Source organism: Meriones unguiculatus, chromosome 12 (genome assembly GCF_030254825.1).
Source record: "Meriones unguiculatus strain TT.TT164.6M chromosome 12, Bangor_MerUng_6.1, whole genome shotgun sequence".
Lineage (NCBI taxonomy): Eukaryota > Metazoa > Chordata > Mammalia > Rodentia > Muridae > Meriones > Meriones unguiculatus.
In genome coordinates this window covers 9,033,280-9,105,368 of record NC_083360.1, presented here as the reverse complement: position 1 = coordinate 9,105,368, position 72,089 = coordinate 9,033,280, and the positions used below count along the sequence as shown (strand labels likewise).

General features: G+C 38.1%; 1 pseudogene; it reads left to right on the top strand.

The window, feature by feature from the left end:
* Window positions 1-37,548: 37,548 nt before the first annotated feature.
* Window positions 37,549-39,690, top strand: LOC110563725 (RNA-binding protein 14-like; annotated as a pseudogene).
* The last annotated feature ends 32,399 nt before the right edge of the window (window positions 39,691-72,089 follow it).

Genomic DNA, 72,089 nt, shown 5'->3' with positions numbered 1-72,089 from the left:
GAAGTGGGGTTATTTATTTCCTGTGTTTTCTTGAATGTAGCTAGCTTTCTTGGGTTGTATTTTCCCTTCCAGTGTCTTCTGTAATGCTGGATTTGTTTGTAGGTATTGTTGAAATTTGTTTTTGTCATTGAATATCTTGTTTTCTCCATCTATGAGGACTGAGAGTTTTGCGGGGTATAGTAGCCTTGGCTGACATCTGTGTTCTCTTAGGGTCTGCATGATATCCGTCCAGGCCCTTCTGGCTTTCATAGTCTCTGTTGAAAAGTCAGGTGTGATTCTAATGGGTTTGCCATTATATGTTACTTGGCCTTTTTCCCTTTCAGCTTTTAGTATTTTTTCTTTGTTCTGTATACTTACTGTTTTGATCATTATGTGGCGGGAGGATTTTCTTTTCTGGTCAAATTTGTTGGGTGTTCTGTAGGCCTCATGTATTCTAATCGACCTCTCCTTTAGCTTGGGGAAATTTTCTTCAATGATTTTGTTGAAAATATTTTCTGGGCCTTGGAGAAGGGAGTCTTCTTTTTCCTCTATACCTATTATTCTTAGGTTTTGTCTTTTCATATTGTCTTGCATTTCTTGGACGGTCTGTGTCAGGACTTTTTCGGATTTAACATTTTCTTTGACAGATACATCGATTTCTTCCATTGTATCTTCTACACCTGAGATTCTTTCTTCCATCTCTTGTAGTCTGTTGGTTATGCTTATCTCTGTAGTTCCTGTTTTCTTCCCTAGATTCTTCCTTTCCATTATTTCTTCCATTTGTGTTTTCTTTAATTTTTCCAATTCTATCTTCAGGTTTTGAGTTGTTTTGTTTACTTCCTTCACCTGTCTGATTGTACTTTCCTGTTTTTCTTTTAGTTCCTTCAACTCTGTTTCTATCATTTCATTCAGTGTTTTAAGCATTTCTTTTCTAAAGGCCATAAACTGTTTGGCTGCAGCTTCCTCTATTTCTTTACGGATGGCAATATTCTGTTTGAGTTTATCTTCCTCTATGTCTTTATGAATCTTATTTGTTTCCTCTGTTATCATCTTCATGAGCATACTCGTTAGGTCATCTTCTTGGATTTCAGTTATGGTGGGGTATCCAGGGCTACTTGCCCCTGGTAACTGGGTTCTGGAGATGCCATATTGCTCTGTCTTTTGTTGCTTGAGCTTTTACACTGGCCTCTACCCATTGTGTTATCTTAGGTGTTTGGGGTTATTTTCTGGTGGTTCCTGGGGATCCTGTGGTGGAGAGAATCCCCTTTGCAGAAAGCTGGATTTTCCTGAAGGATGTCTTCTCAGTTTTTTGGGTATAGTCCCTGGATGGCTGGTGTTTTTTCAGGAGTTGCTCACCTAAGGGATATAGACCTGAGTGGTAACTGTGGTCTTCGTTAGTCGAGAGGGTTCTCCTCTCACCCAGGGAAGTCCTGAGGGCAGCTGCCCTGTTTCTGGGTTTCTTGTTGTAAATTTAATGATCAGCTGCTGTGACCCATTGGACATCAGGCGCTCCTCAACTGTTTGTGCCTGTGTCTGGAACACAGCTGAGTGCTGGCGCCTCGGCCCCACTAGACTGCTAGACTTTTTCTAGGGAAGGATTGGGTGATTTAGGTCAGTAGTTTCCTTCCTTCCCCGTGGATTCTCTGGAGACAAGGACTCCCAGTGTCTTTTTTTGCCCTGGTGCACACTGCTCAGTGTCCGCCAGCTGGCTGGCCGCAGAAACTGCCTGTGCCTGGAGCACAGCTGTGTGATGGCAGCTCTGTCTCTGCCAGCTGTCTGGTGTGCAGAAACTGCCTGTGTCTGCCTTTGCGGCTTTTGGGAGCCTGAGTGCCTCCCTGAGCTGGGTAATTTTCCGGGGACCTTTTCAGGTTGGGGGTGAGCTGAGTGCTCTGAGATCAGACCCGCCGTTTCTATCTCTGGCGGCGAATCAGGCGCGCAGGCAGGTAGGGCTCTGTGCCGGAACCTGGGTCCCCGGCTCTGGCTCCGGGCTGGCTCCTGGGGTGCCCATGGAACCCGCCCGAGTCTTTTCCAAGGGATGTCTGGGTGTCCTAAGGCCGGTCCCAATCATTTCCTGTACCCTGGGGTTATCTCTCGACTGAAAATTCCAGTCTCTGATAGTGTGGTGCCCACACGGTTCAGTCTGGGACCATGACCAGAGACACTGGCTTGTGGCTCTGGGCTGAGGCTGGGGCTGGTGGCCGGCAGCCAAGGGTCTGGAGGAACCGGGATCTCTTCTGTGGTTTAGCCGGGTGAGTTAAAAGCTGATTGAATCCCCCACCGTGGGGTATCCTCTCACCTGGGAAACACAATGACTGTGTTTTATGGCTGAGATTTCTGATTGCTGGTCACTGTGCTGATCCTGCTGTGCTGCTGCTCAGAATGAGAGTCCTCCCGGCGCTGCCATCTTGCCCCTCTCCTATTTTATTATTCTGAACAGTATTAGTCAACATATAGATATCTGATAGCAGTTTTCTAAGGACTTTCTATGCAAATTTTATGAGACAAGAATAATTAAAATTGTTATCAATGTTTAAAATCAGGGATTTTCTGGATGATTTGAGTAACTTAACCAAGTTCACATGTCTAAAAACTTCTGGTAAAGGTAGGGTAGTTTCTTTACAATGTGGGCTGGATAACGACAGCTGTGCTACTTACAAAAGGTAGACAATGAAAGCTACATTTCCTTCTGCATTGTAATTTTAGATATACACATAAGCAAGCTTGATTTCACTAGCAGATTTTAAACATGAATAAGTCAGCTGACTTTATAAGTTGCATTCATTTATTAAAGCAAATTATTTTCTTCTGTGATCCATCAACTTCTTCTAGTCCTTCTTCAGTGGGCTGCCTGTACTCTGAATAGTACTTAGGTGGCTTGCAAGAGAAAGATTTATTTTGTGCAAGTGACACCTTCTAAGTTAATTTTCCACTATTGTCTGAATAACTTTCTTCGTTTGTGAAATTATATTTTAAAATTGTCGAGGGTATCTAACATTTGTATTCTCCCTAGAACTTTCTTTCCACCCATTATAATAGCGTTTCTTTCAAGTAAAGCCTGATAGATTAAAGTTAAATGTCTTTAAAGACAATTTCACTCACCATCTGTATGTCATCGGAGAACATGCAGCCACAAAGGGGAAAGAGAACATGATCAGATTCATTGGTCTACCACAGAAATGCAGTGAAGTTTTACTTTAACTGTTACTAAACTTTTATTTAAGGGGAAAAAAAGAATTATGTAACAACAGGAGTCCTTTTCATCTCCAGATCCTTCTCATGAGAAATCTCATGAGGGCTTTCAGAACTGCTGCTCCTGCATTCATCTGAAGGGGAGGAAGAGGACAAACAATTGAAGGTGATTTCAGCAAGATTCAGGCAGCAACGCTGGAATTTAATGCTGAAAGCAGAAGGGCTATAATGTCAGAGAACTCCCAAAGAAATATGAGTTTAACTATGTCTTCATTAAACTTTCAGCTTTAAGCTTTTTAAAGGTTGAATAAAATATTTCACTGTTGTGTCTATCAGAAATCATACATTAAACTGCTGGAAATTTTGACTGTATTCTATTTTTAAAAACTTTTTTTTCAGTAAGTCTACTCATTATATACATTGTTAAATGACAAGGGTAAATCATGTGAGTCATGCCAAGAATAATAAAAATTGCCCATTAAATACATATGTTTTGACATTAGTTACTAAACATTGAAAGTAGGAAATCAAAGGGAAGCCATGCCAGAATGGAGTATGCAGAAGGCCTATGAATGACAAGCCCTTTAGAGAGGCCTTATCTTTTTCTAATAAACATGTTGGAAAGTTGTGTCTTCATTCATATTCTCACTCACGACAGAACTCAAAACAAGTTAGTGATTTACTCAAAGATTTATTGAGTTATAATCAACACACCTTTTATTTCATTTATATAATATATGCCACAGTGTATTTTACCAAATTGAGTATGTATTCCACAATCCATTTTGGATCATTACATTGTATTATATTACTCTCTAAAAAGTTCTACAACTTTTAGGAATCAATTCCTTCTCTTCTAACTCGAGCCCTTAGCAATTAATAAACTATGTTCTGTCCCTCTAGTTTTGCCCCTTTGGGAGAAAATAATCATAAAAATATGTAAGATTCTGTGACTGGCTTCTTTTTTTTGATTTTTAATTTTTTTATTAATTACACTTTATTTACTTTGCATCCCCCTTGTACTTCCCTCCCTCCTCCCCTTCCAATCCCTCCCTTCCTCCCCCTTCTCCACATATGCCCCTCCCCAAGTCCACTGGTAGGGGAGGGCATCTTTTCCTTCCTTCTGATTCTAGTCTGTTAGGTCACATCAGGAGTGGCTGCATTATCTTCCTCTGTAGCCTGGTAAGGCTGCTCCCCCCTCAGGGGGAGGTGATCAAAGAGCAGGCCAATCAGTTCATGTCAGAGACAGTCCCTGTTCCCATTACTATGGAACCCACTTGGAGACTGAACTGTCATGGGCTACATCTGTGCAGGGGTCCTAGGTTATCTCCAAGCATGCTACCTGGTTGGAGTATCAGTTTCGGGGAAGACCCCTATGCTCAGAATTTTTGGTTCTGTTGCTCTCCTTATGGGGCTTCTGTCCTCTCCAGATCTTACTATTGCCCCCTTCTTTCATAAGATTCCCTGCATTCTGCCCAAAGTTTGGCCATAAGTGTCAGCATCTGCTTTGATAGTCTATAGGGCAGAGCCTTTCAGAAGCCCTCTGTGGCAGGCTCCTAACTTGTTCCCTGTTTTCTCTTTCTTCTGATGTCCGTCATCTTTGCCTTTCCGGACAGGGACTGAGCATTTTAACCAGAGTCGTCCCTCTTGATTAGTTTCTTTCTTTTTTTTAATTTTTTATTTAACTTTTATTAATTACACTTTATTCATTTTGTATCCCCCCATAAGCCCCTCCCGCTCCTACTCCCCTCCCCTTTCTGCATGCATGCCCTTCCCCAAGTCCACTGACAGGGGAGGTCCTCCTCTCCTTTTTTCTGATCTTAGTCTATCAGTTCTCATCAGAAGTGGCTGCATTGTCATCTTCTGTGGCCTGGTAAGGCTGCTCCCCCCTCAGGGGGAGGTGGTCAAAGAGCAGGCCAATCAGATTATGTCAGAGGCAGTCCCTCTTCCCATTATTATGTAATCCACTTGGACACTGAACTGCCATGGGCTACATCTGTGCAGGGGTTCTAGGTTATATCCATGAATAGTCCTTGGTTGGAGTATGAGTCTCTGGGAAGTTCCCCGTGTTCAAATTTTCTTGTTCTGTAGCTCTCCTTGTGAATTTCCTGTCCTCTCCAGCTCTTACTATTTCCCACTTCTTACATAAGATTCCATTCCATTCTGCCCAACAGTTGGCCATAAGTCTCAGCATCTGCTTTGATAGTCTGCAGGGTAGAGGCTTTCAGAGGACCTCTGTGGCAGGTTCCTAGGTTGTTTCCTGTTTTCTTCTTCTGGATTTCAGAGGCCCTCTGTAGCAGGTTCCTAGGTTGTTTCCTGTTTTCTTCTTCTTCTGATGTCCATCCTCTTTGCCTTTCAGGATGGGGACTGAGCATTTTAGTTAGGGTCCTCTCTTTTGCTTAGTTTGTTTCTTTAGGTGTACAGATTTTCGCAGGTTTATCCTATATTATATGTCTGTATGAGTGAGGATATGCCCTGTGTGTCTTTCTGCTTCTGGGATACCTCACTCAGGATCATCTTTTACAATTCCCAACGTTTGCCTGCAAATTTCATGATTACTTTTTTTTTTTTTTTATTGCAGAGTGGTATTCCATTGTGTAAATGTACCATACTTTCTGTATCCATTCCTCAGTTGAGGAGCATCTTCATTGTTTCCACATCTTCTGGCTATTACAAATAAAGCTCCTATAAACATGGTTGAACAAATATCCTTATTGTGTACTTGAGCATCTTTTGGATATATGCCTAGGAGTGGTATGGCTGGATCTTGAAGAAGCGCTATTCCTAGTTGTCTGAGAAAGCACCAGATTGATTCCCGAGTAGTTGTACAAGTTTACATTCCCAGCAGCAGTGGAGAAGGGTTTCCCTTTTTCCACAACCTCTCCAGAATGTGTTGTCACTTGAGGTTTTGATCTTAGACATTCTGATAGGTGTAAGGTGAAATCTCAGATTCATTTTGATTTGCATTTCCCTGATCACTAATGGTGTTAGTGTTTCTTAAGTGTTTCTCTGCCATTTCATATTCCTCTATCAAGAATTCTCTGAAGCACACGGCTTCAGAGTTCCTGACTTCTCGTTCTACCGGGTACTTCCCCGTGTTCCTTCTCAAGTAAATTACCTCAGAATAAATCACGTGGTGTGTTCTTCCAGAAAGTATGAGAATGTATTTTGGCATTTGTAATTATCACATTTTTAACCAGGAACTTCAAAATTGGAAGAAAACTGTTTAAAATAATTCCCACTTGGTTCTGGACAAATATTTGTATTGTTTGAACCATGATAGGCTAAAGCTAGGGAATGTCCACTCATTGTGTCTCTTAACTGAGCTCTAAATGTCTGTTGTTGCCTTGAGGACAAGAAACCCTTAAAAAAAAACTTTTAAAATGCTCACTTTAGTCTCTGGAAGATAGATGTTTTTCATAAGTTACTCCACCAAAGCAGCAATGTGGACTCTCAAAAGAACTTGAAACATGGTTGTGTAGAAATATTCCTCATTTCAATAGTAGGATAGCAATTTCTCTGAGAGAGAGGGATGGTTGGGAGAGATATAGGGAAATGTAGTCTGATTTCCTCAGCCTATGGAATCTGGCTGCTTAGACTAAGCAACATCTAAAAGAGGCAGGCCTGTATGCTAAAAGCCAACAACAGCAAATACAATGCAACCTTACGATAGCTATATATCGAAGGTTATATTATCCAAACCCTCAGTCACATTTTTCTCCTGTATCATTGGGATATGGGATGGTAAGGGGGGGATTCTTCTCTGGAACCTGCAACTGTAATATAGCAACATAGTAGCTATTAAATGGGTGTTTCTTTCAAGGATCATATAAATATCGCTCAGTCTTTGCCTACAATCTTTTTGTTTGTCACTTTTGAATTTTTTGAAACACAGTCTCATTATATAACCATGGTTGGCCTGTAGCTCCCCAGGTAGACTAGAGTGGTCTTAAAATGACAGGTATCTTCTTACTTCTGCCTTCCAAGTGTTGTGATTAAAAATGCATGCCAGCATACCCAGACTTTGTCTACAATTTTTGTTTTATCTTTCTATTTCTATGATTCTAAACACATGGAATACCTGATTCTTATTTTCATGATTTCTCATGATTGGATCTATATGTCATTGATTCTTAAATAATTTGAATGTATGTATTAGATTAAAAAAAAAGAATTCTCTGTTTAGTTCTGTTTCCTGTTTTTTAATTGGATCACTTAATTTGTTGCTTTTTAACTTCCTTAGATTTTTATATATACTGGATATTAGCCCTCTGTCAGATATAGGGTTGGTGAAGATCCTTTCCCAATCTGTTGGTAGTCATTTTGTTCTGACGACAGTGTCCTTTGGTTTACAGAAACTTTTCAGTTTCATAAGGTCCCATTTATTAATTGTTGCTCTTAGAGCCTGTGCTGTTGGTGTTCTGCTGTTCAGAAAGTTGTCTTCTGTGCCAATGAGTTCAAGGCTCTTCCTCACTTTTTCTTCTAACTGATTTAATGTGTCTGGTTTTATATTGAGGTCTTTGATCCACTTGGACTTTAGTTTTGTGCAGGGTGATGAGTATGAATCTATTTGCATTTTTCTACATTTAGCCATTCAGTTAGATCAGCACCATTTGTTAAAGATGCTATCTTTTTTTCCATTGTATGGTTTTGGCACCTTTGTCAAAATTCAGGTGTCCATAAGTGAGTGGGTTTATTTTTGGGTCTTCTATTCAGTTCCATTGATCTACCATTCTGTTTCTATGCCAATACCATGAAGTTTTTACTACTATTGCTCTAAAGTAAAGCTTGAGATCAGAGATGGAGCTACCTTCAGAAGATCTTTTATTGTAGAGGATTCTTTTAGCAATTCTGGGTTTAAAGTGTTGGAGAAATCAGGGAAACAAGGCACATACCTAAACATAGTATAGGCAATATACAGCAAGCCTATAGCTGACATCAAACTAAATGGAGAGAAACTTAAATCAATCCTGCTTAAATCATGGACAAGGCAAGGATGCCCACTCTCTCCATATCTCTTCAACATAGTTTTGGAAGTCCTTGCTAGAGCAAAAAGACAATTGAAGGAAATCAAGAAAATACAAATCGGAAAGGAAGAAGTCAAAGCATCATTATTTGCAGAGGATATGATAGTATACTTAAGTGACCCCAAAAATTCTACCAGGGAACTCCTACAGCTGATAAAAACCTTCAGCAAAGTGGCTAGATACAAAATTATCTAAAAAAAAAAATCAATATCCCTCTTGGGCTGAGTAAGAAATTAGGGAAACAACACCCTTCACAATAGCCACAAAAGACATCAAATACTTTGGTGTGACACTAACCAAGCAAATCAAAGACTTGTATGAAAAAAATGTCCAGTCTCTGAAGAAAGAATTAGAAGAAGATATGAGAAGATGGAAAGATCTCCCATGCTCATGGCTTGGCAGGAATAACATAGTAAAAATGGCCATCTTACCAAAAGCAATGTATAGATTCAATGCAATTCCCATCAAATTACCAACACAATTCTTTACATACCTTGAAAGAAAAGTTCTCAACTTCATGTGACTGGCTTCTTTCATTCAGAATAATCCCAGGCTCAAGAACACATCAATGCCATTTGATATTCCTCTGTTGAGTTTTCTCTGTTGAGTTCTGTACCCCATTTTTAATTGGATTTCTTAGTTTGTTGGTGTTCAGCCTCTTGATTCTTTATATATTCTTGACATTAGCCCCCTGTCAGATAGAGGATTGGTGAAGATTCTTTCCCAGTCTGTAGCCTGTCATTTTATACTGTTGACAGTGACCATTGCTTTACAGTTTTTCAGTTTCATGAGGTCCCATTTATTGATTGTTGATCTTAGAGCCTTTGCTGTTGGTGTTCTGTTCAGGAAGTTGTTTCCTGTGCCAATGAGTTCAAGGCTCTTTCCAACGTTTTCTTATACGTTTTCTAAGATTAAGTGTGTCTGTTAAAGTTGCTGTCTTTTTTTTTTCAATTGAATGGTTTTAGCATCTTTGTTAAAAATCAAGTATCCATATGTGTGTGGATATAGTTCTGGGTCGTTGATTCAATTCCATTGATCCACCATTCTGTTTTTATGCCAGTACAAGAGAAACACCTAAAGAAATGCTCAATGTCCTTCATCATCAAGGAAATGAAAATCAAAAGGACCCTGAGATTCCACCTTACATCCATTAGAATGGCCAAGAGAAAAACTCAAGGTACGACACATGCTGGAATGGTTTTGGAGACAGGGAAAACGTCTCCATTTTGTTAGGAATGTAAATTTGTACAACTCTCAAAATCAATATGAAAATTCCTAATTTCTCAGAAAATTAGGAATAGTGCTACCTCTAGATCCAGCTATACCACTCCTAGGCATACACCTGAAAGATGCTAAACCATACAACAAGGACAATTGCTCAGCTATGTTCATAACACCTATTTTTCATAATAGCCAGAATTTGCAACAAACTAGATGCCCTTCAACTGAAGAATGGAAACAGAAATTGTGGTACATTTACACAGTGAAAGACTGTTCAGCTATTAAAAACAAGAAAATTATGAAATTTGCAAGCAAATGGATGGAACTGGAAATGACATATAATTATTCTTAAAAATGTTTTTGAGTTCTTCCCATTACATTAGAAACTAAGGTGCCAGGAGATTTTCCCAATTGCTAGTATGTGTGAAAAGGACTAGCTTGCCTACTGAAAAGAACTCAGCTTTTATAAAATAGCAGTTATATGGAGCATGTCTCATTTTCATGACTTTTCTGATTAATTATGAGAAGAAAAGCCTTGAAAATGTCTGGTCCACCATATTAAGAAAGGACAAAAGAATCATCTTATTTCCATGAAGAAGATACTTACAGGTATTCATATAAATTTCTATAAAATCAAGAACTCAAAAACCCACTGGGCTACCATACCTTTCTCTAGTGAGCCCATGTCAATTTCTCAAGTTGATTTGCTTTGCTAAATACTTTTTTTCATTAAACTTTCTTTGTCTCTATCTCATAGATTAAATATTTCCTTTGAAAAAGCAAGGACCAAATATATCTGGGCACAGGGTCTTTTCTGAGACTGACATTCAACCAAGGACCATGTATGGATATAACCTAGAACCTCCATTCAGATGTAGCCTATGGTAGCTCAGTAACCAATTGGTTTCCCAAAGTGAGGGGAACAAGGACTATTTCTAACAGGAACTCAATGACTGGCTCTTTGGTCTCCCCACCCCCGAAGGGAGGAGCAGTCCTGTTAGGCCACAGAGGAGGGCTTTGCAGCCAGTCCTGAAGATACCTGATAAAACAGGATCAGATGAATGGGGAGGAGGTCCCCCCTATCAGTGGACTTGGAAAGGGGCACGGTGGAGATGAGGGAGGGAGGGACAGGGAGGGAATGAGGGATCGGGACACGGCTGGGATACAGAGTTAATAAAATGTAACTGATAAAAAAATAAATAAATAAAAAATAAAAAAAAAGAAAAAGTAAGAACCAGCTTCTGCCTATTACAAATATGGCTGCTATAAACATGGTTGAGAAAATGTCCTTATTGTGTATTTGAGTATCTTTTGGATATATGCCTAGGAGTGGTATGGCTGCATCTTGAGGAAGGACTATTCCTAGTTGTCTGAGATAGCACCAGATTGATTTCCAGAGTGGTTGTACAAATTTACATTCCCACCAACAGTGGAGGAGTGTTCCCCTTTCTCCACAACCTCTCCAGCATGTGTTGTCACTTGGGTTTTTCATCTTGGCCATTCTGATGGGTGTAAGGTGATATCTCAGGGTCGTTTTGATTTCTCTGATGGCTAATGAGGATGAGCATTTCTTTAAGTGTTTCTCTGCCATTCGATATTTGTAATAGCCAGAAGCTGGAAACAGCCCAGATGCCCCTCAACTGAAGAATGGATGCAGAAATTGTGGTACATCTATACAATGGAGTATTATTCTGCAATGAAAAATAAGGAAATCATGAAATTTTCAGGTAAATGGTGGGACCTGGAAAGGATCATCCTGAGTGAGCTGTCCCAGAAGCAGAAGGACACACAAGGTATATACTTACTCATATAGACATATAATATAGGATAAACCTACTAAAATCTGTACATATAGAGGAACTGATCTAGAGGGAGGCTAGAATGCTCAGTCCGCATCCCGAAGGGCAAAGAGGATGGAGATCAGAAGAAGAAGTAGAAGAAGGAAGGAAACAGCCTAGGGGCCTGCCGGGGAAGGCCTCTGGGGGGCTCTGCCCTGCGGAATGTCGGGGCAGACGCTGAGACTTAGGGCCGATGGGCGGGCGGAGTGCATAGAATCTTATTTAAGAAGTGAGAAATAGTAGGATGTGGTGAGGACAGGAACCCCACAAGGAGAGCAACAGAACCAGAAAACTGGAACACAGGGTTCTTCCCAGAGACTCATACTGCAACGGAGTACCAGGCATGGAGATAACCTAGAACCCGTGCACAGATGTAGCCCATGGCAGTTTAGTGTCTAAATGGGTTACATAGTGATGGGAGGAGGGACTGCTTCTGGCACAGTCTGGTTTGCCTGCTCTTTGATCACATCCCCCTTAGGGGGGAGCAGCCTTAACCTGGCCATGGAGGATGACAATGCAGCCACTCCTGATGTGATCTGGTGGACTGCGATTGGAGGAAAGGGGAGGAGGGCCTTCCTTATTGGTGGACTTGGGGAGGGGCATGCGTGAAGGGGAGAGGATGGGTGGGACTGGAAGGGGAGGAGGGAGGAGCTTAGGGGGAATGCAGGGTGGATAAAGTGTAAAAAAAATTAATAAAAATTAAAAAAATGAAAAAAAAGAAAAAGTAAGAACCACTCACTGATATAGACATATAACATAGGATAAACCTACTAAAAACTGTACATCTAAAGAAACTAAGTAAGAGAGAGGACCCTGACTAAAACGCTCAATCCCCATCCTGAAAGGCAAAGAGGTTGGACATCAGAAGAAGAAGAAAACAGGAAACAACCTAGGATCCTGCCACAGAGGACTTCCTAATGCCTCTGCCCTGCAGACTACCAAAGCAGACACTGAGACTTATGGCCAACTGTTCAGCAGAGTGCATGGAATCTTATGTAAAAAGTGGAAAATAGTAAGAGCTGGAGAGGACTGGAACTACACAAGGAGAGCAACAGAACCAGAAAATTTGAACACAGGGAACTTCCCAGAGACCTATACTCCAACCAAGTACCATGTATGGCTGTAGCCCATGGCAGTTCAGTGTCCAAGTGGGTTACATAGTAATAGGAAGAGGGACTGACTCTGACATAATCTGATTGGCCTGTTCTTTGATCACCTCCCCTGAGGGGAGAGCAGCCTTACCAGGCCACAGAAGATGACAATGCAGCCATTCCTGATGTGATCTTATATACTAAGATCAGAAGGACGGAGAAGAGGACCTCCACTATCAGTGGACTTGGGGAGGAACATGCATGAAGAGGGAGGGAAGGGTGGGGTCAGGAGGGGAGGAGGGAGGGGCTTCTGTGGGGATACAAAGTGAATAAAGTATAATTAATAATAAAAAAAGATTAAAAAAAAGAAGTGGGAAACAGTGATATCTGGAGAGGACAGGAACTCCACAAGGAGAGCAACAGAACCAAAAAATCTGATCACAGAGGTCTTTCCTGAGACTGATACTCCAACTAAGGACTATGCATGGAGATAACCTAAGACCCCTGCACAGATGTAGCCCATGGCAGTTCAGTATCCAAGTGGGTTCCACTGTAATAGGAACAGGGACTGTCTCTGACATGAACTGATTGGCCTGCTCTTTAATTACCTCCCCCTGAGGGGGAAGCAGCCTTACCAGGCCACAGAAGAAGACAATGCAGCCACTCCTGATGAGACCTAATTGACTAAGATCAGAAGGAAGGAAAAGAAGACCTCCCCTATCAGTGGTCCCGGGGAGGAACGTACATGCAGAGGGTGGAGGAAGGGAGGGATTGGGAAGGGAGGTGGGAGGGAACCAAGGGGGGATACAAAGTGAATAAAAGAAAAAGAAAAAGTAAGAACCAAGGAGAATCCTTACTTGGTAAATATTTATGACGATTCTGCTTATAATCCTTATAGGTTACTAACAGTGTTCTTTTGTCTTTCACATTTTTCATTTTTTGAGAATTTCATATGTGTATACAATATATTTGGAGTCAATCTACCTACAGTCAGTGCCCTATAAATCGCCTCTCCCACCCCACCACTTATCTATCCCAATTTCATGTACTCTGCTTTTTAATATGCTAAGTCCAGTTAAGACTACCAGGGAATGCATGGATATAGGGCCATCATTGGAGCTATTAAAACAGAAATGAGCAACTAGTCAGAGTAGAGAATAAGAGGCAGTGTAGTTCTCAGTTCTTCCTTCCCCAGGGTCAATATTCTTTGCTGAAGACTGGAGTGGAAACATTGTAGGAACCAGAGATCCAAGATAGCTCTGGCCATGTTTTTAATTTTAATAATATTTTTTAGTTGTAGTGGAATAAATTATCATTTAAAGCTACCATTTAATAATGTGTAGGTATAAAGATTTTATAAACCCCAGATTTAATACTTTCTCTGCGCAAATATTACTATCATCCTCATAGCTAGAACTGGCATAGTTATAATTATAAATAAGAAAATGTAATGATTGGGCTTCTTGTGGCTATGCACAGATCTTCATCAGCCTCTTTGTACATTTCTCTTGCCCTAAATTTGAACTCTGTCATTCATGGAAAGACCCAAATAAAAGTGATATTAATGTTACCTTGGATAAGAAGTGTCAAGTTCTGTAATGGCTCACATGACATAATGGATGTGAAGATTGTGATTTCATTCAGAAGTAATCATTAAAGAATACTAATGAAGCCACAGTTCATGGTTTGTTATATGATTAGCACACAAACAAATAAATATGGGGAGTTCAAGCATTTGAAGTTCATGACAAACTTAATTGTCTATGTTCCAATCATGACCTCATTTCCTGACAGCAAGTTGGAAGAGCAGTTCAGCTTCCTCTACAATATAACAATAAGTCAATACATTTTTACCACAAAGCGGTATGCAGCAAAATTATTTTTGGAAGAAAACTTATATATTCTATTGCTCTACTCACACACTTTAAAATAACCATTGAAACACATGTATTAGCCAGTTGTATGTATAGTAAAAGGCCATCATGTATAATGATAGTTCCAATATTTATTTATTTTTATGTTATTAATTAATATTATATATTAGTTGACTTTAAATTACATAAAGAGGTAATTGGGTTTCATCACTGATGTTTTCTTACTCCATCAGCTACAAAAGTCTGCTCACATAAATGAGATAAAAAAATGTGGATTCTTATGAAAGAAGGGAGAGAGGAAAGACCTGGAGGGGGCAGGAGCTCCACAAGGAGAGCAACAGAACCAAAAAAAAAAAATCTGGGCACAGGGGTCTTTTCTGAGACTGATGCTACAACCAAGGACCATGCATTGAGATAAGCTAGGACCTCTGCACAGATGTGTCCCATGGTCTCTGGTAGGAGGGACAAATGGCCCTCCAGTGACATGGCCCTGTGGCTGCATATCAAAGCCTATACTTTCATCCAGTTCCTCTTCGTCCCTTCTCCTAACTTGTTATACCTCTCGAACTCTTTATACCTCTACAGCAAACTCCAGGGCCTGCTCCTGTTCCTGGGCTTTCCTTCTACTAGCTATTCAACTTCCTGATAACCCCCTATTCCCTTGGTCTTTTGTTATTCTCACTATTACCTACCTTTCTATTCCATATTTCTTGCTATCTCCAGTATTATAGTCTAGCTTCCTAGCCTTGGCAATGGCCAGTGTGCCTGCCTCTCAATCTCTCTCTCTCTCTCTCTCTCTCTCTCTCTCTCTCTCTGCCTTGGACTCTTTTAGATGCCTCTGGATATTTCTTCTACTCCTATCCATTATTAAAACCTTCTTTTATTGAAGTGACAATTTCATTTTGGCAGTTTCCTCATCACGCTCTTCAGCAAACACTTGGTGCCAGGATACACGGAAGGAAACAATGTTGTCCCTTCACAAGGGACCCAGCCTCTTGTAAATGAATCAAGCTACAGATTGGACCCTCCTAAGATATGGATCATTTCCATATCTTCTGCCAGTCACCACCTTCGACTCCACATGCTGGAGATTTCTTTTCTGCTACTCCTCCTCCACCTGTTCTAGCAATTTGCCTCTCCTTGGCTATGCTGGTAAGTATCATTCTTACACTCCCAAATAATTGTAGCTACTATACTTCATGAAAGCATCTCTTTACAACAAAGGAATGTACCCCAGAAAAACACAGCTGGACACAATGTAGTGACCAATAATCACAAGTAAATCAGCCCTTGGGACATGAAGGTCTTGAATTGTCAAAGGAAGTGTGATTAGACAAATATAACATGTAACATACATTTTCATGTATGATATGTATTCATACATATTTGCATATAAAACAATTAATGAAAATATAGGCTCTGAATTAGACAGAGAACAAGGATGGTTTTTTTGGGAGTGTTCGGGGGGAGGAAATGGAATGGAGAAATATCATAATATTAGAATCCCAAAAAGTAAATCAAAAGCCCTCAATCACAAAATAATCTCTGCTTCCCAAGAGTACTGAATCTAGGGCACAGATCACATTCATTACACCTCCCCTAAAATCACCAAATATAATGAAATGCAATAATGCCTTTGAACATCCTCTCAATATGTTCAACACTTTCTAATGCTGTAAATATTTATTTCTTTTAGAGCAACAAGTTGAAGTTTCAAATTTTGAGTCATATCTGCATTTCTACTGAGTGACATTAACAGTTTATCTACAGCAATGAACTGCAACATTTCCAAAGTTCCATGTACGCACAAGAGAAGCATAGGAATGTTCTCTGCCGCTGCTCTTCCTTGGTGTTTCTTTTGTTACTTCATCTCTCTCACTTACATTTGAGTATAAAGAAATCGGAGATTATTTCCATCCCGAGAGGTCATTTTGTCATATCGTATTAATTTCATTAACAGTTTAACCCAATGCAGTCAGGTAATATTATTATAAAAGGACAAACCAATCTTTATGTGATATAAATGAAATTTTAAAAATCTACATGTACTGCAATGCTGTTGAGGAAAATTGCACATAATTTTTCTCAAGAGTAAGTTATATTTCCAAGTACCCTATTTTAAGGTATAATTACCAATTAGCCTACAAAAACATAATAATAGTATAGCATATGGAAATTATTTCAAAATTATAGGGAATTGAAAGTTGATGCTTATTATATAGGGTGCTTGGTAAAATTTATTCATGCCAAAATTACTTGAATTAGTGTTTTCAAAGTGAAAAATAGTAGACACATATCGACTCATTAAAAAAAGAAAGAGAATATTCAGAGATTGAACACATGAAATAATAGATTTAACTTCCATGGCTGATAACCTCACTTTGAAGTAGATTGGATTAAGAAGTTGCTAATGCATTACTAAGGCATGTTTATCACTGTTTCTTTGAGATGGTTTCAGAGAGCATTCATGCCATGCGGTAAAAAGATATACTCACAATTAAGTATAGCTACCACACCTCATGAAAGAGTCTCTTTACAGCAAAGGAAGTATCAAAGAAAAACACAACTGGACACAGTATAGAGATCAGTGATCACGCTGAGACGATCTCTAGGGACAAAGAAGTCCTGACTGCTCAGAGAAAGCAGGCTGATTAAACCACAAAACAACCTAGGAATTAGAGTTCCTCAGTGGCGTCCAGAGCAGACCATGCCTCCATGCTCCAACGTGACTTCCTGTCCTGACTTCTCTGGATGATAGATTATAAGTTACAATTAGCCTTCCTGATAAAGTTGTTTGGGTCCTGTTCTAATTATCATTATATTTTTGACCACAGCAATGGAAACCCTTCCTCAGATACCATATGTTCTCAGAGTGGCATTGTTAACCATATGAGGTAATTCCATTTGAATTCTTGCCTTTTAAATTGTAATATTAGTTTACTAAGTAGTAGCTATTAATAAGATATTTTTATAGATTTTTATTTTCATTAATGAGCTCTGTATCTCCTTTTCTCCATAAGTAAAATTCTTTAGTGGATGTCAAGCATCCAACTTTGGTAGATTCTTTTTATTTGTAAATTTCTATAAATGAACGTGGAATATATTGATCATGAAAACAATCTACTTTAACTAATGTAAACATAACCAATATTGTTATGCCCTAGATTGGGTTAAGGTTTCCTAGAGCTGCATGTATGACTTAATAACTTTTAGATTGCAATTTGGAGTTTCATAAAATTTTGTATTATTTACTTCTCATTTTCTTTTCAGTATAAAAATTGCCCCGAATCACTTTCTATCTTACCAAATGGCAATAAATATTTATGTGTCATTTTAAGTAGTTAGCATAATGCTCTCTAATATTGGATAATTTTTAGTTTCATTTTTATTTTCAATAAGCTTATTTACTTATTCACATTACATTTTGAACGTATCCCCTTCCCTCGTCTCCTCCCTGTCTCATCCTCCTACGCTCTACCCTCTTTGCCCCTACCTTTCTCTTAGAAAAGGAAAGCCCCAACATCAAGCTACCCCAGCACATCAAGAGACATCCGGACTAAGTGTATCCTCTTACAGCGAGGCCAGGCAGACAGCCCTGCTAGGGCTAAGTGATCCAAAAGCAGGCAACAGGGTCCTTGTCAGAGACAGCCCCGCCCCACTTGCTAGGGAAACCCCTCCTGAAGATCAAGCTGCCCCATGGTTACCTATATGTAGGGGCCTAGGTCCAGATCATGGATGCCCCTTGGTTGCCACCCCCTGACACTATTAATGATACTCTGCTATGCTTTCAGACAGGAGCCCAGTGTAACTGCTCTGAGAGGCTCTCTCTACTCAGCAGTGGATGGAAACAGATGCTGAGACCCATAGCCAAACATTAGGCAGAGCTGGGAGAGTCTTGTGGAAGGTGAGGGAGAGGAAAGAAGGTTCTGGAGGGGGCGAGAAGTCCACAAGAAGACCAGCAGAGTCAACTAAGCTAGACCTATGGGGGCTTACAGAAGCCAAATAATTCTTTTTACTGTGATTTCTTATACATTGGCATCTGAGAAAGATTACCATTCCTAATGTCTTACTTTAACTCTGTACTGATAAAGTTCAGTAGAACTATTCTGTGCTGACAGAAGAAATTATGTCCCCATTTATCCTCTTTAAAATGAAAGGCTTTTTTGTACTACAGAGTATGACCCCAAAACACAAGCAATGACTTTGGACATGGAGCATAGGACAAGTTTACAAAATATGTAATCTACTATTGAATACAAGTGAAATTACCTACTTTGAAAAATGTGGATCCAAAAGCCACTAACTCAATTTTAGAAAAAAAAAATCAAAAGGACATGAAATAAACTCCACTATGGAATGCTTCATAGTGTTATTAAAACAATAATTATATTAAACACAATAGTTTACTAAAACAATCAAATAAAATTATATATGGAATAGCAAAGAAGGTTGAGTATTGAGTACTCTCAGAACATAAAATTCAGAATCTAGAAAGAGAAACATTTGTATAGAATTTATCAAAGAATATTTTCAGAGTGTGTGGCCTGATTCAATAAATAATCCTTGAATTAAATACTTGATAATTAAGTCAAAATGTAAGTTAGCACAAGCAATATTATTTAGCAGTAATGCTGAAAGCAGTCACCAATAGGTGGTGCTGCTGTGATGAAATTTGATTAAGCTTCATGCAAATCTGATCCTGGATTCTACTGCTTTTAATTTCCAATAAAGCTTCATCTCACATTCTACTTAGCAACCGTTCAATAGTGAACTGGTTATGAAATGTCACCAGGGATAAAATGTTTTAAGTATTTGAGAAGCATTTTCCATCACCATCATTTAAATATATGAGAAATAGGTCAGAGAGAATCACCATAAAAAACAGCCTGTTCAAGGTGGTACTTATCTGATAAATGACTATACAAGTGCTTGATGCAAATGGAAGTTATGAATTTTGCATCAAGCCCTTCATCAAGGTTGAATTACATAATGTCTCAGTTAATGGCATATTTGTGTGACATTTCTTGTCAAGAATTATTTCTATTTGTCAGGCTAAATATTTGATTTGTGAAAAACAAAATGAGTTTCAGTGGCAGCATAAAAAGAATGTTTACAATAACAATTAAACGTAAGTGATAAGACTAGCAAGTGTATAATTTGCAGATACAAAACCTGTGATTTCGGACAACTGGTATTTATAGCCAGATGCCAAAACCCTTACAACTACTTTGGTTTTTATCTTGAAATATTTAATTATAAATATAAAAAACCCTAATTCCATTAATGGCGGATATTTTGTGATAAAGTTTGATAAATGCATTTTTTTGGAAAAGGAATCACTTCTTACAAGTAAAAGTCAATAACAACCTTTAATTTGACATTTTTATGACAGACTGAATATATTTTTCATTAAAAATTGTACCAGACATTTGAAAAGTAACTACCAAACAAATGTGAATATCACCAAACTGGAATTTTTTTTCCTTTTCCACAAATTTATGTTCAGAGTGATATTTTAACTATTTAAAGTATGATTAAAATAAAACCCACAAGTTTACTCAGAAATGTTAGCACCCCCCATTTTCAGCTTCATTTTTTGTAGCTGCTTCTTTTGCTCTTTTCTTTCTTTCTTTCTTTCTTTCTTTCTTTCTTTCTTTCTTTCTTTCTTTCTTTCTCTTCTCTTTCTGTGTTGCTCTCTGTGTCTTTCTCTCTGTCTCTGTATTTCTGTACCTCTGTCTGTCATTCATTCTTTCTCTTTTTCCAAGGTACACACTTAGTAACCCTGACATAAGACATCATAGATTACTGTATGTTTATGATTCTAATAAAAGGTGTCTTTACAAGAAAGCATTAATCAAAAAGCCATTTTATTAATTACATTAACTACTAAACACTATGAATTTGTGTCCCACCAAAGTCATGGTGAAAAGTGCTGACATTTAGAGACAAAGCTTTACAAAAGTAATCTAGTTAAAATGCGTTCAATAGTTTGAGCCTCAATCAAATGTCATTTGTAAGTGGAAAGAGGAAAATCTAAGTCAAACATCAGACAGCAGAGTTTCTTCAATGGGACAGATAAAAACTAGAAGCCAAGTAGAAATGAAAACAAAACAAAACAAAAACAAACAAACAAAAACTATAATCCAGACACTAAGGACAAGGCATGAACAGATGGTTCTAACAGTCTTCAGCAGACAGAAATCCCAGTACTATTGTGCTCTTTGACTTAGAATATGCAAACTATATAAAAAATAATATTTTTATTTTCTAAATTGCTGTTTTGGGTGCTCTGGTTTGTCTCAGCCATGTAAAATGCTAACCATTTTTATCATCTGTTCATTCTGTTAAAATATAGAAATAATATTTCACAATTCCAGGAAGCCTTACTGCTAGGGAAAAAATTATGACTCAAAAGCAACTTGTATTCCATTTATTTATAACAGAAAATGTTTCTTCTCGTGAATTTTTTCTAGTGTCAGTCTGCAAAAGCACAAGGATGCAGCCTCTGAAGCATTATTTATATACTGACTATGTGTAAGTGTCTGTCTTTATTTAGATAAATATCACTTCAAGAGATGTAAAGACAATTATCAAAAGAGAATTTTGCATGTTTTTTTGGAGACCACTTCTAATACAATGTAACTCCCTACTAACACAATTCCTTAATAATCAATGAATAGTTTTGTTGAAAAGAAAACTAAGGAAACAGTGATCAAAGTATGTAGATTATGACTGTAATTCTGCCCAACCCATAGGACCCTACATCTTTCTTTTCCCTACATTCTTTCCAAGAGAGTATTCTAGTTTAAAGAAAAGCCACCAGTTTCTCCACATATCTGCAGGACATACATTTATTTAAAGGTCATGAACACACTGTCAGGACAAACCATGAGACAAAAAAAAAAGTTCATTTCATTAAGATGGTAAAAAATTATTAAATTTATGGGGACAAGGAGAACAAATGGTAGCAGCATAAGCCGGATTACCCATTTCTATTAGGTGTTCTACCAAGTTTTGCAGTTATTTTTTGCCCACAATTTTCTCATAGTTTTCTATAATGAACATGGTTTATTATTATATAAACATATTTTTGTTTATTTTTAAGACTTTAGTTTTGCATCAGCCCATACCTAGTTATTTCTCACTAGGTTGCCATCTGAACAATAATAAAACTGGCTATAATTAGAATGTCACATTGACATTCAACATGCACTCCTCTTTACAGGTTTTTTCATTTACTATGTGTATGCTATGGAGAGGGTTTGTGAACGTGAGTGCAGGTGATGGGAGCCTGCAGGCATTGAACTCCGTCTCCCTCTGTGAAGCTGCAGTTATAGGCACTTGATGCAACACAACATGGGTGCTGAGATCTGAACTTGGGTCCTCTGAAGGATGGCTGGCTTTGGTTTTGTTTGTTTGTTGAGCTTATTTTTGTTGTCTTTTGTTTTCATTTTCTTATTGAAAATAGTCTTCGGTCATACATTAGATTCAAGCCACAGTTTCCTCATCTTCCACTCCTCCTAGCTCTCCCCCAGCTTCCCCTTCTCACAGATCCACTCCTCTATCTCTTCTTCAGAAAAGAGCAGGCCTCCAAGAGATGACAGCCAGGCAAGACAAACAAGATACAATTTAGACAAGACAAAAGCCCTCATATCAAGGCTGGGCAACAGGAGGAAAGGAGTGCTAAGAGCAGGCAAGAGTATCAGACAAACGCCTGCTCCCACTGGTAAGAATCTCAGAAGAGAGAATCTTCAGAAGGACACAAGATGGCAGCCCTGATAACACACTGTGATCAGCAGAGCAGTAGTGACTGCACAGCAACTAACAGACAGAACTGTGGAGCCCAAAACTTCAGCGACTATGTTCCCCAGGAGAGAGAAAAATCCCACATGAAGGAAATAATTAGGTCAACCTCAGGTTACCCAACTAACCCCCAACCCTGACCCTGGGAAAAATTTTCTGGGTTCCTGCAGGTACTAGGTCTCAAGCGTATAGCCACATGCGTGCACGCTGTGCTCATCTTCCCAGCCTGAACTGTGAGCTCCAAAACACCTGTGCTGTGCTCACCAGCCACTGAATACCCTCTGTATACTGGGGCATAGAGCTCCAACCTCAGACCTACAAACACCAGAGCCACAGAATCAGCCCTAGATGCTGCTCCAAAAGCTCAACATGTTTCCCTCGTGAGACATACCAAACCTCTGAGCTTGCTGACTCTTCAAGAGGGCCGCACCCAGCAAACACAGTGTATGAGTGGCGGCAGCTCACTAAACTCAGAGCAAGAAAGCCAGTGGTACAGCACCTGTCCCCAGACTGCCCATGGGGCTTCCATGTATCCCAGCTAGGCCACAGGACCATACACCTGTAAGCTACAGCCATTCCCTGAGAACCACCAGTCATTTGGAAGCTCTACCCAACAGTCTGAGGAGGGCTCCTACAACAACAACTGGCTTCTTACCCAGAGGGTTTCCAGAACTACCACTGCCCACCAGGATTCCGGCAGGCACCAGAAACTACTAACCAGTACCTGAGACAGCCAGAAGGGGTAAAGGCCAGTGTAAAGACACAATCAACAAAAGTCAAAGCAATACGGCATCTCCAGAACTCAGTTACACAAGAGCAAACAGCCCTGATAAAACTAACACAAGTGAAACTCAAGAAAATGACCTTAAATCTATGCTTATGAAGATGATAATGGAGGAAATGAATAAAATCCTTAAGAAATACAGGAAGATACAGTCAAACATTGTGACCATCTATAAAAGAAATGTGGGAAGACACAGTCAAACAGATTGTGTCCTTTAGAGAGGAAATAATTAAATCACTGAAAGAAATGAAAGACACAGATAAAAATTAAAAAAAAAAACAGGTGAAGGAATTGAATGAAAGGTAGGAAAATACAAATAAATAGGTGAAGGAAATTAACAAAGTGATTAAAGAACTGAAGATGGAAATAGAAACAATAAAGAAAACACAAACTGAAGAAATCCTGGAGAGGGAGAACTTAGGGAAGAAAACAGGAACTTTATAAACTGACAGGAAAGTTATAAACTGACTCAGGAATAGAAAACAAACAGAGAACCATGAGTCAATGCCTTGCATTAACAACCAGCCACAGTTTATTTTCTTTATTTGTTGTTGTTGTTTGAGGGTATATGAAAGATATTCCAGAATCATGTCAACATGAATTTCATCATAAATTTCAAAACCAAGTATTTTTATATAACAATGACCCCATTTTCTCATTCATCAAAATTACAAAAAATAAAAAATAAAAAATCATTGACATTAGATACCTTTTCTTAATTATCTGGTATCAGAACAAATCAGGATCCATCCAGTCCATTCACATTGTTTGGCTGTTAACTCTCTTACAATGTCTCTAAATCTCTTCTAACCTGGAGCTGTCCTCTCCACGTTTTTCTCTTCCACGCTGAGTTGGGGTAATCTCTGAGGTACCCACATCTCAGTTTTGACTGGCTCCTTTCCTGTGAAACCATCAGATTTTTACCTCCCCTTTCCTCATCTTCACTCTAGATTAGAAATTACCCTTATGTTTGGATGTGATTCAGACTCAGCTTTTTCCAGCACTTGTCACGAATGGCACTGTTTTCTTGTGTGTTTCTAGTCATTTCTGTGGATATAGGCCATTCAGGTATACTGTTTTTTTATATATAATTTATTTAATTTTATTTTATATGCATTGGTGTGAGGTTGTCAGACCACCTGGAACTGGAGTTATAGAGAGTTGTGTGCTGCCATATGGATGTTGAGAGTTGAACTCAAGTCTGCTGGAAGAGAAGATAATAATGCTCTTAATCACTGAGCAGTCTCTTCAACCCCAACAAAAGTTTCTTTTTCTTTTTTTGTATTTTTTTTAATTTTCATTAATTAGAGTTTATTCACTTTGTATCCTCCCTGTAGCTCTCTCCCTTCTCCCCTCTCAATCACTCCCTTCCTCCCCTTTCTTCATTCATGCTCCTCCCTATACTGGAAACAACCCAGATTCCCCTCAGTTGAGGAATGGATACAGAAATTGGGGTGCATCTACACAATGTAATATTACTCAGAAATTAAAAAAAAGAAAATAAAAATCATGAAATCTCCAGGCAAATGGTGGGAACTGGAAAACATCATCCTGAGTTAGGTATCCCAGAGGCAGAAAGACATGCACTGTATATACTCACTGATAAGTGGATATTAGATATACAATATAAGATAAACATACTAAAATCTGTACAACTAAAGAAACTAATCAAAAAGGAAGACTCTGGCTAAGATGCTCAATCCCCATTCAGAAAGGCAAAGAGGAAGGACATCAGAAGAGGGAGAAAACAGGGAACAGGCAGGGGCCTACCACAGAGGCCCTCTGAAAGGCTTTACCCTGCAGGGTATCAAAGCGGATACTGAGACTTATAGCCAAAGTTTGGGGAGAGTGCAGGGAATCTTATGAAAGAAGAGGGAGATAATAAGACATGGAGAAGACAGGAGCTCTACAAGGAGAGCAACAGAACCAAAAATCTGGATAAAAGGGTCTTTTCTGAGACTGATACTCCAATCAAGGACCATTCATGGAGATAACCTAGAACTCCTGCACAGATGTAGCCCATGGCAGTTCAGTCTCCAAGTGGGTTCCTACTGTGGAACCCATTACTATATGAGAACAGGGACTGTCTCTGACATGAACTGATTGGCCCGATCTTTGATCACCTCCCCCTGAGAGGGGGGCAGCCTTACCAGGCCACAGAGGAAGACAATGCAACCACTCCTGATGAGACCTGATAGACTAGGATCAGAAGGAAGGAGAGGAAGACCTCCCCTATCAAGATTCCCATTTCTAAGGCTCAGAAAATATTTTCAAGAAAATCATAAAAAAAAATTTTCCAATTAAAAAAAGTGATGCATATAAGCATACAAGAGGCCTACACAATACCTAATAGATTAGACCAGAAAAGAAAATCCTCCCACCACATAATAATCAAAATGCTAAATATGCAGAACAAAGACAAAATCCTAAAAGATGTAAGGGAAAAGTGCAAACCCATCAGAATCACACATGACATCTCAGCAGAGACTGTGAAAGCCAGAAAGACCTGGACAGATATCATGCAGACCCTAAGAGAACACATATGTCAGCCTAGACAACTATATCCAGCAAAGTTATCATTCATTGTATATGGAGAATACAAGATATTTAACAACAAGAACAAACTTACCTACCACAAACAAACAGAACCTACCCACAAAATCATCCCTACAGAAGATACAACAAAAGAAAAAGAAAAACAACCTGCAAATGCTAACTCCACACTGAAAAACACAGGAAATAAATAACTTCACTATAGAAAAATTAAAAGTAGACAAATACACAAAAACACTACTACAACCAACATCAACATAAAAGGGACTAACAGTCAGTTGTCATTAATATCTCTTAACATCATGGACTCAACTTTCCAATAAAAAGACAGAGACTAACAGAATGGATATGTAAAGAGGACACAACATTCTGCTAAATCCAGAAGCACACCTTAGCCACTGGAAGACTTAGGGGAGTCATATGTTACCAGGGAAGGCACCCGAGTGAGGCACAGAGGTTAGTGTTGATGCAAACAGCAAGATGTTTATTGAGACCAACAAGCTGGGGTCTCCTGCACCGTAAGGAGAGGTGACCCCAAGGAACAAAAGCTTAGGGTTATTATAGTCAACTTTGGAAATAACAACAGGGCAATTTTTCATTGGTGGATATTCTGGGTCGAGCTATGTGCTTGGGCCATTATACTCGGGGTTAAGCTGCCCGCTTTGCAGTTTCCCCAAGGATTGCCTGCCCCATCTGTGTCCTTGGGGGCTTTTCCAGCAGTGGTCTGTGTGCATGTGCCAAGGACTGTCTGCATCTATGTCCTTGAGGTTTTTCCAGCAACTGTCTGACTGTCTGTGAGGTTTGAGTCCCAGGGCAGGGGGATAGAGGGAAGAGGGTATACTCTGCACTTAGCAATTAGTGGAAAGTTCCCAGTTTTCCCAGTTTTCTTGGTTATTCTCAAGCTAGATCTCATCACCACAAAGATAGATATTACCTCACAGTAAAGGGCCTGAAGATGGTTTTTTAAAGCAAACAGACCCAGGAAGCAAGCAGGAATAGCCATCCTAATATGTAATAAAATAGATTTTCAACCAAAATTAACCAAAAGAGATGAGAAAGGTCACTTCATACTCATCAGAGAAAAATTCTACCAAGAAGACATTTCAATTCTGGATATCTATACAACAAATGCAAGGGCACCTACATGTGTAAAAGAAACATTAATAAAGCTTAAACCACACATAGATCTTCACATGCTAATAGTGGGAGACTTCAACACCTCACTCTCAACAAAGGACAGGACAACAAAACAGAAACTAAACAAAGAAACAATGACACTAATAGATGTCATGAAACAAATGGACCCAACAGACAACTACAGAACTTTTCAAACAAACACAAAAGAATATACCTTCTTCTCAGCACCTCATGGAAATTTCCCCAAAATAAACTATATAGTCGGCACGAAGAAACCCTCAACAAATACAAAAAGATTGAAATAATCCCTTGTATCATATCAGACCACCATGGACTAAATCTGCATTGCAATAACAGAAATAGAAAAAGGCTACACACACATATGTAAACTGAACAACCCTTTTCTCAATCTGAGTCAGGGAAGACATAAGGAAAGAAAATGAAGACTTCCTAGAATCCAAAGAAAATGAAGGAACAACATACCCAAACTTATGGGACACAATGAAAGCAGTGCTAAGAAAAAAGTTCATAGAGCTAAGTGCCTTCACAAAGAAATTAATAACATCTCATACAAGCAACTTAACAGCTCACCTGAAAGCTCTAGCAGGGTGGAAAAAGAAGCAGACCCATCCAAGAAAAGTAGACAGCTAGAAATAATCAAACACAGGGCTGATATCAATAGACTAGAAACAAACAAACAAACAAAAAGCAATTCAAAGAATCAAACAAACCAAAATATATTCCTTTCAGAAAAGCAACACATAGACAAACCCTTAGCCAAATTAACTAAAAGGCAGAGAGGCTCTATTCAAATCAGTAAAATCAGAAATAAAAAGTGGAACAGACACTGAGGAAATCCAAAGAATCATTAGTTAGGTGTTACTACAAAAGCCTATAGGCCACAAAAGATTCTACTCACCAAGTTGAGTAAAGATCAGGTAAATCAATTATATAATCCTATGTCCTCCAAGGAAATAGAAAGTCATCAAAAGTCTCATAGCCAAGAAAAAAAGAAAAGAAAAGAAAAAATAGCCAAGTGCCAGGTGGATTCAGTTCAGTATTCTACTAGACTTTCAAAGAAAAGACAATATCAATACTCTTCAAACTATTACACATGGAGGAGCCTAGGGAAGAGGCTGAAACCTCATTCAGAAGGGCAAACAGGGTAGACATAGGAGGTAGGAGAAGACAAGGAAGAGGACAGTAGCCTTCCACAGAGGACCTCTGAAAGACTCTACCCACCAAGGTATCGAAGGAGATACTGAGTACATAGCCAAACTTTGGACAGAGTGTAGGAAGTCATATGGAAGAAGAGGCAGATAAAAAGACCTGGAGGGGACAGGAGCTCCACAAGGAGACCAACAGAACCAAAAAACCTGTGCCTAGGGGGTCTGCAGAGAATGATACTCCAACCAAAGGTCATGTATGGAAAGGATCTAGAACCCTGCTCAGAAGAAGCCCATGGCTGCTCAGGTTCCAAGTGGGTTTCCTAGTAATGAGAACAGGGGCTGTCTCTGACATGAACTCAGTGGCTTGCTGTTTGATCACTCACCCTGGAGGGGTGTTCTTACCAGGTCATAAAGAAAGAAGTCCTGATAGGCTAGTGTCAGATAGTAGGCAGGGAGGACCTCCTCTGTCAGTGGACTAAGGGAGGGACAGAGAGGGCGAACAGTGAGGGAGAGTGGGGCTAGAAGGAGATGAGGGAAGGAACTACATTCGGGATACATAGTGAAAAATGTAAAAAAGTAACAAAATAAACATTTCTTAAAAGTTTTCATTTTTGGCAACAAAATAATTTATAAGGCTCTATTCAAAGTATTCTGCTTTTATATTGCTTGCTTTTATATTTTTAATATTTGAGATATGTTTAGAAGGATATATTTAATTATTGTAATTATTAATATTTAATAAATACATGCAAACATTTTCTTCCTCCACTTCTCTCACATTCCATTGATCCTTTTCAAGTTTTTGGTCTCTCAATACATATAGTTAATATATATATACATATATATATAATATTAGAAATATTAAATATATAAAGAGAGTCTATCTAGTATTGCTTCTATAAACGTATTTCTAAAGATGACCATTTAGGATTGGATAACCAAGTAGGGGGCTCTGTCTTTTTAAAACTAATTCTTTATTTGTCAGCAGTTAATTGTCTTTAGTTCTTAATGTAGGATTTGGGGATTTGGGACCAGTTGGGTTTCCATTATCAAAGCTGCCATTCTAATTGGCACTGTAAGTTTTACTTCATGTTTTGGCACCCAGATTGTTAAGGTTTCAGAGGTGTGGCTTTCTGTCACATGTAGAAAACACGGAATTGCAGGAGACTTCTGGTCCTCTGGTTCTTAAAATTCTTTTATTTCCTTTTTCCAGATGATCCCTGAGTCTGAGGTTTAGGGTTTGTGTTATAGAATGTGCCCCAGGGGTTGAACATCACCCTCTCAGGACTATAACATCAACACAGTCAAAACAAAGTTTCACAAAAATTATAAAGATGTGCTGAGAGTTCATTAAGTAGAGAACAAAATCATGTCTCTTTCACTTGTATAAAGAACACTGCCGGCTTTTTGGGGAAGGAGGCATTGTATGAAGATATAGCAGGAGAAAGTTAATGGGAATAATTAACTAGTTAAAGGAAGGTAGTATTGAGAAAACGAGCAGATATAACTGAGATGGATTTCTGTGGCTGTGAGAAAAGAAGCAATGTAATGGGAAATATGAGAGATGGGTCATGGAAAACGAAAGATGGTGTAAGTTAATGAATTCTTTTTCAGGCTATTAGAATATAATCTCATGTTACTATAAAGAGTCAAAGCCATCTTTCTTATTGAGGATTATTAAGTTATTTTTAAATTTAGGGACTCTCCACAGAGAAACTATGTATAAAATATACTCGTATTTCATTCTTTCTATGTGTCTTTAACTTCAAATATTTTTAATATTACTGCTCCAGATTCCCTGCCAATAACACAGAAGGCACATACAAGAAATGTTTTATATGCATTACATGTAGACGTTAAGATAATGCATGCACACAAACAAATATATGTATATGGAGGGAGAGAGAGAGAGAGAGAGAGAGAGAGAGAGAGAGAGAACTGGATGTCTCAATGTTTTCACTTTTCCTTTGAAACTTCAGCTTATTACTGCATTTTCATGAAACTCTTCACAATCTAGTAATGCCTTTATGTGGATGTTTCTATGATTATTCTCCATTCAAATTATGGCATCTGCTTTCATTTATTTATTTCCCATGCACAATTTTTCTTCAAGGTCAAAAGCAGTATATCCGACTATAAAATAAATGAATGTGAATCTTCCAGAACAGAATTATACATGACAAGAAAATAAATACAATGCCTTAAAACACCCCAAAACAGGATTTGTACAGATATATAATTTTTACAAGTTAGATCAATAACTTAGGTAATTTTATTAACTTACTAAATTGATAGAAATTAAAAATGTGATTGTTCATTGTTGTAAAGCTGGTAAAAAAGATGATGTAATGCTACAACTAAATGTGTACACTGGTCCAAAAATTCCATATGGGAAATTTTCATTATATGTTAAAGCTTCTCTGTTCAAAATGTGATCCAGGATATGCATACTATGTCCATTTTGTGTATAATAAGCAATCCACTCTCAAAAGTCAAATACACTAGTTCAATATATGATATGTATATAATGTATATTGAATATTTATATATATATAAATAAGGCCATACTAATTTCATATCAGTCTCGATTGATCTCTAATGTATTTTGACAGGGAAAATTCTGTACATAGCACATAATTTCTGGGACAATTGTTATTAGATTATGAACAACTGAACAACTGTTACACATTCCTTCCTGCGAGAGCTGTGGTCTCCCTAATGCTTAACAACAGATAAAAGACTGTGATTTTTCTAACTTTAGTCATTTTTGATAATAAGTAGTTTAACACGTGGAAAAGAGCTTCATATTCAATAATGCAATGTGACAAAATCTGATGATGTCTGTAAAAACATCTCTTCTTTGTTCAGGGGAAATGTAAATGAAGATATGTATTTTAAGTTTCATCTTGGATTCATATTTTAAGTGACAGACAGAGAAAGAACAGAGATTTTATAAGAGCACTTGGGAAGTGTGGAGTCATGACATGCAAGAGTTGTCCAGTTTGCCAACTTTTCATGAAAGTCTAGACTCCTTTAGTGTGGGTTAACATAGCCCTTTCTTTTTCATATCTTTTCTGTTTTAGTTATTGATGTTCTCACACTATGTACCCCAGATTTTCTCCACATTACTCCTACCTTATCTTCCCAAGTGCTGGCATCACAAGTTTGCACCCCCATCTCTGGATTTTTTTTTTTTAACTTTTGAAGCATTTTAGTGAACACGCAATACTTGTACACACATATGGTATGTAATGAGATTCCCTTTTATTTTTAAATATCCTTAGAGTTTTGTATCCTGTTCTTGTTCCATATGTTTCCACTAAACATGAACTGATGCCAAACAAGCACAGTGTGCATAATGGTTCCTAGAAGCCTGGAACAGTAGAGGGCTTGGAGGAAGTGGCGAGGTTAGTTATTTTAAACAATGTTACAGTTAAGTAGGAGCAGTAACTTATTCTATTGAATAGTAGGATGGCTATTGATAATAATAATCCAAAATTGGAAAGAGGATTTTGAAGGAACATGAACAAACATTCATATCATGAGGAAATTAACATGTTTGCTAAATAAACGGATTTCATTATAATATGAGGTATGTATCTTAGTTAGGGTTCCTATTGCTGTGATGGAATACCACAGCGAAAGGAACGTGGTAAGGAAAGGGGTTATTTGGCTTACCTATCCGCAGCACTCTTCTTCATTGAAGGTAGTCAGGGTAGGAACTCAAACAGGGCAGGAACATGGAGGCAGAAGCTGATGCAGACTCCACTGAGCTGGTGCTGCTTACTAGGTTGCTCACCTTGCTTTCATATAGGATGGAAGATTACCAGCCCAGGGTCACTCCACTCACAGTGGACCATGTCCTTCTCCATCAATAACTCACTTACCAAATGCTCTAGAGGCTTGCATATAGCCCAGTCTTACGGAAGCCCTTTCCCAGTTGATGAATCCTCCTCTCCAAGTACTCTAGCTTGTGTCAAGTTGTAAAGCTAGCAATCACACTAGGCACATATTAAACTTTACGTTTTATCTCATACATTTTTGTACTGCATATGCCAATTAAAATAAGAAAAGCTGTAGTTATGGTTAACTTTAATACACACAATAATTATTATTATCAAAAGTAAAGGAGATTATATATCTAGGAGTAAATGAATATCATTATCTAAAAGTCAAATATATGGTATTATGAATTGCATTGTGTTATATGTTTAAGCATTCTCTAAATTGCAAATTATTTGTTTTACAATTGATCTTTACAGTGACCACTAAATTTCAAAAACATAACTGTGTATACTTTGCAGGAAAAGCAGAAAAACATTCTGGAAAAAAGTCATAATATCTAAAATGTATTCAATTTTACAGGAGAAATGATCCAATTTTGTTAAACATGCAACTTGAAAGGAAAAATAAAACTGATTATAGTTTTAAAAGATTTTATAGAGCTACAAAACAAAATATACATTATAAAATTATATACCATGGGTTTATATTGACTATAAATGTTACCGTTGAAGACTATGTATCAAACAAGTAAGGAAATTAAATATGGAGTGCCAATAAAATTATCTCAAATATTATGTGATATAAAAAATTTAATAATGATAATATGTTTTTGAGTCTTGTGATCTATATTATCTCCCTTAATATTTAAAATAAAAAATAATAAGAATATCTGAGACTTTCTTTAAGCTAATGTTTGGGGAACCATGGTAGAAATTTGTGGCTTTCAGACATTGATTAATTAATAATATATATTTTTATGATATTCTACTTCTCTAAGCTTTATTTTAAAAGATGAATTTCCTTAAGACATATGTAAATAGTAAATTGAAAAATGGGATAAGACAAAATATTAATGAGAAAGCACTTAATAACCAAGGAGAAAAGCAAAGGATTTTTTTTTCATTTAAGTAAATTAACTTTTAGTATTAACAATTGAAAATAAATAAAGTGTTTCTGCTGATTCATTTGTAATTTAAGTAGTAATGATCAATGACATTTAATTCTTTAATAACAGATAAACAAATACTGCATTAAAAGAAAAACATTGCCAGCCTATTCTTATGGGTCTAACTTCAGTATTCTATTCATGTATCCTGGCTTCACTGTCAATTAAAAGCATTGTATATGAAGGACGTGATATCCTACCATTCTTACTCAGGACTCCTACAAATAAACAGAGTTCATGCATTGCTGCTCTACAAAGAGTTTGAGTTCATGAAGAAGCATCTCATTGTAGAGTTTTGCCTATCATGATCAAAGTCCTCAGCTTCCTTGCTATCACCGGGAATGCCCACCTCCTCTTCCACGAAAGGAATACAGAATAATTTTCAAGAAGGACTTGAAGTCAACAGTGAAGCACTACTAAATAGGACAGTAGTAGATGACCCACACAAAACAAACTCAAAGGCATCTTTGCAAGTTCTTTGTCTCGTAATGCTCTCTGAGTTCTTTTTTCTCCTAGAAAGTTGTTAGCTTATATATTATGGCTTCTAGTTTTCTGTTCTTCATGGGTTTCCTGTGTACATAAACATTTGTGTCTCTGCATCTATATACGTTCCTTGTGCTTTTTTATTGGCTATTTTTGATATTTTTATTCAGATTATTTGATTTGTCCTATTCCCATTTGTTTGTCTGTTTGTATTTACTTTATTATAACTCTTTAGATTTCTGTTGGTTTTTAGGCAGAGACAGGAGGTGGATATGAATATGAATGGGAAGAGAGATGACAAAAATCTGAGAATTGAAGAAAGAGGTGAAATCATAATCAGAGTAAATTGTATGAAAGCAACCTATTTTCAATTAAAAAAAAAGTACTACCAGGTAAAGAAGAAAAAATGTATTTTAATTTCTTGAAGTTGCTATATTTTATTTTCAATTTTACAATAATATAATAAAAACAGTTTCACATTTAAAAAAGACAGAGCAAAAGTCTTAAAACTGGGATCCTGTAGCTTGGTCCTTGTTTGTAGATCTCACCTTACACCCATCAGAATGGCTAAGATCAAAAACACCCAGAAGAAAAAATAGAATAGAATTCAGAAGTGGTTGAAGAGAAGGAGAAAGGTGGGAGAAGGATCACAGAGAGAATGAGTGTGGTGACCTGGGAGAGTGGGTTCAGGAGTACAGAGGGCTTGCACAGAGAAGAGAAATGGAAGGTGAAGGCTTCTCTGTGACAAGCTGAAGAGCTAAGACAGAGTAGGCATCTGGGGGATATAAGGGTGACTCCAGCTGTGAGTTCTAGTAGCAAGGGTCATGGAGACTGAAGAGGCTACCCTGTAACTAGACAGAATGCAACTGAACCCACCCACAAAAACTTTGACCCGAAAATTTTCCCTGCCTACAAGACGTGCAGGGATTGGAAAAACAGAACAGAGATTGAAGGAATGACTGGGCTTGACTTGAGACCCACCCCACAGGACAGTGCCAACATGTGACACTATTGATATGTTGCTGTTCTCACAGGCAGGAGCCCAGCATGGCAGGAAAGGCTCCACCCATCATTTGTTCAAATCAGACTGTCTTTAATTAATTTTTAAACAAGATATTACCCCGACCCACTTTGTATTTTCTCTTACTTTTCTTTATCAACTTTAACCAAAATTTCTATATGTCCTTTAAGTCTCTCTCTCCCTCCCCTCTCCTCTCTCTATCTCTTTCTCTCTTTGTGTGTTTGTGTTTGTGTATGGATGTGTGTCATGTATGTGTACTGTTGTATTCTCAATGTCTCAGAAAGTATTTTGCTTTTTTGTTTTTTTTTTTAAAAAAAAAGCATATTAAATTGAGCAGAGCACCCTTTCTGCTTTTCTTTATTTGGGGAACATTAAACCTCTCAGAAAACATTTTAAATGCATAAAGTATCCGAGGCATTCCTCATATATGAAACTTTTGGCAACAAGCTTTTTCTCTGTCTCTCTCTTTCTCATTGCAGTGTGTGATGAGTTTGGAAGTATCTTTTTAAATTTTTTTTCTTTATTTTTTTAGAAAGTATCTTTCTTGTTGGTAAAAATCAGGGACAGGAAATGCGATGAATAATATTCTATTTTAAGCCTTTAGGAGTCATAGAGCATCTCTGACATCAAAGAAACATTATTCCTTTTTCAAAAGGTTGAATTGTGTTACTTCTTAACAGCACTCAAAATTCCTAATTTAGAATGATAACTTGTTGACCTAGACATATATATATATATATAAAGATATATATATAAAGTGAAGAAGCCACTTTCTAATTTTTAGACACTGATCCTGTCATACTATAGAAACGACTTCCATAAGATGACAAGGGTGCACAAGAAGCCAGCGTGTCATTGATGAAAATGCTTTTCACCATTCCAAGATGTTATCCAGAGTAACTGGTAAGCAAACAGAATAGCACCGGTTCCAGCAATGACATTCCTCTCTGCCATTTGCAGTGTTCTAGTCCAAGGCAAACTAAAGCAGCATAGGGAGTGTGAGTCAGAAACCTACTTTGGGAAAAACCTGTATTCAAGCTAATCAAAAACTTCTAAAATGAGCCATGCTCATTTTCAGGCGGTTTGCCTGTGCACCTGCTCAGACTGTTTTCCAACTGGCCTGTGGTTTAACAACTCCCAAAGCACTTTTGATTAAGAACACAGCTTCATCAAACAAGGCGGCAATGTCTCACACCTGTATTTGAGTTCCATTTTCTTCTCTCAAGGAATGATCATAAATTAAATTCCACACATCAAAAATATGTTCCCTTCTATTTTCCTCTTTCTACATCTGCTTTGGGGAAGGTGCAACTTAAGAAATGATAGCTGACACCACAGTCCCACAAAATAAGAAATACATTGATGATACAGACTACCCAACACAGATTTATTCTCTTTTAGAACCATCTTTACAAAGCAATGGCTTAGTAAGCATCAGGTTCATGCTTGGGACCATCTGTTGCACAGATTTCTATTTTGTTGTTTGATGGCAAAGAAATCTTAATCAACTTTAATCTTCTACTTCTCAATATAATTGTCTGTAAAATGGGTATGTATGCTTGTTGTTCTCATGCCTTCAAAGGCTAAATAAGATTAGTAGAATATCTACCCTCATTCTGTAAGTTAGGAAACTCTCAGTAAACTGAGTTACAGGATGATTTTTTTAACAGATGATTTTTTTTATATATTGAGAAAGATGATCATATACATTTATTCTTCACAGTCAGTCTTTCTCTTTTTCCTTCTACCTCTTACTCCCTCTCTTTCCTTCATAGATCCAGACAAGTATTCATTTTGTATATTTTTTTCAAGGATGGTTACATTATCAATATAAGATCATATTTAATACTTATAGAAAATAATATAACCAGAAACCATTAGGAGGAAGATTTTTATTTTCATACTCATGAATTCAAATAAAAACCATATATAGTCTTGTTTATGAATCCATTTAATATATGACAATGAATAACTGAGTAAATAAAAATAAACTTTAGTATTAAGTGAAAAGCTCTCTGGCTTTAGCATTTACCTACATAAGATTAACAATATCGCACAGGCAATTAACTGATCTTTTTTTTTTCTTATGGTTGTTTAAACATCATCAAATGTAAAATGGTACCATCTTATTTTTAGTCCTTCATCTTGTAATCATACATATTTTGAAGAAAGATATTCTATTACCACATAAATAAAGATAGTCACATATCAATAAATATATAAATAGATACTATAAAATCTAAATTTTGCATTGAAACCTGTGCATATAAATATTTTAGCTGATAAGATAAGCTTATTCGTTTTACTCATGGTAAAAAAATAATATTTCACAACAAATTTCCATGTACTTAATTAGAAATGGTCTTATGACATTACACTCCAAAGTTGACCAGTGTCTTTGCATTCACAGACTCTATATGGTTCTTCCTACTGCATACTACTAGGCCACCATGACTGGCAGATACAGATACCATATTATATCATCCCTGAACAACTTCAGTGTTAGTCACTCAATCTACTTTCATATTACATCAACAACATTTCTTGATCTTTTAGAGATTCCACAAGAAGACCTAAACTCACAGTACCCAAATGAAAATAAAACAAAGCTACAGCTAGAAAGTAATTGATACTTGTTTTTAAGATTTGTGTGTTTTATTTCTTCAGCCTTTGCATTTTGTAAGGATTGAAAATACATATTTACAGTTAACAATATAATGCGATGTGTTTTTCTGATACCTAGAATGTATGCACTTGGTCTTTAATATATGTAGCTTAATTGTCTTCTATGCTTTACTCTCTAAAGAAAGTGATGGAATTCTGTGGCTTTCTATGGCAGTGAGTTAGCACAAATGATTCAATGCCTACACTGACCTATTGTTCTATATGTTGTTTTAAAAGCTTTCTTTATGTAAACATATCTCATAACAATACATGCAGGCTTCGCGTTTTTAATTTTCCATGTGTATCTGTGCCATAGAAATGTAACCTTATATTACTGTAAGTATGGACTTACCTACTTCAATCAATGCTCATTGTGGGCTTGGCCATTTATTTTTACCTCATTCAGTTTGAAATTTTTGGCATCATGATTCCATTTGTGAGTGAATTAACAGTTTTTTATGTGTTTCAATATTCTTATGCAGAGTCAATTTTACTTTACTTTTCCTTCTCAAAGTATGTTTCTTTCTAACACATGCTCATCAAAAGTACTATTTTTGAATAGTTCTTCAAAGATCTTCGAAATAAATTCAACCATTATTTTAACTTCTAGAGAAAAAACAAACAAACAAACAAACAAACAAACAAAAACAGATATTACAAGCCTTAGAAATGCATTCCTGTGGAGGACTGCTGGTCGTTCAAAGGTTTTACCTGTCACTGTAGGAGAGGTCCTGACTCTCCTGGAAGGTGGCTGTGGAGGCAAAATGAAGATCTTTGTGGGTAATGTCGATGGGCAGATAGGACGCCATAGGAGCTGGCAGCCCTCTTCATGCCCTATGGCACAGTCATGAGCTGGGCTGTCATTAAACAGTTTGCCTTCGTGCACATGCACGAGAAAGCTGCCAAGGCGTGTGCCATCAAGCATGGCCTCTAGCTGCGTCCAGGTCACGCACTTGTGATGATGGCAAGCCCAAGGCTTCTGAACACTTGGAAGATTTTCTTGGGCAGTATGTCAGCTTCATGCACAAGCCAGGAATTGTGTGGCCTCTTTGAGTGCTGTGGACACATCATCAAGTGTGACGTGGTAAAATACTAAGCGGAAGCCACAGAGGAAGACAATGCAGCTAGTCCTGATGAGACCTGATAGACTGGGGTCAGATGGAAGGGGAGGAGGACCTCCCCTCTCGGTGGACTTGCAGAGGGCAATAGAAGGAGTTGAGGGAGGGAGGATGGGATTGGGAGATGAGGAAGGGGCTATATCCCATCCAGCGGGGCTTCAACGTGAGTTCCTAAGGGAGGAGAATGGAAGAATGGAGGGGGGATAGAGACAAGAGACGCAGGAATGAAAGCCAAGTCTGTTTGTCTGATCAAGGCTTCCGTTTATTAGAAATTTTTACCCAATTTATATAGGGAGAAGGCAGGAAAGGGGGAAGGTTAATCTACTGCTGCAGGAAATAGGAAGAGTGCTTTCATGGGTTAACTATTGTACCTGCAAGATACCATAAGGATGTTCTCTTAAGATGTCTTATGGATGCTCTAACAAACGGATGTCCTCAAAATCTATCACCCATGATTTAGGGTCTTAGATAACTGTTTCACTAAATAGCTTTGGGTCTCCATTAAATGACCTTTGCTCTCTACTTGACTTTGGCTTCAGTAACTACCTTTGTCTCCACTAGATAGCTTTGACTTTGGCTTCCGTAGATAGCCTTGGCTCACTAATTGGCTTTGGCTTCTGTAGATACCTTTGTCTTCACTAGATAGCTTTGGCTCCCGGCAGGGCTACAGCTGGCATACAAACTGAATAAATTGTAATTAATAAAAATAAAGTAAAATAATAATTTTAAAAAAGACTACACATTTGTTCTCGTGGAGAAGCAAGCAGATGTCAAAGCTGCCATCAGGAAGTGAAGGGTGAGCGCATCAACTTGGAACTCTCAACCAAGGGACAGAAGAAAGGGCCTGCTCTAGCTATCCAGTCTGGGGACATGACCTAGAAACCAGGGGCTGGGATACAGCATTCCCTGAAACTGGTGGCTTCTCTGCCACCTTTGACTACCAGCAGACTTTTGTCACCAGCATTGGTGGCTTTGATGGGCAAGCCGGTCAGCCTACACCATGGGTCGCGGCTACAGCTGCCTGCGCCATTCACCAGCTCGAGCCTCTTATAAGGCTCCTCTGAAGGCCCAGCCAGCCACCTACAAGGCCCAACCATCAGTGTCACTGGGAGTTGCCGATAGGGCCCAGCAGTGTGCCTCTTGTGTGTTGGCTGTATGACTTAGCCCATGGCAGCCCAGGCAGCCACATGCGGAGCTCAGCCCTCTGTCTCCCTTGGAGCTCCATACAGGGCTCAGCTGGCTAACCGAGTTCCCAGTCTGCCGCAGCTTCCTCACTTGGCCCATATGGTGGAGCCCAGCCCTCAGCCTCAGCCCTTTCCACCTATAGGAGTGAGGCAGCTGCAGCTTCGCTTAACTCCCATGGGGATCAGGGCTCCTTCCTTGTCTCCTATAGTAACCAGCCCTCCTCTTATGGCGCCCAAGCTGCCTCTCTGTATGGGGTTCCTGTGGCTGCTACTTCCTATAAGACACAGGGAGCAGCTTCTTGCCTAGGTTCCTATGCGGCTCAAGCAGCCTCCTGTGGTGCCCAGTCTGCAGCCTGCTCACTAGCTCATGGAGCCCAGGCAGCCTCTTACAGTGCCCAGTGTGCCCCACATACCAAACAACAGGCTGCTTCCTATGCAGCCAGGATCATCCCATCTGTCTATGTCCCAGGGGGCCAATGCCAAAGCCAAGTAACGCACCACCCTAAGGGCCTACCCGACTCTCTGCACCCCGGGACAGCTATGAAGGTCCCTATATAAAAGGCTGTCGCCATGTCGAAAAGGTATGGTTGCGACTGGTGTTTAGCCGAGCTCTCTGATTACCTCTGGTTCTCAGAGTCCTGGCTTTCGTTCCTCTGCTCGCTGACAAAGTCCTCGCTGGAATACCTGCGCCTGCCCAATGCCCATTCCGATTTTGCTGGCTTATCGGGCTCATATAATGACTATCTGCTACCAGGGCCGCATGTGGGGCCATCCTGGACACAGGAAGGGAAAGAGAGGAAGAGGTAGGGTAGGGTGCAAACCCAGGTTGTCACCGCCCTGTCTCAAACTTCTTCTGATGGTGGATTTTCATCCCCTCCCTCTACCGTGTGGGCCTTCCCCAGGAGAGGAGCCTTTTGTGTTTGGCAGTGACCTACTTTGCTTCTTTGCTTCAGCAGCAGATCTTGCTACTGGCTCTAGATCTGCAGTTTTCCCTCTACCCTGCCATCTCCCCAGAACGGGAATTTCTTTTATATTTTATTTATTTTATTTTATTTTATTTATGGCTCCCTTTTATGTTTGTTTGTGATACTTAAGATTGTTTGGAGGGTGATATAACCTACAGCTGTGGTCAGGCTGTGCATTTTTCTTTTTAGATGTGAGGGAGGCCAGGAAAGGGTCGTTTTAAGCATTTGCTATGTGCCAAGCTCTGCCAGCAGTTCAGGGCCCCTGCCTGTCCCTCTGTAGACACTGTTGAGACTGGGATCCTGTTGGGAATTGGTGGGTGTTAAAATCCTTGTTTACCCATGAATGTTTTAGCTAATCTTGACTGGCATAGTCCCAAATCCCTATCTCCCCAGGTAGGTGGTGTTAGAAATCTTAATATTTTCCATATTTTTGTATGGACTACAAATAAAACTTGGGGTGATTTGTGGTTTGGGAAACAACAACAACAACAACAAAAAAAAAAAAACAAAAACCTCAAAGCCTTAGTAATAATTTCATTCCAAAATCTCACTCAAACTTACTTATTAGAAGAAACAGCTGGTTTCCTTACTTGGTATAATTTTTCTTGAAGGCAGTAGATCGCTAATCAAAGCACATCACCAAGCACACAGATGGCCCTCGATATTTTTCCTTTATTTTATTTAAAAAAGATAGTTTTCATGGAATATATTCTCCTCATGGTTTTGTCCCATCATAATCTGCATCCTTTCTGTAGCTCATTAGATTTTTTTAAAAAATAAATTAATGAGAAAGTTGGGTTCTGGAGATTTTCACAAGTTTATACAATCATGCATCCTTTCTGTAGCTCATTAGATTTTTTTAAAAAATAAATTAATGAGAAAGTTGGGTTCTGGAGATTTTCACAAGTTTATACAATCAAGAATAGAGAAAATAGAATATGTTCTGTTTATCATTGTCAATACAATGCTTTTGTCCCCTACCACTATGTCTAAAAGAAGTATACCACATTATGGCATGAAGTTTATCTGAGGGAAAATTACACCAAGAAAGAAGTTGTAGTCTATGTGATAAAAGAATGTGTGTCTTTCTATCCCCCCCCCCCCTTCTTTCTTAAGATTCCCTGTACTCTGACCAAAGTTTGGCTAGCAATCTCAGGATATGTTTTGATACCCTGCTGGGTAGAGTCTTTCAGAGGCCCTCTGTGATAGGCTTCTGTCCTGTTCCCTGTTTTCTCCCTCTTCAGATGTCCCTTTCGTTTGCCTTTCTTAACGAGGATTGATCATCTTACCGAGGGTCCTCCTTCTTGTTTAGCTTCTTTAGGTGTGCAGATTTTACTATGATTATCCTATATTATATGTCTAATATCCACTTATAAGTGGGAACAGGAGCTCCACAAGGAGAGCAACAGAACCCAAAAATCTGGGCACAGGGTCTTTTCTGAGACTGATTCTCCAAACAAGGGCCATTCATGGAGATAACTTAGGACCCCAGCACAGAAGTAGCCCATGGCAGCTAAGTGTCCAAGAGGGTTCCCCAATAATAGGAACAGGGACCATCTCTGACATGAAATTGTGGGCTAGCTCTTTGATCACCCCCACCTAAGAGGGGACCAGCCTTACCAGTCCACAGAGTAAGACAAAAGAAGCCAGTCCTGATGAGTCCTGATAGACTAGGGTCAGAGGGAAGGGGAGGATGACCTCCCCTATCATTGGCATAGGAGAAGATGAGAGAGAGTGGGTGGGATTGGAATGGGATGGGGGAGAGGGCTACAGCTGGGATACAAAGTGAATAAACTTTAATTAATAAAAATAAAATTAAAATTAAAAAAGAATGTGTGTGATCATTCTTTCAGAAGAGAAAGTAGTAATCAGCCTTAAACTCATTGCCACAGGAGACAACTTCCTGAACAGAGGGCCAGCACCTCAGGCCCTAAGATCAACAATTAATAAGTCCAACCACATGAAACTGAAAAGTTTCTGTACTGCAAAGAACACTGTCAGCAGAGCAAAGCAGCAGCATACAGAGTGTGGAAAGATCTTCACTAACCCTACATCTGACACACACACACACACACACACACACACACCCCCACACACGCACACATATATATACATACAAAATATACAAAAACTTCTGTATATATACATGTAGATATATACAAAATATATAAAAAATCAAGAAACTAAATACCAACAAACAAAATAACTCAATAAAAAATGAAATACTAAGCTAAACAGAGAATTCTCAATAAAGGAATTTTAAATGGCTGAGAAGCACTTAAAGAAATGTTTGGGCTAGGCAGATGGCTTAGCTGTTAAAGACTAAGCTCACAACCATAAATACAGGAAATGTTCAACATCATTAGTCATCAGGGAAATGCAAATCAATGACTCTGAAATCCCATCTTTTATCTATCAGAATGGCTAAGATTAAAATTTCATGACAGTACATGCCGGTGAGGATGAAGAGAAAGAGGAACACTCCTACATTGCTGGTGGAGTGTATACCCACTTTGGAAATCAATCTGGAGCTTTCACAAAACCCAGCTTTACCATTTCTGGGCATAAATCCCAAAAGATGCTCCACCATACAAAAAGGACATATGTTTACCTATGTTCATAGCAACTTTATTCATGATAACCAGAAACTGGAAACAACCCAGATGTCCATCAACCAAAGAATAAATAAAGAAATGGTGTTACATTTACACAATAATACTACTCAGCTGTTAAAAACAAAACAATAAAAATCATGAAATTTGCAGACAAATTGATGCAACTAAAAAAGATCATCCTGAGTGAGGTAACCCAACCTGAGACCAACACCAAGGGAGAGAGACAAACCCTGACACTATTAACAACACTCACTCTGCTATGATTGCAGGTGGGAGCTTAGCTTGGATGTCCGATGAGAGAGGCTCCACCCAGCAATGGATTGAAACAGATATTGAGACTCATAGCCAAACACAGGGTGGAGGACAGAGAGCCTTGTGAAAGAGTTGGTGGGGGTGGGGGGAAGGAAGGATGGAGGACCTGGAAGGTGACAGGAACTTCTCAATATGACTATTAGAGACAACTAACCTGGGCCCAGCGGGGCTTGCAGAGAATGAAGCACCTGCCGCAGACCATCCATGCACTGGACCAAGGCCTCCTACACATACATTCCTGATGGGCAGCTTGGTCTTCATGTGGGTCTCCTATTAAGGAAAACAGAGGGGGTCTCTGACAAGGACTCTGTTACATATTTTCAGGCACTTCCCTATTGTGGGTTACCTTGCAAAGCCACCTAGGAAGCTCTCCCTCCTGGGGTATGTTTACCTTCTTGGGTGGATTGGTAGGTAGGATGGGCTCTCCTGTGCTGAGAGTTGGAAGTGGAAGGGAGAGTGGGACTGGAGGAGATGGAGAAGGGGCCTCTGATTGGGATGTAAGTGAATAAATAAGTAAATTAATTGCTTAAAAAGAATGTGAGTGTGTTTATTCACATTTAGTTCTAGAGGAAATATTGGACATGAATGTTTTGTCATTCTTTCCTTGGGATACATACTGACCTGACAAATGTATAATATTCAATAGAGAGAGCATGCTTCTGAGACAGACATTTACCACACTCAAAAGTGGAGACATTTTTTTCAGACTGCAAAATCATTACATTAATATTTTAGTCCAGAAGTAAAACCTAGGCAGCAAACATCCTGTTTATCAAAAAAAAACTGTAAAACTCAGGCACCAAAATACATAGCATACTTTACTCTTAGTTACGTTTAACTTCTAGTGGTCTTTCTGGATTTAGTATAGATATGTTAATATAGGAAGGCTACTTCAAAAACTGGTGCTCCTCTAACTGTATGTCTACATGTGTAAAATGAAAAAAGATCCATATTTATCACCCTGCATAAAGGTAAAGTCCAGGCAAATCAAAGACCTCAACATAAAACCAGACACAGGGAACCTGTTAGAAAAAAAAAGGAGGGAAGAGCCTTGAACTCATTGGCACAGGAGACAACTTTCTGAACAGAGCACCAACAGCACAGGCTCTGAGATCAACAATCAATAAATGGGACCTCATGAAACTGAAAAGCTTCTGTAAAGCAAAGGATATTGTCATCAGAAAAAAACAAAAACAAAAACAAAAACAAAAACAAAAAAACCCAACAGCCTACAGATTGGGAAAGGATCTTCACCAACCCTCTATCTGACAGAGGGCTGATATCCAAAATATAAAGAACTTAAGTTAAACACCAACAAAACAAGTAATCCAATTAAAAAATGGCCTGCTCTTTAATTACCTCCCCCTGAGGGGGAAGCAGCATTACCAGGCCACAGAAGAAGACAAGGCAGCCACTCTTGATGAGTCCTAATTGACTAGGATCAGAAGAAGGAAAAGAAGACCTTATCAGTGGACTTGGGGAGGGACAGGCATGCAGAGGGCGGAGGAAGGGAGGGATTGGGATGGGAGGTGGGAGGGAACCACATTGGGGATACAAAGTGAATAAAGTGTAATTAATAAAGAATTAAAAAAAAAAACGAGGTAGAGAACTAAACAGAATTCTCAGTAGAGAAATATCCAATGGCAGAAAAACACTTAAAGAAATGTTCAACATCCTTAGTCATCAGGGAGATGCAAATCAAAATGACCCTGAGATTTCATCTTATACACATCAGAATGGCTAAAATAAAAAATTCAAGTGACAACACATGCCAGGGTTTTAGGTCCTTTCCATGCAAGGTCCTTGGTTGGGGTATCAGTCTGTGCAGGGACCCAGGGCTCAGTTTTTATGGCTCTGTTGGTCTCCTTTCGGAGCTCCTGTCCCTTCAAGGTTTTATATCTCTCCCTTCTTTCCTAGATTACCTGCACTCTGCCACAGTTTGGATATGAGTCTCAGCCTCTGCTTTGACACCTAAAATCCCAGCTCAGATATAGCCCATAAACTGAGTCTCCAAGTGGGAGCAGGGGCTTGCTCTGTCATGAACTCAGTGGTAGGTTTCCTGAGTTCCTATGTGGGGTGCAGCCTTGCCAGGGCACAGAGCCACAGAGTAAGACAATGTAGCCAGTCCTGATGAGCTCTGATAGGCTAGGGTTAAATAGAAGGGGAGGAGGACTTCCCCTATCAGTGGGCTAGGGGAAGGGCATAGGGAGAGAAGTGGGAGGGCGGGTGAGATTGGGAGTAGATGAAGGAAGGGGCCACAGCCGAGATACGAATTGAATAAATTTTGATAAATGACAGGAATAAAAAAAAAGTGTGATATGTATATTATTTCACGAAAAGTAGGTGTTTCATATATTTCAATTGATTAATATAATGAAAAATAATTTGTGAATAAATAAGTTTTAGGTGATATATTATGATAGTAATTTAGTATACGATTAGTAGTAAAATTTGTTTAAGGGAATCATTCTAATTGTAGATACAAGTTATGAAAATTACCAACATTTATAGACTATGGTAAATACAATTCTGACATGAAGTGTGGCAGAATATTTATAAAAATAAACACCATAGAGCTGGAGAGATGGCTCAGCAGTTAAGAGCACTTCCTTCTCTTAATTTGGGTTCCATTCTCTTCACCCTTGTTGTGAGACTTACAAAGGTTTGTGAATCTTCAATTCTAAGATTCAATAAATTTTGGGGGATTCTTTAACACCCAAATGTACATGATTTGTTGATACACACTCTGAAAAAGTTATATTTTAGAATTAAATGAACATCAACGAATCATCGTCGAAAATATGCATATACACTAAATCTCTATCCAGATAATCCAAACTCAGATTGTATTACAATATATTTTATTTTATTTTTGAGAAAGTCATATATCCACTAATGTTTTGATGAAATTCACTACTCATCTCCACCACCACCCTCAATTTCTCATCAGTCTCCATCATTTTATCTTCTTTAAAAAATGTGTTCTCAAAAAAAAAAAAAATCTTACTCAGTTCATTTACTGTTGTATGCATATATGCATGACCATAGGGAAATTTACCAGGGCATAGGTAACTTTGTAATATCCACATAACTGAAAAAAAACTGCCCATAACTTTCCCATTAGCCATCAATTTCCAATAGCGCCATAGCTAAGGCTGAAATTACTTTATGTCCTCCTTCTGTAATATTACTCTTTCTGGTTTTGTCCTGCCTGCATCTTCTACATGCAGCTATAGCTGCTATGAATTCATAATTCAACTGTCTTGTTTTTGTCCACAGAAACAGTTTCATCATTTACCTCTGGTTCTTGTTTCCACTTCCTGTTCTGAAATGAAGCCTGAAGCATTGAGAAAGGTATTTATTATACTTTTAATAAACTTTGGAGGTATAGCAATAACAAAAGAAAATAATTAAAATGACATTCCTGAAAAGAATTCTTACAATCATGTTTCATAAACCAATCATTAAGAAAGAAGGAAAAATAAAGAGGAGAGAGAAAAACAAAGAAACAAAGAAATAAACAGAACAACCAATAGCCCCATATCACCAAAGAACGTGTGATAAATCCTTAGTCTCATGTTCTGTAATGAAATCTATCAATGCATTTTATAAAAACTTATGGAAAATATCATTAGTTTGGAAATGATAAAGATTTCAACAACACACATATATAATGCAAATACAAGCTGGACTTTTAACAGACACATGTTAAACTACACAGTTTGGTAATATCGGAGATAATACAATAATCAAAATGTGCATTGTCCATTTGTGCTTGAAATGTTTGGTAGAAGAGAAATTTCCTAGGTATGTAAAATCTGATATCAACTCATCATACTACCCCAAACATATCATGCCTAAAGAAACATTTCTTCATTTTCCATTCATCACTAAGAACAAGAAAAGAATGCCATGGTTGATTCATGCCATATTATAATAAAAGCCCTAGCCTCAGCTTTGTCAATATATGGCAAAGAAAAAAAATAGTTTACTGTTTTATTTGACCCAGATGGAACAATTTAATATTAAAGAGGATTAATCAGTTATTAGCCCTGATAAAACTCAGTCAGCTGTGGAAATGAAGTGACCTTGGCATTCCTAAATAACCATCTTTTTATGTTGTAGCAAAGTATATGGTAAAATGTAAATGAAAAATCAAAATAAATAATAAAAACATAAAACCAAGTCAAGTGACAGAGAACTAGACCAAACAAAATAGTTAGAAATCAAGTGGGACTTTATAATATTCTAAAATGGGCTTGGTGACTTTCTATATTGGAATAATATCAGAAAGTTTAGTGAAAGGGGCTATGAAATTCGGTTTATCATCGAGTGAAAAGCAATGTTGTGAACTTTTCTAGTGCAAAACAATAATTGGATTCTAAAACCAGCGTATGATATTAAAAAACACCAGAACACCTTCTTACATACAATCAAAAAAATAAGTTCTTAGGAGATTTAAATAGTACACAAGTTGGTAATTATATCAAAATATTCCTCAAAATCCAAAGAGACATTTATTGTCATGAATTTTCAATATTAAAATGATACAAGATTAGAACCAAGTAATTGTGGTAATGATACTTGCTTTTTTGCCCAATGCTGGAATGCTAGTGAATTTAGGTATGCCCTAGTTACTTGCATGCCTCGCTGGGTGCCTGTGCCCGTTGATGCCCCTCACGCTATGACTCTCTTCAGACAGAAAAGGGATCTTGGAACTACAGCCACCATTGTTACTGCCATCTCATTGGCGGCTGTTGGAGCTACCACCGCGGCATTAGCCATGAGTCATACTGTGCAGACTGCTCAGACCCTGAATAATCTTTTAGCCAATGTAGCTCATGCCTTAGATGTACAAAAAGGAATTAATGCTCAACTAAAAGGAGGCTTGATGGTGTTCAATCAGAGGATTGACCTCGTGCAGGAGCAAATTGATACCCTATGGCAAATCGCTCAACTTGGCTGTCAATGTAAGTATGCTGGTCTTTGTGTCACTAGCATACAATATGAGAATTTTTTCCCGTGCTGCAAATCTGTCTAAACAATTGTCTAGCTATATTTTAGGTAATTGGACTGGAGAATTCGATACTACGATGGAGCAGCTGTGAGTGGCCATTGTCACGGTAAATTCTACCAGAGTGGACACAGGACTAGCCACAGGATTATCATCATGGATTGCTGCAGCCATGAATCATCTGAAGGAATGGGCAGGCATGGGAGCGTTAGCAGGCCTTCTGGTGTTGGTCTCCTTGGTTTGCCTGTGGTAAAAAATGCAAGATTAGAGTCTCACAACAGAGTAATGCAGCCATGACCATTCAGGCCTTTACAGCCATTGAAGCAGGACAGTCTCCCCAAGCATGGTTGGCTAACATAAAAAGCTAAAATGATACGCTCAGGATGCGAGGCTAAGCACTGCACTCAGGGTCAGCCGCTTTGGACCCAGAGAAGAGCATGTCTGATTGGATGTGGGTTGATGCCCCAGGTCCCGCCTCTGAGAAAAAGGTATCAGACGGGTCTGATGCTCTTTGGGTGGATGACACCTAAATGAACATCAGTACAAAGTCCCAATTTATTTCTAATATCAGAGATCAGACCTCTACTCTTGCCTGAGGCGTCTAAAACAAAAAGGGGGAACTGTAGAGAGTTGCGGAATGCTATGCCTTAAAGATGGAGCTGGTTTCCGCCTTCCACCTTCCCGATGGTGAGTGCTCTCTGTCACGAACAATTCAACATTTGGCTAAGGCCGAAGATCTGGCTTGTTTCCATGTATGTGGACCTATCTGCATTGCCCACATGGCATGCTGGGGTTGGCTACCCAGAGGCTATTTAAGCTGTGGGCTGGCTTTACCTCATGGTCAGATGATTGTTCAAGGTTCCTGAATAAACTGCATTGAAAAAAAAAAAGGAAAAAAAAAATGATACAAGATGAGAAGCAATACCATAATTATCTATAAATGAAAAAGATTATTATCTATAATAGGCAAAGAAATTGTCCAAATCATCAAGGAAAAAAATTATGAAACATAAAGAGAAAAACTATCCAAAAGAAAAAAGGAAACAGATTACAGAATAAATAAGTAAACCTAATGAATATATGGAAAATATTCCTAATGTTATTATGCAGAGAAAAGCAAGTAAGAATGACAAAAGAAACAGCTTTGTGTATTGGACTGGTAATAATAAAAAAGCTGGAAATTGCCAAATGTTAGTAGAATATGAATCTCACTGCTGGTAAGACTTGAAGGTTGGCAGTCATTCTTGAATACTCCATATGGGGACGTGTCCAAGGTTGTTTACTGTGCAGTATTCTTTGCCAAGGGAAAAAAAAAAGATCGAAACAATTTGCCTGTCTATTATTTGGAGAGCAAATAGATTAAATCTGACAGATGACACCATGCTGTGGTATAAAAATTCTTTAAATTATGACTTGGATATACAAACAGTATCACACATTAAGTCATGGACATATAACACTTTGTGAAAAACAGAAGGAAATCAAGGATGAGAGACAGGATAATGATCATATTTAAGTACTAAATGTAACCCAGTTTAAATAAACTCGTATGTAATCTGTATGTGCTTTGGATATATCCAGTCTCAAAAGGAGATTTCCTTACTGTACTCTCAGTTTCTGCAATTTGATTTTTATAACTGTAAGAAGTGTACATCATACTGTCTATTATCCCTTCAATTCTGCAAAGGCTTATGCTTTCTTCATTAGTACTCTGTGTGTTTCAAGTTTGAAAAAAATAAATAAACAATTGCTTAAATTTCCCGTCTCCCTTACATTTCTTCAGCTGAAGGAAAACATACGACCAAGGCAACTTATTCGGGAACTATTTTAATGGAGCTTCCGTTTTACGTGGGTGATCGCTATAAATGGAAACATGTCAGAAAGCAAGGAGGACTAGCCTTGGATCAGCTTACAACTGATGAGGTATTGTTGGGGGTTGCTCTAATGCTGACCCTCAGGATCTGGTTACACCTAACCTCATTTTGTAAACCTGCCTAAGTCATTAAATCTGATTGGTTCATTAAACAGCCTACACCTGGGCAGGGCAGAATAGGGTAGGCATGGTTAGTTACTTCGAGGAGAATCAGGGGAAACAGATAGAAGGGAAGAGAGGAAGAAGGAGGATGCTATGATGGGTTAACCTGGAGAACAAAAACCATGTGTGGTCTGGACAAAGGAGGCAAATAATTGTGTCAAAAGGCCCAGACAAAGAATAAAAGCAAGTATTTATAAGATTATGGGTGGAAGATAGGATGATTAAGGAGGATGGCATTAGATGGGGACTGGGAGATGGATGTGAGGTGATTTAGATAGCTTAGGTAGGAAGATCTACCCTGCTCAAGGTAAATAAAGCAATTAGTAAATCTAACAGGTGTCTGTGTCTTTTTATTTGTGCTAGCAGGTTAATTAATACTATAAACCATAGTGATAATCATAGGGCAAATAGTATACATTATAGAACACAACACTCCACTTTTTCATTTACTACTACAGCATATAGATGACATCTTACAACTGATCCATTTCCATACAGGAGAGAGAGACAGAGACAGAGACAGAGAGAGAGAGCTGGGAATGGGTTCAGCTATTAAAATCTCTCAGACTACTTCTAGTGACACACCTTATCTAACAATGCCACAAACCTGAATTTTTTGCCACAGTTTCCACTAACTCGGAACCAAGTATTCAAACATGTTAGCCTAGGATGGGGCATTCTCATCAAACTGCCATAGTCAAACTCTGGTAGGCTGAGGCAGGAGAATCAAGATTTTGTGGACATACAGGCTACACAGCAAGATGCGGTCTCAAACAAGAAAATAGAAAATATCTGCTTTAATTAGGCTTTCTTTAAAACGACATGACCCAGAGCAACTTGGAGAAGAAAGGGTTTACTCATGGTTACAAAGGTTACAGTTATAGTCTGCCGTGAAAGGAATACCCAGAGTATGTTGAGATTATATATGATGTATATAACTATACATTATAGTTTTATCATGGTTTAAAGGATATGATGTTGGTTATCTATCTTAGTAATCCTTGCTTTTTTCACTCTATAACTCCATATGCTAGAATTAAGCTAACTGCATTAAAGTTTGTTGTATTATTTTTAGATTAACTTCTCGATGGTAATCAACTTAACAATATAGTCTTTAGAAAGTGTATCTCTTTTCAATTCTGACATAAGAACATAAATTTCAAACCATGAACTTCCAACCTTGGTTCTTCAAAATTCATGACTGTCTTCTAATTAGAAGAAAAAGTGGGGAAGAGCCTATAACTCATTGGCACAGGAAACAAATTTCTGAACACAACAGCACAGGCTCTAAGAGCAACAATCAATAAATGGGACCTCATGAAACTGAAAAGCAAAGGACACTGTCATCAGAAAAAATACTACCATCTATAGACTTGGAAAGGAACTTCACCAACCTATATCGGACAGAGGGCTGATATCCAGAATATATAAAGAATTAAAGAAATTAAAAAAAGCAATAAATCAAGCAATCCAATTAAAAATGGGGTACTGAGCTAAATAGAGAATTCTCTGTAGAGAAATATAGAATGTCAGAGAAACACCTAAAGAGATGCTCAACGTCCTTAGCCACCTGAGAGATGCAAATCAAAAAGACCCTGAGATTTCACCTTAGACCTATCAGAATGGCAAAGATTAAAAACTCAAATGACAACACATGGTGGAGAGGTTGTGGAGAATTGGGAACCCTCCTCCATTGCTGGTGGGAATGTAAACTTGTACAACCACTTTGGAAATCAATCTGGTGCTTTCTCAGACGATTAGGAATAGCACTTCCTCAAGATCCAGCTATACCACTCCTAGGCATATATCCAAGAGATGCTCAAGTAAACATCAAGGACATTTGCTCAACTGTGTTTGTAGCAGCTTTATTTGTAATAACCAGAACCTGGAAACAACCCAGATGTCCATCAACTGAGGAATGGACACAGAAATTGTGGTACTGTTACACAATGGAATACTACTCAGCAATTAAAAACAAGAAAATGATGAAATTTGCAGGCAAATGGTGGGATCTAAAATATCATCCTGAATGAGGTATCTCAGGAGCAGAAAGACACACACGGTATATACTCACTTATATAGAGCTATAAGATAGGATAAACATACTAAAATATGTGCACCTAAAAAAGATAAACAAGAAAGAAAACAAGAAAGAGTACCCGGGGTAATATGATCAATCCTCACTTAAAAAGACAAATGGGATGGACATGGGAAGTAGGAGAAAACAAGCAACAGGACAGAAGCCTACCACAGAGGGCCTCTGAAAGACTCTACCTAGCAGTGTTTCAAAGCAGATGCAGAGACTCATAACCAAATCTTCAGCAGAGTGCAGGGAATCATATGGTAAAAGGGGGAGTTAATATGACCAGGAGAGGACAGGAGCTCCACAAGGACAAAATGTATCAGGGCACAGAGGCCCTTTATGAGACTGTTTTTCCAACTAAGGACCATGTATGGATATAACCTAGAACCCCTGCTCTGATGTTGCCCATGATAGCTCAGTATCCAAGTGGGCACCCTAGTAAGGGGAACAGGAACTATTTGTGACATGAACTCAATGACTGGCTCCTTTACCCTCCCCCCACACCACAAGGGAAGAAAGTCTTGCTAGGCCACAGAGGAGGACCTGGCAGCCAGTCCTGAAGATACCTAATAAGCTAGGGTCAGATGGAAGGGGAAGAGGATCTCCCCTAGCAGTGGACTTGGAAATGGGAAGGGAGGAGATGAGGGAGGGAGGGTGGGATTAGGAGGGAATGAGGGAGGGGGCTACAGCTGGGATACAAAGCAAATAACCTGTGATTAATATAAAAAATAAAAATAATAATAAAATAAAATAAACCACACAGTTCAACTGTACAGGTCCTCAAAGTCTTAATAACACCAAAAATGTCCGAACTCTCCAATATTCTGTGAGTCAAAGGAAACTTTCCATGATGAACATAGAGGAAAACTTCACCTTGCATTTCTGTCTGTATCTAGGGTATGTGGTGGCATCATTTGTGTTCTAACATCCTTCAGTATTTCCATCTTCTAGTCCTTTAACTTGGAAGATAAAACTTCTCTCTAGATCCAGGTCCACTCCATGTCTTTTATTTTCCTATTTATTTATCACATTGTTCTTGAAGATCCAACATCTTGGCATATTCATTGAAATTTGAGCTTAACATTCACAAATGGATTCAATAGACTTGCAAGGATTCTTTGCTGAATATCCAATCCTGTCTCACATTGCTTCTACTTGTGAAAGAGTGGCACAATTCTCTGTAACTGTCTATCTCTGCATCTTCAAGGCCAGTAAAACTTGTATTATGTAAAAGATACTAACAAGTTCTATTTTCATTTCAACACTTTGTTTATACCCTTTCAACCACAACCGTACCCAATTCGTGTTATCTTTGGTAGCTGAACCATGGAAAACTTTCTCTCAGTGATTGTTGTCGTTGATTTTGTTTTGTTTTATTTTGCATTTTAGTTTTATTTCCATCATTTTCAATTATAATTTCACTTATATAAACTGAAGACTTAAATGGATAGGGTATGGACCTCAGAAGCTTATTACTTATTGTATCAGTCTGATCAAGTTTATACCCTAAACATGCAAAGTCCTATAATAATTACATAGACTTTACGAAAAGATTCCTTTGTGAAGACTATGATTGTATTTCTTTTGTTACACACACACAAAACACACACTATTTCATTATATTTCTCTACCTGGAGAGTGTTTTTCATTGTGAATAATGTAAAAACAGTGAAAACTACCAATGCTGTAGTCTGAACACCACTTTCTTGAAATTCCCACAGCAAACAAATTTACCTATTGCTGTGTTGTTTAGCCCCCTCAAAGTTTTCAGAGCTCTGAGAAGAACCACCAAGAAGAATATCATTGTCCAATTCCCAGGAGAGTCTTTATTCCCAAATGAAGAGTCTTTATTCCCCAATTATTGTCTTTCCTGTTTGCCTTCTATTAAAATCTTGGTCTTCCACACTACAATAATGTCCATGACTAAAGCCTGACGATAGCCTCTATAGATCACAGATCCAAACTGTGATCTATAGATCACATATTCATTCTGAAATAATGTATATAAGGCCTGAAACCCATATATCCATATCTTAGAGCAATGACCTAATTTTTTTATACCAGTTTTCTGTATTAGTTCCTTTTATCATTGGTCTAAAAAATGTCTAAGGTAAACAGTCTAAAGATAGAGATTTAAATTAAAGGTTTAAGAGATGCAGTCCATCATAACAACAATTTGTTGGACTGAGACTATGAGGCAGCTGTCTCCATTCCATCCCACCATCACCAAGTAAGGGAAATGAATTCTGGAGTTCAAATGTTTCCCTCGTATCTTTCCTTTCTCATTTAGTTTGTAACTCAGACCATGCCATTGAGACACTGTCATTCAGACACTGCTAATAACCCTTCTCAGCAGTTCTATCCAGAAAGATTCTTAAAGACGTGCATAATTGTGTCATTTAAGTGATTCCAAACCGGGTCAGGTTGATAATGAGAGTTATTCATCATGTTCCCTTTTCCTAACCCCCTTCTAATCTGTTTTTTCTAACTTCCCTATTATAATGGCTACATATTGTAGAACTTATTGTATAGGTGAGAATATGTATGCATACACACATACCTACCTGATGAAGCCTATTATGTCAGGAAGTTATGGAAGTGGGAACTTGAGGCAACTAGTAGCACAGCACACACACACACACACACACACTCACATGCACACGAAGAGAGAGAGGGAGAGAAGCAGAAAGGGATTTGTGCCTAGATAATTAATCATCTCAGCTGTAAAAGGAATGCTAGTCTGACCAAAAAAAAAAAAAAAAAAAATACTTGTTAGTACCCTAGATGCCATTCTCATATCATGTTAATATGCATGACCCTGAGTCAGGGGATAGATAGAAATGGAAGAATGAATCATCCTCCTGTGTTTTGAATTTAGTTGTTTCATCAAGTGAATCATTGGTTCGTTATTAATGTGCACTAAAAACAGGATATAATTTTTTTACTTTCCAACTATCATTGTCAAAAATTATGATCTGTAAATAACAATGTTTTAATTCTCTTTCCTCTTTGCATAAAGAAATTCATGTTAGATTTAGATTTAAATAGAATGGCACAAAGATTGAACTCTAGTCTTAATATTAATAACTAGAAAGAAATTTTTCAGCCACAGGACAAGGTCCTAGAAGATCTTAGAGACCTGCCTTTGCTTTTTGTTTTTTGTTGTTGTTGTTTTGTTTTTGTTTAAATTTTTGTTTGTTTTTTATTCACTCTACATCCTGTTTGGAGACCTATCTTTGATTTGTCAAGAGTTCAAGCTTCTATGTGGGTTCAGGGGGAAAAGAGTTAAGATGTAGCTACCCAACTGAATGCTCAGTCACCAACCATTTATTCGTCACTAATTCCTAGTGGTTCTGACATTAAAGAATATCCAATCAAAGGATGGTAAATGCCCTACTGAACATATCAGAGACAGAAAATTGTTGCTTTCATGGTTCTTGCCCTTATATAAATGAGACAGCACATGACCACAGTGATTTTGTAAGATGGGAAAATGTGCCAAAGTAAAATGTAAAATAATGAACTAAAAACAATAATAATAAAATTAAAAATAATTTCCAATATGAAGAAACCTGGTTTATAGACCTGGTTATGAAGAGATACTCTGAAACAAGTAATATTTGAGTAGAAAACTCTGAGCAAGCAAAATATGCCGGAGGGCTGGATAGAAACTGAAGCCATAGTGCTGTAGTTCCCATGTGCATTCAATAAGAACCCCTGCTTCAAGTAGATGTGTGTTTGCTATGTCATCATTAGCCACTTCTTGTTTTCCTAATTTGGCTTAATAATTTTAGAACTTACTGAGTTTGAAGTTTCCTACTTTTCTTTAATTGGCTATAAGAAAAAAAAGTTTAAAAAAAAAACATATTTTGATGTTCAAACTTTTAAAACATTTTATTAATTCATTGTGAGTTCCCAAGCTAGAAGAGGGATAGTAGAGTTCTGCCTATACTCCAGACTTCTCTTAGAGACCATGGCCAGATCGGGGCAGGAGCGGGGCCAGACCCTACCCAAACCAGGCTCAGGCCTACTCAGGTCTGCAGAGAATAAGGCCACATCATGATAATGTCACTTAAGCTTCCTTTTCCACTAGAGAACTGGCTTCTCAGAAAACTGTCTTAATCTGAAAGACTTGGAGAGTCACTGCTCCCGCTCAATCCCCTGTAGCGTTTCCTCCCAAGCTTTGGTATTTGAATTGGAGCATCATTACCATTTGCCTATCTTCAGGTCTGCATACGCAAATAAGGTGCATTTCTTCCCTTGTTCTTTTGGCCTCCATTTCCTCCTGACTCTATAAAATAGGCTCCCATTCCCATAAACAAGATGTCTGCTGTCAGTCTCTTGGGTGGGCTTCTTATTTTGCTTGCTGCCCCATGCTCACCCTGCTTCCCCCCCCACCAGGTGGGGCTAGTGCACAATAACTGGACCATACCTGACTAAGCAGCACCTTGAGTCCTGTAGTTCATTAAAATTAATTAATTAATAGATAATACAATGCATTTCAGTCGTATTAATCCTTAACCTCTCTTCCTGTTACTGCCCAGATCTGCCCACTATTCCTAGTCCCCTAACTCCATGACCACTTATTTTCAAAACTATATACACCATCAAATCCAATTTTCTATACACAAACGCACAGAGACACAAGGACACATAAGACATACCAGGACACACATATGTGATAATGTATGAACTATGACCCTCTTCCAACTCCATGTTAGAATGTTGATTGGGTTAGTGTCCTATAGAGAGCCACAGTGACTTTGACTTCATGAGTCATCAATCCTGTCATTCCAGGAAGAAACTGTTTGACATCTGTATCAGAGAAACACTATGCCCTTTATTTGCAATGGCTCCTGAGTCAACGGGTAAGGAATGTAGTGCAGATATTTCTTTTGTACCAAAGCAGTCCATTGAAAATTATTCTCATGTTTATCCATTAGCCACTGAGCACACACACACACACACAGAGAGAGAGAGAGAGAGAGAGAGAGGAGGGAGAATAAGAGAGAGAAAGAGGGGCAGAGAAACACATATACAATGTCTTTCATAATCTGATAGCAGCTGTAATCTATGTCCAGAACTGTATGACTTTACAGAGAAGTTGTGTACTGTGTCCATTTGGTGGCTAAGCATGAACCCATGGGGTCTTACCAAAGTTTTCAGTAACAGCCATGTCTTTCCTCCTCTGCAGTAGCTCCCAGCTCTACAGTCAGAAAGCTGGGGGGCGGTGTATAAAGGCCATACAGGACTATAATGTTACTTTCTAAATACTTCATGTCTTAAGCACTCTTAAGGGATTATTTTTCTGTTTGTCTCATTGCAAAGCATATCATATGCATGCAAACTGGACTTTAAGTAGACAAGAAAATTGTCTCATTTCTCCTTTTCTACTGAAGTATGTTAATTTTCATTCTTTGCTTACTATGATAATGAATCTTCCATAAACTGAAAAGCAGAGCATTATGCTGAAAAGCTGTCTTCAGTTACTAGAATAATGTGAAAAAAAAATTAGAACTCTGTTCCTTTCCTTAGACATATGCTTCTCAGGCTGAGAACATGGCTCAACATATGCAATTGTGGGTTGAGGAGTTTGGATTCCTAGAACTCACCACATTAGAAACAAGCCAGTGGGCATGGCAGCCTGCCTAGAATCATAGCACTCCAAGGCAGAGACAGGGGACTCCTGGAGTTAGGTAGCTAGCCAAGCTAACCCACATGGAGATCTCCCATTCCATTAATACATCCTGTGTAGCAGGTGAAGCAGAGAAGTATATAGAAAGATTTCCCATACCAACCTCTGGCTTCCCCAGAAACGTACACATGTTCCTGCACCAATACATACATGTGAATATACATTCACTGGTATGTACATACATGTGCGCACACCATATATTAACATGCTAAAGGTGTAGAAATATGCTTTGCCAGTGTTAACTGCGTCGAGAATGATGATGATTCTTTCACTCCATGCTCCTTCCCCAATTCCTTCACCACATTAACGTACTTTTCCATTACGCTGTGTGTTTCCTTCCTGGAGTTACTTTTGTCAGAAATCTCATCCCAATACTGAGGAATGTAATAAATGCAGATTTCAAATGTTTTTTTTTTTTCTTTTAAATAGAGCTGGCAGTGTTCATATTTAAAAAAAAGTACAAAAGCAAGCCATGAGACAGAATCTGTGAGAGCAAAGAATAATCATATGTTAACTAGCATGGTGCTTGGAGAACAATCTCAGGTTCATCTGATAAATTGCAACTTTTTAATTGTTTTACTACTTTCGTGCTTAGTTCATCACTTTGGGGAGGGGGGAAGTCATGCACATATTGTAAAATTCTTGTGCATATGTTACCAGCTCTTCTTTGGCTGTTTCTATCACCACTAATTAACATTTTTAATTAAGACAAAAACACTGTTAGCATAATACATGAAAAACTGGAGCAGGTGCTCAGGGTAATAATTTGTATAAATAGCTATTGCCCTACACTAGCATCTAAATTATAATCATTAACTAGCTTTTTAGTGGATGAAAGTGAAATTCAGCCTTTTATTTAATTTAAGAAGGTAGGAAAGAAAAATACAAAAATAAATGCAGACACCACAAAATTCCTTTATCAGCTTACGAGTTTCTGCATTTAAAACTTTTCTCTCTTTAGAGCTCATCCTCAGGCCTTTGATATACCTGGCTTTGTTGTTTAACCAAGTTTACAGTATCAGGCATGAAGCCACTCCTATAGAGCAGGTCTTAAATCCAGGCCTGAGTGGAATTAGCCATCCCAAAATTACCCATTGACAGTACTATTATATCTATAAGCCCAGCTTTCCTTGCAATTCAGTTCTGTAGAATGCAAGATATATCAGAGTATTAAATAATTTGTATTTTCAGCCTGCATATCACCTTCCAACATTATGAATGCTGGCCAGGGGGAGAGAATCTCCTGTTTATTTTAAGATCCTGTAGAAAAGTTGAGAGAAATCGCTCCATTTTAGGACCACCGGCTGTTTTGGCAAAGTAGCAGACTTGGGTTTCTAGCATCCACGTGGTGACTCAGCCACTTCTAAGTCCATTAGTGCATACGTGTTGTGGAATGAGGACAGCATTGTAGGGCACTCCTTTCCACGTCTTTTCTATGGCTCGGACGTTCTCCCAGTGTCCTCTTAATACACCTGGAGGCTTGATGGCATTTGAGTTCACATAGACACTGTTAGAGAATGAATACTCACTCTCGAAGTCTTAACATTTTAATTAATTACGCATTTCTCCTTTGGCTAATACCCACTTAAAAAGAAAAATGCTCATGTGACTGAAGTAAATAATAAACCAAGTCTGCTGTTTTAAAGGTAGTTTTAAAATGCCTTATAGCAATTTTTTTGTTATATATATATATTTTTTGATTTATTATAGTTTTATTATCACAATTTTTTTTTAATTTTTCATCAATTACACTTTATTCATTCTGCATCCCCCCATAAGCCCCTCCCACCTCCCCTCCCGATCCCACCCTCCCTCCTTCCTCTGCATGCATGCCACTCCCCAAGTCCACTGATAGGGGAGGTTCTCCTCTCCTTTCTGATCTTGGTCTATCAGTTCACATCAAAAGTGGCTGCATTGTCCTCTACTATGGCCTGGTAAGGCTGCTCCCCCCCAGGGGAGGTGATCAAAGAGCAGGGCACTCAGATTATGTCAGAGGCAGTCCCTCTTCACATTACTATGTAACCCAATTGGACTCTGAACTGCCCTGGGCTACATCTGTGCAGGGGTTCTAGGTTATCTCTATGAATAGTCCTTGGTTGGAGTATGAGTCTCTGGGAAGTTCCCTGTTCTGTTGCTCTCCTTGTGGAGACCCTGTCCTCTCCAGCTCTTACTATTTCCCAGTTCTTACCTAAAATTCCATAGCAAAATTTTAAAGATACAGATTGCAAGATCATTTGAATTTTTTTACTAGGTCATAGTTTTGAAACCTGTACTCCCCACTTTCACTTTCTTGATTATATTTGCAAAATTAGCTGAGCAATAAATATAAAGTTTTCTTAACTTCAGAAATTAAACTCTTAAATTTTATCCTTTATATCAAAGTTCTCAAGGACAATACTCTTGTATATGCAAAAAATTTAGCCTTATGGGAAATACTGACAGAAATTAAATAACTTTGAAAAATCCATCTATGTGAAACTTCTGGTTGAATTCTTGCTTCCCTTGCATGTCTCAAAGTTTATAGGAACTGTTACATTATGAAAGAATCCTTTTGGGATATAAGTAAATCCTCTAGCTCAGCACAACCCCAGTGAATATTTGGGACTATTAGATATATGTGATCCTTTGTTCTTTCTTCTCAGCAGTTATCCCTACTGATAAAGTCAGTGTTTCATCTCAGCATGAAATAGCATCAGATAATACTGAGGACTCTCGAATGAGAATGAATTAGAAATGTCCCCACAGTAGCTACCAGGAGTTTAAAACATGAAGCTGACAAATGTGCCACAGAGGGGGTTTGCGGAGAGCCTTCCACTCCAACCTCTTATTCTTCACAGACATTATTAGTCGAGGAGAGTTTCAGACAGCAAACGATAGGGCTGGCAGTGACAGATTTATGATTTGAAGCAAAACCAACTGTCTAGTCAACAGCCATGTGATGACAGCTTTTAAACATAAAAACAAACACGCAAGGCATTTTCTGAAACAGTGAAAAGTTCCTGTTTTACTGGGAAGGTTGAAAGCCAAAGGACTCTTACCTTCTTTTACATTTCTGTGGGAGTCCTAGAGTTTGCAAAGGAACATTACTCATGAAACACATGAGAAAGCAGTTAGGAGAAGAATTCAGAGATACATAAAGTCTTTTAATATTTATTTACATGGCCAATTGTTTTCCTAGTGAACATAAAATTTACTTTGGATTCTGTTCTAAGAGAAGTGTAAAAATTTCCTCTGAGCTGTGCATTATTTTAACTCTTTAAACTTAAGTGAGAGAAAAACTGAAAAACAAAGATTTATTTTGTATAAATATCTATCTTATGGTTGATTTATTTCTTCTTGAAAGCATGACTATTATTCATCCCTGACTATGTTGTCATTTTGAGAAGATACAAACATTTATCTTTTTCCTGAGTCCCACTTGTTAATGTAAAGTATTTTATGCACACAAATGTAATTGATTGCCATTTTGTCAGTTCACATGAGGCTGACTTCTTAGAGGTTCTGAGGATAGAGCAAGAGCTTCCTACAAAAGAGAAAATACTCTAACATTGAACTGCAGCACCCCAGCTCACAAATGGTGCTGTTTAACCAGCTCCTACTCTGCATCGGACATTGCTCCAAATATTCAAACACTCAGTCACACACACTTAGCTTTGATTTTTTCCAAATACTTTTTTTTTTCTTGGATTAGCAAAACTAAGCTACGAATAAGGTTAAATGTTTAAAGTAACAGGATTAAGTAAGTAGTTGTTTTGGTGTGCTAGCTAATAATATCATGCCAGACAGGTGTAGAAAACACTGGATAAGATACACATGATATGTGGGTGGAAGTCTCAATTAAGGTGACTGGGAGAATCAAATTATAATTTCCCAATTAATTTTTATAAACTGGTTTATAAATATAATGCTTTATATATGGACTATTTTATACTGCAACAGTCATAGCATAGTAGATGGTGAAATATATTAAGGTGAAAATATATTAATATATATCTTCTAAATATATTAAGGTGAAAAAACTATTGAAATCACCTAAATCTCTCTATTATCATCATTAGTCTAGTCCCTGTGATAGGAAACATACCACATTTACTACCTACAGTACTCATTTTTACTTCCTGGAAACTCCATGTACTAGATTCTTCTTTGTTTAGGGAAGAAAATAATTGAACATTCCATCAGCATTAAATTAAGATTTTTCCCAAAGCAAATATGCCTAACTCTTCTTAAAATTTTTATTTATTTTGTTTATTTATTTGTCATAGTTTATTTACTTTGTATCTTGGCTGTAGCACCCTCCATCTCCTCCCAGTCCCACTCACCTTCTTCTTCTCCCCCTATGACCCTCCCCTAGTCCCCTGATAGAAAGGTCCTCCTCCCCTTTTGTCAAGTCTCATCAGGACTCACTGTGACCTGGCAAGGCTGTACCCCCTAGGGGGAGGTGAACCAAGAGCCCTGCTCTTAAATAAATTGTCTGCTCCTCATACCTGCAAATAAAGAACTACCACAGTTCCACAGTTCCCAACATTGGCAACTTATTGAGACAAGGTAATATATATTTTTTTCTAATCTATTTGTAATATGCTTCATTAGACCCCTGTTTTCTCAAACTTGGCACAGTGACCTTGCCACCAGGACATTTTCCCCAGATTATTTAGTTGATAAAATTAGAAAAATATTTTCTGAGCCCCTGCATATGTATTTCTAAATAGCTTATTTTCTTAAATTATTTATTTATATTTGTATTATCTTTCAAAGTAGCAGCGTTACTTATGACATTTTCTTGAATCTTATGGTTGATTCCTCTCCCCATTCAGTCTCTCTCTCTTATCTTGCTGTTCCTTTTTCCCACTATGTGCTTTCTCCCTCCATATTCATCCTTCTTGGTTTCTTTTTCTTTATATTTCTAAACCTCTCAAATTCTCTTTTATGCTAAACTCATGTCCCAATTCTCCCTGGCCTTCACTTATGTTTACTCAATCTGGGTGCACCATTCGAGGATAGGGCCTTATTATGAGAAGAACATACAGTATTGGTTTTCCTGACCCTGATTTACCTCACTTAAGGTAAATTTTTTCAGGATCATATATTTTACCATAAATTTCAAAATTTCATTTTCTATTTGTGACTGAATAAAATCTCATTATTGTATGTACTCCATTCTTATTATTCATCTATGTGTTGAATAACATCTAAGCTGATTTCTCTTCCTTACTATTGTGATCAGAAAGATAATAACATGAATGTGAAATTGTCTTTGCAAAATAAATTTATTAATAGAATGGGAGAAATTCTTTACCAGCTAGTCTTCAGACAAAGGGATAAACTCTAAAATATATAAAGAAACATACAAATTAAACACCAAAACAACCAAATTGATTATCAATAAATGGACTACACAAACATTTATTAAAAGAAATACAAATGACAAAAGACTAATACCACTTCTGAAAATCTTGACTACAGATAACCATCAGACAAGTGCAAATAAAATCTGCTTGAAAGGAGAGCAACAGAACCAAAAATATCTGAGCACAGGGGTCTTTCTGAGACTGATACTCCAAACAAGGACCATGCATGGAGATGACTTAGAACCCCTGCACAGAAGTAGCCCAACAGGATTCCCCAATAATAGGAACAGAGACCATCTCTGACATAAACTCAGTGGCTGGCTCTTTGATCACCTGAACCTGAGGGGGGGAGCAGTCCTACCAGTCCACAGAGGAAGACAATGAAGCCAGTCCTGATGAAACCTGATAGAGAAGGGACAAATGGAAGGGGAAGAGGACCTCCCCTATCATTGGACTGAGGGAGGAGCTTAGGAGAAGCAGAGGGAGGGAGGGTGGGATTGGGAGGGGATGGGAGACAGGGCTACAGATGGGATAAAAAGTGAATAAACTGTAATTAATAAAAATAAAATTAAAATTTAAAAAAACCTGCTTGGGATTCCGTCTTATCTCTTAGTGGTCACCATTAAAATATTGCATGATAAAAAATGCTGGCAAGAAAGAATGTCATTGATCTGCTGTTGTAACAATGCAAATTAGTTCAACTACTGGGGAAATCAGTATAGATTCTTCTTAAACCATGAAAACAGAAGTACCATATGATCCTTCTGGGTACATAGACAAAGAACTATGCATTATTTGAAAAGTGAACTAGTGTTTATAGTGGTAAAAGATAATGCTAAGAACACACAAAATACTTAGATTTGATAGCCAAGTAAACCATTCTTCACACAAGATTGAGAATGATAATTAACAGCATGATTTAAGTCAGAATATGATACTGCTATATAATACATAACCATATTAATTTACTGTTTTCTGTGATGGTCTCATAGCACTTATCCACATAACAAACTATTTTAATGTCAGCAATGGAGAAGGGTACGCCTTTCTCCAAAACCTCTCCAGCATGTGTTGTCCCTTGAGTTTTTGATCTTAGCCATTCTGATGGGTGTAAGGTAAAATATCAGGATCATTTTGATTTGCATTTCCCCATGACTAAGAATGTTGAGCATTTCTTCAAGTGTTTGTCTGGTACTGGTATAGAAACAGACTGGAATCAAATGAAGAACTAGAAATAAACACACATACCTACAGATACTTGACTTTTGACAAATAACCCAAAACCATACAGTGGAAAAAAGATTTCACTTTCAACAAATGGTGCTGGTCTAAGTAGATGTCTACATGTTGAGAAATGCAAATATACAAATATTTATCACCCTGCACAAAAATAAAGTCCATGTGGGTCAAAGATCTCAACATAAAACCAGACACACTAAATCTGTTACAAGAAAAAGTGGGGAAGAGCCTTGAATTCCTTAGCACGAGAGACAACTTCCTGAACAGAACACCAACAGCATAGGCTCTAAAATCAACAATCAATAAATGGGACCTCACGAGACTGAAAAGCTTCTGTAGAGCAAAGGACACTGTCGATGGAACAAAACGACAGACTACAGACTGGGAAAAGATCTTCACCAACTCCACATCTGACAGAAGGCTAATACCCGGAATATATGAAGAACTCAAGAATTTATACCACCACAAAAAAGTAATCCAATAAAAATATGTGATACAGAGATAAACAGATAATTCTCAACAAAGGAATATTGAATGACAGAGAAATACTTAAAGAAATGTTCAATGTCCTTAGCCATTAGGGAAATGCAACTCAAAACCATCCCGAGATTCCACCTCACACCCATCAGAATAGCTAAGATCAAAACCTCAAGGGATGACACATCCTGAATTGTGAAGAAAGGGAACCCTCCTCCACTGTTTGTGGGAAAGCATACTTGCACAACCACCTTAGAAATCAATCTGGTGCTTTCTTAGACAGTTAGGAATAATACTACCTCCAGATTCAGCTATACCACTCCTAGGCATATAGCCAAAGATATTAAACCATACAACAAGGACATTTGCTCAACTATGCTCACAGCAGCTTTATTCATAATAAATAAAATTTAGAAACATCCCAGATGTCCCTCAACTGAATAATGGATTCAGTAATTGTGGTACATTTTTCTGTTTTTTTTATTATTAAATTTTTATTTTTTACATTAATTACATTTTATTTGCTTTGTATCCCAGCTGTAACCACCTCGCTCATTCCCTCCAAACCCCATCCTCCCTCCTTCATCAACTGCCATGCCACTCTCCAAGTCTACTGATAAGGGAGATCCTCCTCCCCTTTTATCTGACCCTAGCTTAAGAGGTCTCATCAGGCCTGGATGCAATGTCCTCCTTTGTTTCCTGGCAAGACTGTTCCTACCTAGGGGGAGGAGGAGGTCAAAGAGCCAGCCACTGAGCTCATGTCAGAGACAGTCTCTGTTCCCCTTACTAGGAAACTCACTTGGATACTGAGCTGAAATGGGTTACATCTGAGAAGGGTTTCTGGGTTATTTCCATGAATGGACCTTGGTTGGAGTATCAGCCTCAGAAAAGACCCAAGTGTCCAGATATTTTGGCTTTTTTGTTCCCCGTCTGGAGCTCTTGTCCTCTCTAGGTCTTACTAACTCCCCCTTTTTTCATATGATTCTCCTTCATGAAGTTAGCTGAATGAGAGAATGATGTAAATAAATAACAAACTATATATTGTCTGGCTATTACTTAAAAATCTTTACTAATGATTCCATTCCTTTACTTTATTAAATATGTTTCACTTAAGACAGAAAACAACAACAATAACAACAACCCTACAGTTTAGAGAAGGCAAATTGTTATAGATTATAACCTTGAAACTATTGGTGTCTTATGGAAAGTTTTGTTTGATCTTAATTGATAATAACACTACACTGTATATAAAAATATGCATCACCTTGGGGAATTCTTACCGGATTTTATTTTATGTGAGGCAGACCTCGAATCATCTAACTTGGCAAAGCTCAGAAGTATTTGCTGATGAATATTTCCTTCTTTGGAAGAGGTTAGATACAGACCTACACCACTCCCTGAAATGGCTCCTGCAGATTCTAAAAAGCTTGTCATGATTTTATTGTTTTCAATAATTCTGCCTCATCATCCAAACGTAGTATTTCTGAAGGTTGTAGACAGACACATAAAAGTGAACAGAAAAGAAGATTATTATTTTATAGCAGTTATAAATAGAGTTTTGGTTGAGAGTGAATACTTGTCTCAGAAAATTTTATAGATTTTACCCATTAAAATGATTTATTTTCCCTTTTGCTCTCTATCTTCCCCTCTCTTTCCTCACCAACACAGTTATTTTTCAGAGGAAATATTATATTTGTTAAATGAGTGTACCTTTGAGTAGACATAAGAATTAATTATTTTTGTTCATATAAACATAAACCATAGTATATACATACTGTAATATCTCTATATGACATAATACAATTATAATTGCTGCTTAGACCAATACATTATTATTTATTTATTAAAACAGTTTGCCATATTATTACACGTTTTTGGAGAATCCAAGTATTACACTTGTTTCCTTTCAGCTCAGAGACGAATACTTGCATTCAGATAATATGTGTTGCAGAAAAGCAACAATACTTCTAAAAACTCATTCTACTTTTAATTTAAAAAACTGGTGCCCTGATTGTTAAAATAAAATCATTTTAGAACTGTTTTCAAGATTAAGTTGAAAAGCCAAAGAAGGTTAGAAACAGAGGGTAAGGGGAAGAGAGAAAATGCTTTTGCCTTATGAAAAGTTCATTGATTCATTCAATGTATCTTCATATAATCTGCCTTACTTCTTCTTTTTCAGTCCTCCATTAATACATCGCTTTCTAATCTTCCTGCAGGAACCTGCAGATCAAGCCTGCAAAAGGTGCTGGAGTTGTTTATCTCCAGACCAACGCACTACTGAGGATCATTAGTAGTTTATAGTTTCCAGGGGAGAGAAAATCACTGCCCTCTCTCTCTCTCTCCTTTTCTCCCTCTCTCTTCCCCCCTTGAATATAGTTAATATTTTTATCCCCATAACTCCCACCTCCATGCACACATGCTCAGCATTAACTGGATTTAGTGGGTTAGATACATTAAAAACAAACAAACAAACAAAAACAAATGAGGTTTGCAGGAGAATGTGAAGCATTCAAGTGGGGAGATCGAGGTACATATGATACTATTACATTGTATCATTGTATACAAGTATGAAGTCTGAAAATTAAAGAAAAGTATAAAAAACAGAAATATCATGCAAAGGGAAAATTCCATAAAAGTTATACATATGCATTAAAAACTTTTTTCTATTATGAGAGCCTTAGTATAAAGACGTTGAAGACTGTAAATCATCTGAGCATATTTTAGATGTCTTTAAAAGTTATGAGAAAACGTGGTAGCTTTTGGTTTAAAATGTACTTAAAACTATAAACTGCTATTTTAAGATATAACATGTCATTCCAACTTGAAGATGCATCATAACATCGACACAGCTCTAACCATTCCTGGACGTTATTGCAGCTTAAACATAATAATTAATATCAATAATCTTGATGTGGATCTTGTTGTCCTTATGAAATCTGGTTTACATGATAGTGATAATGGACATTAGGAAATATGAGTTGTCATTTTGTAATTTTCATGTTTTCAAACGATACTATTACAATTATACTCCATAGCTATGGAACAGTCATAACAATTAACCAAACAATAAATTGAGATGTTAATCTATAACAAATATCGACATGGGTACCATACAACTGCCCATTTCCCCATCATTATATTTAGATTAAATCTCTCCTTTTCGTAAGAAATAATTCTTCATGAATTTCCCCATAGTAAGAAAAACCATATGGGCTCTATTTACCATATCAGCAGAAATTGAAAAGTGTATGCTTCATCTATAAAGCACTTTTCATTACTGTTACTGATATTACAAATTTTTACTCTTGATTAGATATTAGCTTCCAATTGTTAGCCATCAGCAATAAATTTCTTTCCAAATATGTGATCTTTCTCTCTCTCATATACATACACCCAATATAAACAATCAAAATAATCAAAACAATAATTGTATTAAATATTAGCATGTACTGTATTTTAGTATGCAAGAAATGTAGAATAAAACAATGAAAATGTAACCTAATATTTGCTTTAAAATTGATTCATCCACTATTTTAGATGGATGTAACATATCAAAACCAACTCTGGTGGCTGAGGCTTTAAAATTCCCCAATTACAACACTGCTTACCACAGTACAGGACAGAGACACAAAGAAAGTCAGACATTTTACCAAGAATTTTCTGTACAGTGCTATGACATATTTGGAAAGCTGAAATCTCCATCTAAATCAGCAGAAGGAACAGAGAAGCAGAGACTGAGTAGAAGTGTGGATTGCAAAAAGAATAGGACTTGATCACCTACTGAAGCGAATTGTGATTGCTTTCAGCCAATGGAAGTTAGCATGCCAAACTGATATGGTTATTTGCTCTTAGTACCTTGCATAGGCTTCTTTGAACACACTTTAAAAGGGTCAGATGGAAGGGGAGGAGGACCTCCCGTATCATTGGACTGTGGGAGAGGCATAGGAGAAGAGGGAGTGAGGATGGGATGGGGGGAGGGTTACAGATGGGATCAAAGTGAATAAACTGTAATTAATAAATATTAAAAAATGAATAAAGACTATGCAGATATCACAAGAAAAAAAAATACAAGAAAAAATGTAGTGTGTTTGCCAGATCTGATTGGAAAGAATGTTTAGTTATGTAAGAAGCTGTCAAATTTCAATAGTCACCTTAAAATGTTGCTTTTCTGTCTACTTCCTTATAAATTGGCAGACAAGTATATTTACCTGGCTTTGCCATTGAACACTCTGTTCTACTGATCTGTTTATCTTTTTCATTACTCTAATTTTTTTACTACAGATTCATAATAATTTTTGAAGTAGGATATTTCTATCATAATGTTTCCCTTATTTTTTCACAAATTTGTTGATTGTAGCAAAAAAAAAGTCTTTAATACTGTTTGTGTCATCCTTTTAGGGGACACAGAGAACATTTTCAAAACTATTCTAATACTGACTTTTTTTTTAGTAAATTATTCTCTAGAGGAATTTTGATCTGGTAGTATGGCTATTCAGGCAATTGATCACATCCAAAGACCTAGGCCTGTGTGATCCAGCTGGGACACAGGTATTCCCTTAACATACAGCTTTCATCTCTTTGGCTGGAATACAAACCCTTTATGCCTCTGGCTGGAATATAGACAGGACAGATCTTTAATCTCCATGAATGGAATACAGTCATGCCTTTGGTACACATATTTTATCCCAAACAGTGTCATCTAATTGAAATGCAGAGAAAGTGATAAATCAGAGAAAGAGTTGACAGAATGAGTCAGAGACAGGATATGACTAACTCTCACTAGAGAGGCCACTTAAGAGCAGCGCAGAGAAAGAGAGTCAGGCAGACAGTACAGTAGAGAAAGTATAGTACCATCAGCACTTTGGTGTACTTCAGTTTGTGGAGTGCACAGACATAGCAATTTAATGAGAAGCCAAGAGAACCCAGTTTGAATCAGTCAGCTGGGAGAGAAGTTTTGAGCCAGAATACCTGAGTTGAACTAGCCAGCAAGAGGTGAGAAAGAGCTAGAAAGGGTGAACTTATTCAGCATTAAGTCTTTGAGGTTGATAACATTCTAAGCCTAAGATAGCAGACAAAGGCTGGAAGCTAAATCCTGCAAGGTTTGGGCTTGCAGAAGATTAGATTGTATGGAGGCTAGAAGGCCTAGTCCTAGGGATAGTTTGACAGATATGCTCTGTGCTCAGCCCAAGCCATGTATTTATAAAACTTGTGTATATCTTCCATCTAATCTTCTCATCAAAGAAAATAAATACAACACTAAAATTTTTATCTCAAATATTGCATTCCAACTTTGCAGTATCCCTTCCCTACTCTCCTTTCAGTCCCCACATTTCCATTTCCCTTCAGAAAAGAACAACCCAGCCCCCTCCCAGGATATCAAAGGAATATGACATATCAAATTCCAATAAAATTAGTAAATTCCCTCATATTAAGGCTGAACAAGGCAAGCCAGGAGGAGGAAAAGGGTCCTCATAGCTGTCAATAATGTCAGAAACAGCCACTACTCCCTCTGTTGGGATTCCCACAAAAACGCTAAGCTATGCAACTATACAATATAGACAGAGGGCATAGGTTAGACCCATGCCAGCTCCCTGACTGTCAGTTCAGTCTGAGAAAGCCCTATGAGCCCTGCTTAGGTGATTCTGTTCAGTTTCACTTAGTATAGTACCCTTGACCCATTTGGCATTTACAATCCTTTCTCTCCCTTCTACAGGATTCACCAATTCTGTGTAATGTTTGCTTGTGGGGCTCTTCATCTGCCTGTTCTAGCATACTCTGCAGGCAGGACAAATTGTAGGTTGGAGGTTTTGTGGCTGAGTTGGTGTCACTTCCCTCCACTTGAGGCCTTGCCTGTTTACAAAAGATGACCAGTTCAGTCTCCGAGTCCCCATTAGTGGGAACTTTTTCTAGAGTTACTTTATTAAATTCTATGGAGTTTCCATTGCACTGGGTTTCCACTTTACCCCTGAAATGCCTCCAAATTCAAGTCATTTCTCTAAGTATTTTCTCCCTTCATTTCTTCCCACCTAATCCTTCCTGTTTCCAATCCACCCACAAAATCTATTCCATTTCCCCTTCCCATGAGGTCCTTGTGTCCCCACCCAAGTCAGCTAAGTGACTGAATGTGATTGTGAAGTTATCCTCCTAAGCAAAACTCTAAAAAAAGTCCTAAATCTTCAAAACAACAGAAGAGAATAAATGTTTGAAACATTACTAAAGAGAGGCCATATCAGGAGGGTCTCTGAATTGCTAAAGCTAAAATGTTTGCTGTCCTACCAAAGAAGAAATCACTGAAAGCTGGCAACTTTACAAAAGAATGCTGTTTCTCTATCATTGCAATGAGGCCTTCTCATATTATCTTTGGTGAGGGTGTTATCACCGCTTGCATGCTGATACTATTTCCACATAACTCTTCCAAAACTTCTCTAGCTAGAAATTTAGAGGTAACAAGAATAGAACTAAAAAACTATTTTGTTCTATCTAAAACATGTTTCAAGATTATTTTTTTCTTTTTCTTTTTTCTTTTTTTAAATTTTATTTTTTTCTTATCAGTTACATTTTATTAACTCTGTATCCCAGCCGTGTCCCGATTCCTCATTCCCTCCCAATTCCACCTTCTCTTCCTCATCTCCACCGTGCCCCTTTCCAAGTCCACTGATGGGGGGGGGGAACTCCTCCCCATTCATCCGATCCCGTTTTATCAGGTATCTTCAGGACTGGCTGCAAAGCCCTCTTCTGTGGCCTAACAGGACTGCTCCTCCCTTGGGGGGTGAGTAGGTCAAAGAGTCAACCATTGAGTTCCTGTTAGAAATAGTCCTTGTTCCCCTCACTTTGGGAAACCAATTGGTTACTGAGCTACCACAGGCTACATCTGAGCAGAGGTTCTAGGTTATATCCATACATGGTCCTTGGTTGAATGTCAGTCTCAGAAAAGACCCTGTGCCCAGATATATTTGGTCCTTGTGGAGCTCCTATCCTTTCCCCATCATACTAACTCCCCTTCTTTCCTATGATTCCCTGTACTCTGCCGAAGGTTTGGTCATGAGTCTTTGTATCTGTTTTAAAAACACTGCTCGGACCCTGGGGAAAGCCAGCCCACCCCAGGGTCCGAGGATTGTTCAAGGTTCCTGAATAAACTGCATTGAAAAAAAAAAAGTAAAATCGTAAAAAAATAAAAATAAAAAAATAAAAACACTGCTCATCCTGAAAGGCAAAGA